General features: G+C 36.7%; 2 protein-coding genes across 2 annotated transcripts in view; both read right to left on the bottom strand.

Moving 5' to 3' along the window:
* Positions 1-20,486: 20,486 nt before the first annotated feature.
* On the bottom strand, positions 20,487-52,260 carry LOC120519585 (leukocyte immunoglobulin-like receptor subfamily B member 3). Its single transcript, XM_039742530.1, has 8 exons — positions 52,182-52,260; positions 51,790-51,825; positions 39,963-40,235; positions 35,638-35,910; positions 30,524-30,814; positions 23,312-23,593; positions 20,614-20,692; positions 20,487-20,505 (listed from the first exon to the last, which is right to left on the bottom strand). Exons 1-8 carry the CDS (start codon positions 52,210-52,212, stop codon positions 20,487-20,489), a joined length of 1,284 nt encoding a protein of 427 aa, XP_039598464.1. The 5' UTR covers positions 52,213-52,260.
* Positions 52,261-64,334: 12,074 nt separating this feature from the next.
* The window catches only part of LOC120519586 (Fc receptor-like protein 5), a 24,278-nt gene continuing 16,523 nt past the window's right edge, over positions 64,335-72,089 (bottom strand). The window contains exons 4-6 of the mRNA XM_039742531.1: positions 71,524-71,814; positions 65,729-66,127; positions 64,335-64,348 (exon numbers count right to left, since the gene is read on the bottom strand). Coding sequence (XP_039598465.1) covers positions 64,335-64,348; positions 65,729-66,127; positions 71,524-71,814 — 704 coding nt within the window. The remainder of the gene's footprint in view (positions 64,349-65,728; positions 66,128-71,523; positions 71,815-72,089) is intronic.

The following is a 72,089-nucleotide window of genomic DNA, read 5'->3' as shown; positions in this document are numbered from 1 at the left end:
ATTTTAAATGGGCTGTTCATCCCCCCTGTTATTTTCCTGAAGTGTTCCCCATAACCCCTTTTGGGGGGGGGCACCCAGTAAATTTAGTCTTGATACAAACCATAAATTAATTGATAACCAAAAAAAAAGGTGTTAATTGACTAAGGGAAAAAACCAGACACTCCACCAGGGCATCTGTTAGAAATTTAATTCAAATTAAAACAAAAATATATCACAGTTCAGAAAGAACCATGGTTTTAAATGCTGTTTATTGAACATTTTTTTTGGACAAAGTGTTTTAAATGATTTATTAAGTAAAAAAATCTGATCTGTGTTTTCTACTAAAACCGGCAGTAAATGTGCCCAATTTTCCTTACTGGGGATCACCAGATGGATCTGCCCCATAAGTCTAGAGATTCCAGGAGGGGGGAAAATTTTTGAACAAATTGAAAAATCACTCCTAAAATTTAGGCAACTTTACATCCTTTGAGGCATTTTTTTAAAAATTTTAAACAGTTTCCCAAACCCTTATTTTTAGTCTAAGACCCCCAGGGCAAAATTTCATTGTTCATGACAATTTAAAACCTTCTTTGTTTGGGCAAAAATTATGTTAATTTGATGGGGATTTTAATGCACATTGATGTAAAGCACTTTTAGCAAATGTTTTACTTATTTTAAATTAGTGGGATTTTGTATTGTAAAAGGTACAACTATAATCTAACCATACATTAGATTTAATTATAATTACAAAGTTAAAATTCAAAATTTTATTACTCCTTAAATTAGTTTTTTCCCATCACTTTTAATTCTTTTGATTTGTTCTTTTACCAGCATCGAGATTAAAACAAAAATGACATCAGATTGTAATTTGCTTCAAAATTTATAGATACCTTGGGTAAGCAGGTAATTGTGAAAATTTAGACAGTTAACATCAAATGTAAACGGGGAATACAATTTAGATCAGCTAACATCACATTATAAGGGCCCTTGGAGATCTCTGGACACATTTCCCCCCAAAAAAAAAAAGTGATCAAACACATAAAACCTCCCTGGTTTAATGAAAATACCGCTCTTAAATTAGAGGTCAAAATGGAGCGAGATGGAGAAAAAAAAACACATGTCTTCAAATTGCATGGACAGAGAGTGATATAAATAAAAAGGCCCCAAAGCCCCAAAATACTATTCTACATTAATAGATGCAAAAATAAAAACAGGTATTTTTTAGAGGGGCAAATTAAAAAGGGGAATTCAGATCAACGTGCAAAATACCAAAGATAAAGTAAAGACTTTATGAATTTCCCAATGAAAAAATTTAAAAAATATAAGACCCCAGATCTCAGCATCACAGTACAAACCAAATACTGCTTAGAACCCTGTCCAAAATTGCATTCACACTTTAATAATTTTTAAACCTGTAACTCACCAGGAAGTCTTCTTTTTACTAAAATGAAGCCCACTACTTTTCCCTGATCCGTGCCAACAAAACTAGTAAAAGTGCAATGGATGTTCTTGCAGCCCTTTTTAACGCATCAAGTTCATTCCATGGCAAGCCCCGATGCCTAAAAGTGTCAGTCATTAAACCTTTTTTAAAAGTCGACCAGCCCAAATACTAAAAAATTATAGGCCTATTTAAATTTACATTTTCTCTAAAATAAAAGAAAGTAGTTGCCAGTCAGCTTCAGTCCCCCTTTCTAGTTACAATCTTTTGGGAAAATTTCCCGTCTGGCCACTGGCTGGGAAAAAAACCATAACACGGGGTTTTAAAGCATTCTGATATCCCTGATGAAGGAAAATTCATGTAATTATGTTGTTATTAAGTCAGGGACCCCTGCCTTCTTTTTCTGCAAGGAAAACATGTTTGGGCACGGCCCGGGTCGTTGGTTCAATTTTTATTTTTCAAATGTTCCCGGTACGAAAAGGAGACAGTACCCATCATTATAAAAGAAGTTCAAATTTTGCCGAGGGGGCAGTACTGGGGCCTTTCCCTTTACAGTTTACTGGGATCTCTATTAGAAACATAATGTTAATTTTCATTTAATGCAGATGACACCCCCTTTATTTCATTTAAATCAAAGAGTTTTTATGTTGTCTTTAATTAGTTGTGTTGTGAATTAAAGGAAAGGATGAATGAAATACTTGTTTTTCAGATAAAAAAAGAGATGTTTAAATTTTTGGGGGAATACCTGTCACAGCAATATTCTGTCTATTTCCAGTTGGAAACCCCCTTTAAATTTTTCTGAATCAGCCCCAATATAGGAGTTATCTTACTCCCAGCATGTCATTTGGCTATTTCAAAGTGCCCCAAAAAGTTTTTTTCCCTCTTAAAAATGTTAGAAATTAAAGGGGCTTAAAAAACAGGTTGTGGGAAAATTTAAATTTATCATTTATCTCTATAGGATTGAAATGCAATCGGTGTTCACTGGCTTTCAAACTGTTCTCTATTCAGCCTCCCGTTAATCCAAAAACGCTGCAAAATTATTAAAACAAGAAAAAATGAACCAAACCCCGTTCTTTAAATCTTTAAATGGCTCCCAGTTGTTCAGGCAGATTTAAAATCCCCCTTTTAACATATAAAGATTTAAAGGGAAGGTCCCCACTTTTTAAATTATCATGACTTACAAACCTGGCGCCTTTAAAATCTCAAGAAAAAATAACAGGGAGGCGCTTTAGTTACAGGGCCCCCAAACTGTGGAATGGTCTTCCTGCTTCCATAAGAGATGCCCTTCAGTCCACCTTTAAATCCCCCTGAAACTCACTACTCAGTTGCTATCCTGACAGAGCTGCTGATTAACGTACAGCTGCATTTTGTTTTTGTCATTTGCACTTCAAAATAACATGAAATTATATTTGAATACAACCTCACCTTTTTGTTTTTCCCCCAAAAGTCCCTTGGGGGGCCCAGCCCGTTGTTTTTTTGGGAAAATCCCTGATGGAGGACACAGGAATCATGGGAAAGAGGGGGCCTTTCATCAGAACGCTTGGGGGATGGCCAAATGGGGGGGCAGCTAGATGGATAGGTCTCCAGGACTCTAAAAAAATCCAAACCTAATTATGTCATATCATCTATTTAAACCGACTTTTAAAATTTTTTATTATTTTTTAAAAATTTTTCTGGTGTATATTTTATTTATTGACCCCTACTTTTTACCCCACTGCCGAACCTACCTGGAAAGGGGCCCTTTTAACTCCTTTTCCAGGGTTTCTTCCCCTTTTCCCCCAAAATTTTTATGGGAGTTTTTTCCCTTTTCTTCTAGAGAGTCAAGGCTGGGGCACAAAAGGCAGGGCCTGTTAAAGCCATTCGGGACTTCCTGTTGATTTTGGGCTTAAAAAAAATGTATTTTATTGTATTGTATTGTATTGTTATAAAATTTCCAAGTGTCCCGTGGGTTATACTTCCCTTTTTTAAAATTTAAAATTTAAATTAATTCCATCTCAATGGATTTATTCAGCTGTGTCTTTGCTGGATGTTTTGTGTCTATCACTGTGAGGGAATTTGTGTTCACCCTGCTGGTCTGTCGGGGTTTACATGAAAAATTTAGAATTAAAAAAGAAATATAAAAAATTTAAAAATCTTTTTGTTGTTTGGGGACAATCTTCACATTTTCTTTTTTAACTCAGAAAGATACTAAAGCAGAAACACTGGACCTGGTAAATAAAGTACATACAAAAAAACCCGAATGGCATTTAGAGAACCTAAATTAGTAAATAAAAAAAGAAAAAAAAAAAAGCTGAAATTGAGCTTCTTTTTTTAAAATAAGTTTTTTTTTTTAAAAAAAATAAAGGGGGAAATTAATACAGGATGAAGAAACCAAGTATCAAAAAACCCCCAATGGCACCTCCCCCCCACCGCCAAACCCCCATCATATCCCCTTTTAAAACCCCACCAAAATTTTGCAGTTTTGCCAATCAGACACACCACCACAACAACCAAGACAGCCCCGTCCCCGTTCTGCTCTTTAAAAGACATAAATTTTGAAACAAAGATCTTCAGTCTGTTGAAGGGAAAGGTGAAAAAGCCATTAATTTTTGTTAAACAACTACAAAAAAATAAAAAATATAACATTTTTTAGTTCCAAAATAGATCTGGGGTTGTCTATCTAAAAATAAAGGGGGTTATTTAGCAACTTTTTTCCCCCAAAACCTAAGAAAAAAATGCTGGTCCCAAAAGGGTGATGTTTTTAAGGTCAAAGAGTATAAAAATTTTTGGGGGGGAAAATAAGAACTGTAGCTCTAAAGAAAGAGAGAAACATGAGATTTTAACCAGAAAACTAAAAAAAATTTGGCATGAATTTCAGATATTTTTAAAAAGTGACAGAAGTAATCTGAATTTCCCAAGTTTAGGGGGGATCGGGAAATTTGGTGGTTGTGGTTTCCAAAATTTAAAATTTTTATGTTTTGAAAATGCCCCCCCAGCAAAGAAAGGGTAAGGGAAATCCTGAAACTACTGAAAGAAAATTGGAAGAGGTTTAAAAGAACCATTACATCCACAGTAAAGGGTTTGGCTACAGGGAGGGGCATTCTGCATTCTGCATTAAGTATTTAAAAGAGGGAAAAAAAGCTGTTTCCCCAAAAACGCTAAAAATGGGCTCGGGTGAAATTAAAATCCGGGGGCTTTTTTTTCCAAATTTAAAACTTTTAACCTTCTACAGTAAAATTGGCAAAAAGCAATGTTTTCTTATTTGTAAGGAAAGGGGAAAATTTAATGAATCTAAAAAGCTGGGAAAATGGGGCCCAAACCACCTCAGAAAAAAAATTATTTTGGGAACTGCTTATTTATTCCCCGGGTTTTTAGCAAATGTTTAAATTCCCAAATAACAATGACTTGCCCCGGGGTTAAAAATTTAATTAAAAATTCCCGGATGACAAACCCAAGAGATATGAAAATTGACCCCGATGATGAATTTTGGAATTCTACTTTTTTCCCAAAGGGGGTGTGTTTAGCTAAACCCCATAACTTAAATTCATAATTTTGATATAATATGTTGGGAAAAAATTTTTTAACATTTTCCCTTGGGGGTTTTAAATTTAAGTTTAATTTAGAAGTCTTTTTTTAACTGTCTTGTTTTCCTTTTTTTAACAAAGTTACAAGTGTTGTTTTGTAGACTAATGATGAAATTTAAATAAAAAATGCTGACGTTTCTTTCAATCCCTCTGTGGTTTCTGTTCTGTGTTTCATGAACTGCAGATAATGAGATACTAAAATTTCCTTGCAATTTTATTTTGAGGTTTTAAACAAATTGTTAAAATTTTTCCAAAGATTTTTAAAATTGGAAACTCTTTATCTTTTCTAGGAACTGTAAATGCTTTTTTAAACCCAATCATGTTACTGCCCTTTTTTCCCAAATTTAAATTTTTTTGTAAAATTTCTCCAGTTGTTTTTTTTTTTTTTCCCTTATTTTCTAGCCTGATGAAATAGATAGATGAAATAATTGTGAAAATAGATAGATGGGTGATAGATAGATAGATAAATCTTTTTTTAAACCCCCAAGGGGAAATTAAATTTTCCCAGCAGCATTTGGGTACAAAACAATAAATTAAAAAATTAAAAAATATGAAAAAATAAAAAAAAATAAAAAAAAAAAAAGCGAAAAACGGTAATGTTAGCTTTTACCCCCGGTTTTTTTTTTGAGAGGTGTTGCCTTAAAATTCAAAATGAAATATTTTTTTGAAAAAATAAAATATCCCCTTTTCCCGATAAGTTTTCTTTTCTTTTTTTAAATAAAATCGGATTTCTGAGATTTGCAAATAAATTCCCCTTTTCTTTTTTTATTTAAATTTTACACAGTGTCCCAATTTTTTGGAATTCCCGGTTTTTTTTTAATAAAATACTATAAAAAAATTTATACTGAAAAATCTGAAGAAAAATTAAAATATTAACATTAATACAGAATAACTTTAAACGGAAATTGGTTTCCTTTTTTGACTTTTTTAAATCTTTTTAAAAAATTTTTATATAATTTTTTTTCTTCCTGCTCTAAAAATTTTTAAGCAATACTAGAAGCAAAATTCACAATTTTTGTAAAATTTAATTGTGAAACCCCCAAAATCACACACCCACTTATGGGGCCCTAACAATATCAGGGGTTTTAAAAAACAATAAAAGAAAAGTTTGAAACATCCTTAAAACTAAGATCGTAATTGAAACTGTGATATCAAAATGGGGCTGACATGGGGGTGCTTTGAAAAACATTATGTCCCAGCACAACGGAAGTTGTTCCAATGTTCAAAAATTAGTAAACCCCAAAGGGCAGTAGTAAAAGTAATGGGTAGGTGCTGGTTTTTGCAATTTTTTTCCTTTTTGGCCTTGGTAAATTAGAGACTGACAGTGAATAAAAGGGAAATAATAAAATTTTCCCTTACCATTTATTCCCTGCCCTTTTGATTTTCACCCGGGTTTTCCCATTGGTGTGATTTTGCCCTTTCCCTTAATCCCTTTTTTAAAAACCAAAAAAGACCATAATTATTAGATTGATTTTTGTTTCTTTATCTTTAAAGGGAAAAAAAAAAAACCAGAAGTTGCTTTGTTTTTAGATTTTCCCCCTAAGGTAATATTTTAAAAAAAGGGTTTAAATTTTTTTAAAAAGAAATTAGCATTTTTTTTTTAAATTCAAGAAGGTTTAATTTTTTTTTTTTTTTAAGGTTCGATCATTGAAGGACAGATGGAATGGTTTAAAAGGAAAATTTTAAGATGCAATTAAATTTTTCCCAAAATTTAAACCCTAGACAGAATCTCACTATTTGATAATTATCTATGAATGTTTTTTTTCTTTTAAAATAAATTCTAAATTTAAAAGATTAAAACCAATTGGGGGAAACATTTTTGGTCTCTTAAATTAAATCTGAAAATTTGGATTTTCTGAAAAAATTTAAATTCTGCAACTGTTATAGAACAGTAAATAAAAAAATTTGTAAAATTCAGGGGCGGATGGTGTCCTAAAGTACGGGTAATTCATAGACAATGTGGGGGGGAAACCCTTGGTTTAAAAATGTCAGGGGGCCAAAGGCAGATGGGGGAGGAGGGAAGGTGACACTTGCTCTTTTACTCTCTCCCCCCAGCTTTTTTCCAATTCAAAAAAATCCCCTTTTTTGTTTTTTTTTACAAGAAGATACAAATATGTTTTTCAGCCTTTTTATATATATGATGGTGTTTTCTTGTGAATCTGAAAAACAGTAAAAAAAGGCCTTCAACAAATAACTACAGTGTGGGCTAATTTCATCATCAATTTAAATTTACATGGTGACAAAATTATAAAAAAAAATAAGCAAACGGAAACAAAGCCCAAAAAAGAATAAAGGGACACCAATGTGTCAGAAAATGTGATCAAAATACACCTACAACTGGAAACCCATCCACCCCTTTCCCTAATCATTTCCGGCAAAGGTAAAAAGGGGTTTGCGGGAAAAGAAATCCCACCCAAAACAGGGGAAGCGGGAAAAACCCCTTTGGAGGGGTACCACCCCAACCCCCGGTTTTGGGTGGAACAAAAAATAAAATTTTTAAAGTAAAGGGACAGGCAGATTTTTGACTTGAATCCCAAAAAGTTAAAGGTAAAAAAAAGGAAACAAAAGAAAAGATGAGCTCAAAACACCAGAAGGACCCCCGAAAAGCCAAGGAAAAAGCAGCCCCTAGTTTTAAAAGGGCCAGTGTAAACGGGAAAAACCCTTTTTTACCTCCATACTGGGTTTGAAGACATAAACGGGCAGTTCAGGCCGGGAAAAAAAAGAAGGAAGCGGGAGGTGAGATAGAAAAATTGAAGAGATCTGTTGATGTTCCATGTTTTTGGCCTGACTCTACTGCAGTTTCAAAAGGAGAGGAATACGTTTGGTTAAATTTACCCCAGTCCTCCACTGTGACAGCTACGGGCCAAGGGTTTTTTACTTCTGCATATTCCTTTTTCTAAAGGATATGCCTTAATTTTTATGGTACTAAATCCGATTTTTTTTATTTTTAAAACCCCCTTTAATAAAAAAATTTTCCAATATTTTGACACTGGTATTAAAAAAAGTTTTTGAAAACAAAAAACTGTGACTATCCCAAACCGGGGAGGCAAAATTTGAGACCCATGCTGCATTTCTTAAAAGGTGAAGAAACACCTTAGATATAAAAAATTAACAATTTCAGATTTTATTTTTTGGGGTTTACGGGAAATGCCCTTTTTGGTGAAAGAGTAGCTTTAAAAATTTTCAAATAAGCCCCCCCTTTTTCCTTTCTTTCGGGGGTTAAAAAAATACTTTTAAAAGATGGACCCCTGCCTAGTGCTACTCCCTGAAACCCAAATCCCACTCAGGTTTCTCTGCAAAACTGCCCAAATGGTTTGTGTTTTTGTGTGTCTTTGGGTTAAGGGGATTTAAATTGGTTCAAGCAGAGTGAATGTGTGTAAGTGTGCCCTGTGTTTGGGCTGGCACCCTTCCGGGGCTGTTTTCTTTTTTTTATTCTAACTGGTTCAGTCACAATCCTATAATCAAGTGCTGTGTTTTGGAATCAGTGGACATAAAAAACGGATTTTTAAAACTAAAAAATAAAAAAATATAAAAGAAAATTCCAATGAGGGTTATGTTTCCCAAGCATTTTTTGCAAGAGAAATAAAATATCTTCATTTTCCCTGTTCTTTTTTTATTTTTTTCCCCAGTATAAACTCTTCCGGGGTTTAAAAGAACATTATGAAAATTAAAAGGCAGCTCAATATTTAGAAACCCTAATCTAGTAAATTTTTTTTCTGTGTTTGCCCTTGTGATGCCCCCGGTTCCGCCTTTGGGTGCCTTCCTTTTTCCGGGGACATCAAATAGTTCTGGGTTTGAGAGGGGCCCGGGGGTTAAGGAACCTTTAAAAAATAAAAGGAATGTTTATTAAAAAAAGGTAACAAAAAAGGTACCGCCAAAACCAATTCTTAATTCCAAAAAATTAAAACCCAAAAAAATTTGGGGTTTTAAACAAATTAGGTGCCCTTTTGGGGTTTAAAAAATAAGAAATTATGTCCAAAAAATTTAAATGGAAGCCAAAAGGTTGAAAAAAACCCTTTTCAAAATTTGCCCTACCAGAACAACAGCAGACCCCCACCCCGCCCCGAACCCAAACCCTGGACTTGGTTCCTGCAGCCCCCAGGGGTGATGACCCCTGGTGTCGCTTTTTTTCCTTCCCTGCTCCTTCCACAAAGGCGTTTTATTTTCTTTATACCCCACTACCTGTTTTTCCTTTTTTAAAGTGAACTGGCTGACAGGTCGGGGAATATCCCAAAGCTTCGGGGGACCATGAAAACCCCCCGGGCGTAGAAATCGACTATAACAGGGGCGTGGAAAAAACCCCCAAATTGCACGCAAAAAAATCCGGGTGGGGGTCTGTGTCCCCAACTTCCCGTTTTTCCCGTTTACATAAACCCCGGGGATCAGGGGAAAAAACAAAACGCCAAACCTTTTTTTCCGCCCCAAATCCTCCCAGAATTACGCCTATTTGAATATGCAAATCAATAAAACCCCTTTAAAAGCAGCCTTCTGTAAAAAGGGAAAAGGGAAAAGCACGGGGAAATAAAAATTTTCCCAGCAAAAAAAAATGGAGGAAAAGGAAAACATATTCATTCAAAAAAACCCGGGGGTATAACAAAAAAATAAATTGGGACCGGGGTAAAGCGTTTGGGAAAAACTTGAAAGCCACATTCCTCCCCCAAGTCCCGAAAAAAAGGGAAGTCACATATAAAAGGGTTGCCGGGGAAAAGAAAGGTTGTAAGCCCACTGTCTGGGTGTTATTAAAGTTTTTAAATTTACAGAAAAAAGGCAAGGGGAAAAAAACCCTGAAATTTAATCCACCCCGAATTTTCCACTTTAATCACGGGTTTTTTGTTTTTAGTAGAACATTATAAACTTCATCCAAAATCTTTTAAAATTAAACCCCAGTTTCTCAAATTACATCGTAATTAAAGTAGCATGTTAAATCTTTGTTTTGTATTATTTTTAAAAATTTTTTGTGTGAAACACTACTTGCTTCAAAAGGCTCTTTCCCCCAACTGGACACAGGGTCCATTTCATTTGTGATATTACAGCCCCTGAATAACCAAAGTACTGAGATTTTTGCGATGTCATTTTTAAAGGGTAAAGGGCCCGGGCCCTTATTAAAAATGTGTTTTATGAGCCCCCGTGGGTCATGACAAGCTTTTTTCAAAAATTTCGCCCTTTTTAGCTGTGTTGTTATTTTCTTTCTTTTTATAAAACAAATATATTAGGGTCACCTTTAAAGGTTTCCTTTTTTTTCCCCGGGGAACTTGGATTCCACACAATCAGCTCTGTAATAAAATTGCCATCTGTGTTTTGCCATTTTTCAAAAAGGTTTAAAAAACATTGGGAAAAATCCCCGGGAGTACATGTTTAATTATTCTGTCCCTTACACTCCCAGTGAAGAATAAGGGTTAATTTTAAAAGAAGTTAAATTTTATTTGTATAATTTAAAAAATATTTTGCTGCATTTCATTAAAAAAGATATGTAATTAAAATTAAATCGGCCCCTTTTTAAAGTGGCCCAGGTTGGGAAAATTATAACTTTTTAGTAAAATTTACAGTGGGGGGGGATTGCCCCCTAAGTACAAACCGTTCAAGGAGAATTGATTGGAAACAAAGTTCTTGGGATTAAACTGTTTCTGAACCCTTTAGATTCCCCGAAAGGGAAAAGGTTTTAAAAAATTTTGGGTGGCTGAGGTAGCGTGTCCTTTAAAACTGTATACCAATAATTTTCTTTTAAACAACTGCTGCCGTGATTCACACTCAGATACAGTGATATAAATACTCCAGTCGTGCAGTAGAGTAATAATGGAAAAAAATGATCCCCCCTGTGGGAACTCCCAAAAGGGAGGAGCTGAAAGAAGAAGAAGAAGAAAAGGGAGGGAACAAGCCAAAAAACAGTTATGGTATTTGGGAAAACTATGGCTGTTCCCTAAATTATATTTTTACGAAATTTTACCCCCCCAGGGTGCATTACACTAATAAAAAAATATGGGTTTGTTTCTGTGTATTTTTTAAAAACCGCTCCCTGAAAAAAAAATGGTTTAAAAACACAAGAACAGCCAACCCTTTTTCCTTTGGGCCCCCAGTTTGCAAAACCCGGGGGAGGGAAATTTGCTTTAAAAAGGCCAACAGGGACCCGTGGAAAAATGCGGGTTTTTGCCAAAATGTGGGTTTTTATACCCCGCCCCAAATTTTAACGTGGAAAAGTTCTTACCCAAATTTTTGGGGTTTGCACCCCTTATCATAGGCCCCATATCTGTAAAGCCTGTTGCTTTTAAAATTTTACCAGCCCAAAAAGGTTTTCGTGTGGGTGTACATAAGAACAGATAATGTGTTTTTGTAATATAAAAAAACAGATGTGGTCTCCCCAAAATTTCCTTATACCCCAAATAAGGGGTGGGTATTTGAAGGGGTAAACTTTCCCAAAACAATGCTTATATTTTTTTTTTATTATGGTATAAAAGAACCTCCCAAAAAAAATATCAAGTCAAATTTAAATATTAAACAATTATTATAAAAAATAAAAAGGGGAAAAACAAACTCTTGCTTCCCTTAATAACAAAAAACCAAAAATTTGATAGAAATCTATGTTTTCTACCCCAAAACTTTTTCAAATTTTGGGTTTACCCAACTGAAAAGTCCCCAAGTTATCCGGGTTTAACCGGGCCCCACAGACAGACAGACACACACACAGACAAATTCCTAAAAAGGTTTTTGAAAGGGAGGTCTAAAACCGGAAGTTTTAAAAAAATCTTTATAGATCTTTGGGCGATTGAAATACTTTCCTTTTCGTTAAAGCAGGAAAATAAAAAGAAATTATCTTAATTTTCTGGTTTTCCCAACAAAACAAAATTCATTACTGTACTCATATTGCAATAAGGGCACCTGATAAGAATGAAATTGCTTTTGTTAATGGGGGAGCAGTGACAGCATTAACGCAAAATCACCTGTGGCGAAGATGAGACAAAAAACATTGTGGGTCTTTGGGTTAACCCGGATTCATTTATTGTGAAAAGTTCTTTTAAAATAATGATGCTGTGTGTGGTGGTTGGTTTTTTGGCGGAAAATGGCTGGGCCCCTTTAAATTTTTAAAATGGCCCCAAAATGTTATAGGCAGTAAATGTTCATTATTCCCTCAGATGCCAGTACCCACCTTTTAATACATTTGCCTTTAGAAAAGGGGGGCCCGAGCGTCATTGAAAGTTGGCATTTGTAATCCCAAATTAAAACCAATAAAATTGGTTTTTTTTTGACCTTGGGGGTTTGGGATCCCGCCGGGGTTTGTTCCTGCCTTGGGGCCTGTGCTGGCTGGGGAAATTGGTCCCCAGACCCCCTTTACCCCCCCTTTTTGGGTATAGCAGGGTTATAAAACAAGGGTGGGTAATTTAATTTCCAAGTTTTAAAAACATAGCCCTTGCAAACACAATTTTCTTTCCCCAAAATTTTTTAAATTGTTAATCTAATTTAACTTTTTGCATGAAAGGGTATTTTATAAAATATAAAATGTTGGCCAATTTTTTGTTTCTGAGACAATGATAAACTCCCTTTGATGAAATAACCCGTAAGTTAAAGAGCTGAGTTTAAACCCCCACTGAGTGTACCCTGTTTTGGGGCTAGCAGGCCATGGGTTTTTCGGCCCCCTTTGTCACAATTCAGCCACAAAACAACAGCATCTTTTAAAAACCAAAAAACAGACTGTCAGAAGTAACACAAAAAAGAATAAAAAGTGGAAGGGTTTAGGAAATATCTGGGAAATATTCAAAACTTTTGAACCACCAAGTAGTATTTTAAATGGGCCCTTTTTTTTTATTGTATTGTTGTCTTTATTCAAGGCAACCTTTAAAAACAAAAACAAGTTAAAAAATTTAAAAGGCAGCTGTTGGTTTTGTATGGGGAAGTTTAAATTTAAATTTAAATTTTTTTAAAAAGGGATAACTAACTAACTAAACTTTTTTATACTCTGATTTTTAGTAGTAGTGTGTTGCAATGGACCTTTTTTTTTTATCTTTTCCCTTTTCTTATTTTTAATTCTGATATCAGCCTGTCTTAATTTTTTTTTTGGTAATTTAATTTTTGAAAAAACAGAATGGCACCTTTTTTTGGTTTTTTAAAAAATTCCAAAACCAAACTTTTCCCGAAGAAAATGGCCTGAGTTGCCTTGAAAAACCATATTGTAATCTTTTAATTAACCCAAAAAAAGGTATTTTTTTGACTTCTCACTATGGGGAATTAAAAATTTTAAACCCCTTTAGTATCCTTTTTTTTCATTTTTTCCCAAATGTTGAATTAGTTGTTTCATTTTTTCATCTTTTTTTTTTCCTGTATTAACCCTTTTCCCAAAAAAGGCCCATTTTCTTGTCGTTGGGCATCATTTTCTTTTGACCCCGGGGGTGGGGGAACATTTGGGATCACATTTAAAAAGATAAAACAGTCAGACAATCTCAATCCGTATCATCCAAATTTGATATTCTACAAGACTTCTGCAGTTAAAAAATTTGTGGGGGTCGCTTTTTTGGGTTCCTTTTAAAAAAAAAGAGTGAGACTTTTTTTTTAATGTTTGGGGTTCTGGGGTTTCAGAGCATTTGAGGGCTTTCTAGTTTATTTTTCCTGTATTTTTTAAATTTTAGTTTTTTTTTCTTGTCCATTTTGGTCTACTTGGCTCCCTTTTTTCCTTCTGCCTTTTTTTCCTTTAGCAGCAAGTGACACCCCTTATAAAGGAAGTTTTGTTTAATAAATTTGTACAAAACTTGAATCTCTTAAAAAAAAAAGATCTTTAACTTTTTTTAATTATTCTTCAATGGTGGGTAATTTGTGTGGCACCAGCAGTCAGGCTTAATCAAGGAAAATATTTATGGTTTAACAGTTATTACAACTGTACTGTTTCTGTATTTTTATTTAATTTAATCCAAGTAACAATTCTGCTTCATTAACTATAAAACAATATGAACTTACTTTAACCCTTTCATTTTGGGAAAAAAAAAAGATCAAAGACCCCCTGGGTTTTAAAAAAAGGGTGCAGAACTTGAGGCCTGTGGTTGCCCACCACATCCCTTTGACCTTCAGTCCTCAGCTCTTTCCCCACTTACAAGGAAGCTCCCAAATTACACCCATTTTTACTGCTGACCATGCTGGGTTTTCCCTTTCCCCCCATGTTTTTATGTTTCTTTTTCAAAGGGAGTTCTCATTCCTCCTCATCACAAAAATGTACAACTATTTAAATGGCTGCTCTGTATTTTGTGTGTTTGGGATTTTCCCTCCCTTTTGTTAAAAAATGAAATTTTTTATCCCGGGTAACCCGGGTGTAGTCTTTCCCTTTTTTATTGTGATTGGCTGGTAATGTTAAAATCTTTTATTAAATGGTGTGAAGATAGGGGGGCTTTTTCGCCCCTTGGGAACCCCCGTTCAAGACTCCAGAAAACCGGAAAAACCCAAAAGTTGACTTTATTCTCACGGGACAGGGAAAGCACCCTCTCCTCCACAATACTCATTCAATACAATAACAGTAATCACCATAAACTCCCCCCTTGGCGAATTTTTTCCCCCACCACCCCCCCTCAGCTCGCCCTCTTGGGGGGCCCGCCACAAAAACCCTTTTTTATTTCCCTGACCGGGCCCGGTACAAGTCCTTTTTTTACCCCAAAATACGCCCCCTGCTTTGCCCCCAACGTACCCCTCCGGGTTTTTAGGGGCAAATTATTCCCCTATGCCTCCCCGCAGCCCCCCTCTGTTGGCCCCCGGGGGGTTTTTCCCGCAGGTTTGTAAGGGAAATTCCATAGTCCATGATTTCCCCACTGGCATCAGGAGCAACCCCCACGCTGCAGGGAGCCCATCAAATGGCCCTGGGGGGGTTTTGGGTGTGAACCCAAGTCGGGCCCAAAACCACAATGGGTATTTTTTAAAATCCCGGAAAACTCTAAAATATGATATTCTGAGGGGGGCTAACAGTCACCAGGGATGCTCTGTGATGTCTTTTTGAAAATCTCATTCCTGAAGATTCTGTTTTTCCTTTCCCGTCCTCCATTATAATTTCCCGTACAAAAAGGGACACTGCAGATCATTTTAATCTTTTTTTAAAAGAACACCTGATCTGTCAAATGTCTTTCATTGTTGCCACAGACTGGGAAGTTAATCAAATGAGCCATAGAAAACTTTCCCGCTTTCCGCCTCCTGTGGGCCAACAAGGATAAAACCTTCAGCTTCTACAATTTGGTAATCTAAATAACTTAAAAACTTATTGAAAAAACTTTAAAAATAAATAGGTTGACCAAAATTTTTCAAATTAAGACATTTTTTTAAAAAAAAGCAAAGTCAAAAGAAATTCGGGAAAAAAAGGGTCTTAAAAAAAAACAGAGAGATGAAAAGGCCCCCCGGCGCATGGAAGGCAACTAAAAGGGCCCGAAAAATGGTAGTTTCCCCTTAAATTGGTGGCCGAAGACACCCTTTTTTCTCTCAACCCTTTTCAGACCATCTACGGAAATCCCCCACCCCTTTTTTTCCCCCAAATGGGCCCTTCCCTTTCCGGGGCCAATAGATGTCCCCAGGATAGGGGACATATAACATCATCTTTTTTTTACCATTTTAAACCAGGGAAAAAATATACAAATTTGGTTTTCCCCCAACCTTTTTTATGTTTCCTGGTAATTTTATTACAATGGGGAGTTGGCAGGATGGAAATTTCCCAGAAGAAAAAGGGGAACCCGGACCTGATGTCTAAAGGGGGGAAAAATACCGTTTGGCCTTTAGTTTCCCGGGGGGGGGGTTTTTCCCCTAGTTCGGGAAAGACCGGTACAGGCTCCGGGGTCCCCAAAATACATAACCAGGTGAACATAGAAACACCAGTAGGGGTTTTAGGAGGGGGTACAGGATTGGGGGTTCCCCATAGGGAAAGCAAATGGGGGTTTTTATGCCCCTCAGAGGGAGAGTCGCCCCCACTAAAAACTAAGGCCTCAGTTAATTGTGGGCCCTCCCCAGACCAGTAGGTGAAGAAAATAAAATTGCCTTTTTGACCCTGAGCGATCAACACTGCAGTAAGTTTCTGCTCTGTGGAGGAAGGTGATGCAATGGCTAAGGCCACCTCAGAACAGTACCTTCCAAATCGTGGAGCAGGTGACCTGCTTCATGACGATAAATAGCCTGCCAAAAAATCTCCCACCACCTCCTCACACAGGCATGTCAGACCCTCTCCCAGATTTTCCATAAAAAAGTAAAAGAATATTCCATGTTGCCAAGTCCTCTTGCCTTCCTCACCTTCTTCTCATTTTCCTACTACTGCACCTTCACCTTTTAGGTATAGTCAGACCCACCCATTTAGCATGAATGCCCCCCAAGTCAGGTGCCCCTTTCCAAATAAGCCATAGGTTTCTAATTCCTATTCAGATTCTTTACTGTTTACTGTAATTATGAAAAGTTAGAACCAGACAATGACACTAAACATACATGACAACTGTTAGAGAGTCCCCACCACCAAGTTCCCCTTCAGTAGGGTTGTTACAAGTACAGTTTTACCACATATGTAACGATTAATTTTCCAATTGTAGTTATGGAGCTGTGCGGCATCTTCTTCACTATTGGCTTTACATAGCGACGTGCAGTTAAAAGACTAAGGGATCAGGCAGCAAGACTTCAGAAAAAATAGGAGAAAGCAATAGAACATTGTAATGTATTAAAATTACTGAAATAAATATGAAGACAGGAATACTTCATCAGCTTTATTGGGTTAAAAAATGAAAAGGTAGTAACCCTAAAATATAAAGTCTAACAAAAAAACTGCTGCACTTATGTTATTTACAAGGCAGAATATAAAGAGAAACGCTGCCAGTGATCATCTGGGCCACAAAGGCATCTAAAATGCAAACAAACAGAAGAAGAAGTTTCCCATACAGTGGCAACCAGTCTGACACACTCATGTTTAAACTTTTTCCCAGGTATTAAGTATCATTGGTCTAATAATCCATCTCTCTCTCCATATAAAAATCCAACATCTGCCTGTCTGTCTGTCCGCTTTCACAAGAGAAGAACTTAACAGATTTAGATTCAGTTTTTTTCTATAATTTGCTTGAACATTCCGGTTGATTTTGAGACTTCTATCATCACGTTAAGTATCATAGTTCGCTTATGGTAATGATTTATTTGTACAAATCCAAAACATAAAATTGATTATATATAAATGATTTCACCTCAGAATTTTGAAACATTAGTGACAAGTGAAAAATTAAGTAGGGAAGTTCATTGCAATGGTTTTCAGAAACAATTATATGTTTAATTTTGTGTTAACAGAAAGGAAAGTGTTTGATTTTGATTTCAAGATAAGAACATACAGTATATAGGGAGTCAGCTAAAATTGAATGGTTCATCAGATAGACAACCTAACAAATCTGATCATGTCATTTTCCCAAAGGACAAGGGAGGAAGCCTAAGCTGAACATCCGTTATCTGTGATCGCTCAGATGGCACTGCATCAAGAACCGTCACTCCTCAAAAGCTGATATAACCACATGGTCAGGGCCTGATTACTTTGGCAAACCTCTGTCAAGCTCTACAATATGGAGTTACATTCACAAATACCTCATAAAACTTCACTGTGCAAAAAGAAGCGTTATTTAATCATAACCAAAAGTGGCTCTAACTTCTCTCAGCTCAGAGGCATCTGGGATGGACCATCACATAGTGGAAACAAATGTGTATTGTGGTCCGATGAATCAGTATTCCAAGTCTTTTTTGGAAGAAGTGGATACCATGTGCTCCGAACCAAACGCAAAAAGGACCATCCAGACTGTTATCAGCAACAAGTCCTAAAGCCAGGGTCTGTCATAGTATGGAGTTATGTTGAGTGCCCATGGCAAAGAAAATTTATACTGCGGCGTGGTGCCATTAATGCAAAAAAGGACATTGAAATTTTAAAGAAAGATTTGCTGCCCTCAAGATGACATCCTTTCCCGGGACATTGAAGCATTTTTTTCAATAAGACAATGCAACACCACATTCTGCACACATTACAAAGACATGACTGTGGAAGAAAAGAGTTCAGTACTGGACTGGCCTGCTTGCAGTCTTCACCTTTCCCCAACAGAGAATGTGTGGAGAATTTTTGAAACGAAAAATATGACAATGATGACCCCATACTGTTATACACCTTAAGACGTGTTTACAGGAAGAATGGGATGGAATAACACCTGAAATACTTCAGGACTTGGTATCCTCAGTGCCAAAACCTCTTTAAAGTGTTGTGAGAAGGAATGGCGACATTACAAAGTGCTGAATGTTTTACCGACTCAAATTTTTTTTGGAATGTGCTGCAGGCTTAAAATGCAGGAAGAATCACTGTGTTATTTTTTTGGCATTTTCCATACTTTTTTGATTTAGGGTTGTAGAAAATAAGCAATCAATAACATTTATACACATTAAGCAAAATCCTATTTAATAAAAAGTATATTAAACTAATCATGGAAAATAAACTGACTAGCAATTCCGCATAATTCTGAGACAAATTTAAAAAACAATCATATTTAGTATTTCTAGTGTCGTAGTTATGGACAGTGGAGGTGGGTGTACATCAGGAACTTATCAAGTTCAGTTTACTGCTGGGCAGTTACCCACCATGACAGCGCATGTTCATTTTAGACAGTGAAGCTCACATGGAGGGAGCCATTTGGCCAAAACTAATTTCTTGCTTGTTCTTCTGTCTAAGGATGGCTGACTTAGATTTGATAAATATGAATTTTGAACGTATATTCTCAAGCAGCTTACGAATGCCACAAAACTATGTAACATGTGGAAATGATAGTAGTGAACATGTACAGTAGAGCGTAATAAACACACACCAGAAAACTCCAGTTTGGACGACCCACCTAAAGAATACATAATGTAATAAATTCACATAAAAATATGATATATTAACAATATATTAATATAGACAAAAAGAACTGTAATACAATAAAGGGTTAAAATAATGCTTCTAAACAGATAAATGCATGTAAATGTACATTTAAAAATGAACTCTCAATATCAATTAATTGTTTAAATGTGTCACAGTATTTTATAAGTAATTGGTGTGATGCCATAAATTCACACAACAGCTGAATTAAAACATTGTGACTAACAAACTGAAAGATACAAATGACTACAATTTTTTAAGCGATAAAGTTACTTTAATTTAATTTTAACAATATCACTTTTAATGAATGTGCCTGTGAGTTTGCCATATACAGTATGATGCATGAAAATCTTTACATTTTCTGAGTTTAATTCTAGGCACAGAATTTAAAATTTATATAAAAGTTAAGGATATTTGCATAAGGGAACACCCCGTGTGGCGCAAAGTTGCAAATCATTCCTCGTGATCCGCTCACCTTTACGCAGTCAGAAAGAAGATTAAAGAGAATTAGCAAACTGACGGGTGAAGGTTGTTTTTTGGTTAAGGAAGCTGATTTACGGTGGGCTGTTTTTCAATAAACTGGCAAACCTGTCACAAATCCAACATCATAAAAGCAAACTTTCCTTCTTATCAATGTTTTAAAAATTAACAGTCTGATGATTATAACTATTTTAATACCTTTCTAAATAACTTTGTGTGTGGGTACTTGGCATATGCATACACTATTAAACATATTAAAACCTTCAGCTGCATAATATTTTCAACTTTATTCAACTAATAAGCTGTGTGGTTGAGCCTCCTTGGATTATTAAGTTTAAGTAAAGTCTACGCACATACGGTAGTCCTAGAACATTTGCGAATCCTTTAGAAATTATTTTCTTTTGGAAAGCCTAAATAACATCTAGAGGAGAATCACTCACTCAGCTTTGGATAAATGCATTTTAAATGGACACATAAATAGATCTTCAATTCAAAACCACTTTATTATGGGAATGTGCCTTTTCTGTTTATATTGTATGCCGAGTTTTTCAGAAGTATTGATAATATTTTAGCAAACAACAATTAGCATGCATTTTTCACATTTTAAACACATTATTGGATAATAGATATGTGGATTATGCAACAAATTAAAATCTTTTTCCTTTTTTCCATGGATGTTTTTCACATTGTTTGCTGTTTTCCAGAATTAGTCACTTTATCAGCCATCATTATAAACCTCATGGGGTTAGTAATATATAAAATAAAATCATTTTTGGATGGAGTGTTCCTTTATCTCCAAGTTCATTAACAGTATTCAAGTTTAACATTGACAAGAGATAAACAAAGAAGATGTGTGTGAGGGGAAAAAGATTTGAAAGTGGAAAAACATGGCTGCCACCATAACCCCATCCTCACACACTCATACGCACACACACACACACACACATACACACATGCCAGCCAAACATACCCCAGCTGTTGCTCACATGACTCCATCCATAAAACATCCTGGTAAATACAGGACCCCCTCTAGTGCCCACCACACTGACTGACAAATGAGGAACGCCAAAGAAGAAAGAAATAAAAGGTTTTAGCCCTCCTCAATCTGCACTGATAAAAATAAAACAAAGAAGGCAAAAACAAGACCCCTCACCACCTACCTTGTTTAATAGCACCAGGCAAAGCTGAAAACACAAAGAAACAGAAAAGAAGCCCATTAATAACAACCTTAAAATCATTAATAACAGGTGAAGGAGCAAAATGCAGAAAAACAATGTGGGAGAACTTCATACCGGGAAAGATCAGAAAAAGCTGGCAGCCCATAAACGGAGGAGGCTGACGTCCGAGCGACTGAGCCTGTGGACCACCTGTCTGAACACAATAATGAAGTAATGAAACGATGAATTCTTCAAAAATCAAATAAATAGATGGTGCACCTTCTGGGTAGAGATAAGCATATTGAAAATGGAGACAAGCAAATGTGCCGTAATAACTGAGGAAAAGTCTATTTTGGATAACTATAATGGTACTCCATTAGATAGAGAACCTTGGATAAAGGAGGATCAATGTGGGTTCCATCCCAGCAGCACCTGCTATTTTCCATTGCACAAATATTTCAGGGGTCATGGGTGTCTGCCAATCATTTCAACATGCATTCTATGCACATGGTGATTTCTTCTAACTAGTATCCTGTGATGGTGGGATGATCTTGACACTAACCAATGTCACACACATGCGACTAGTGGAGATGACTACCCGACAGGTCAGGGAGTAGCGGGTGATCTAAACCTTTTTCTGTTTTCTCTGCAGACCAAATACAGGAAAACCTGCCTGATTTAACATCACTTCCTATTCTGGCGCCAGACTGACGTCACTTCCTGTTCTGGTCTAATGACATCACTTCCAACATATAAAACCTCCATCTTGACAGATCAGCTAAGTTCATTTTGGGAACTCAACCAAAGAACATCTACTGTATGTGTTTTCTTTTAATCTTTAGCAGGCAAGGACAATATACAGGTGGCTGCCCCAAACCTTTCCAGTGTGTTGAGACTCATTCTTTTATACCTAACAAACCAGTAAGGTGGCCACAACATTATATGGTCAACCTACTTCTCAATTATTAGTTAACTACACAAATCTGGACAGTGATTACAAGAATGAGGTTTGGGTTAAAGACAAATTGAGGTTCATGTGTTGGTGTCTTGAGTCAACTCTCCTTTATAAAGTTAGAAAATTGACAATACATGAGGACGTTGGAACAGAACTGCTGTTCTTTAGGAACAAGAGGAGAAAGATAAAGTAGTTTAGGCACATAAAGAGGATAACCTGGGACTCCAACATGGCTCTGGGCACACTGGAGGGTTATGTCTCTAAAGTGTCTCAAAAGGGAGACTGTGGCTGAGCATAGGATGGTGTTAAATATTCAAGACAGCGACACTCATCACAATCAGTGGCAGAAACTGAGATGAGTTTGATCTTTCAATTATTCCTTTTACCACAGAACCATTTAACAAAGTCTTATTATTGGTTATGTGGCAGGAAAGACAGATGAGAATGGACAGAACTTCTTAAGGGGCTTATTATGAGCCTTCATATAAAACCAGCAGCATCTGTCACATGCATATTGAAGAGAGTACACACTGCAAAGTTAAATCTTATTTTGATGGTGTTTTTCCTAATAAGCACTGTTACAAAGTTATTAAATCACTGAACATTCCACTCTTTTACTTTCCAAACACAAATACTTTCAGAAGAGACAAATAATGATTCTTGACAAATAACAAGTATTAATCTTCAATTAAATAACAAAACTCACATTATTTTCTAGAGTTGCAAATCATTTTCCACTTCCTGGAGTAGCAATGCAATTCATGGTCAGGAGGAGCAGAAGATGAGCTATTGGCACAATGTGGTGCTCATTTAATTTATTTTAAAAAATAATCTGTGATTTTCCCAATAAAAAGACTGAAAGCAGACCCACAGCCTGTCAAGTGTCTCTGTTGCTTTATATGTGAATGTGTGTGTGGCCATCTTTATATTTTTATCTTCTATAAACTTACCAAATGTGTAAAAATACAAACACATTTTCTATGTCCATGTCATATTCAATCCTACGTGTGTCTCCTTCATCACTCTGCCATTAATAATGAAGATTTCACTGTTTATGTCACTTGTGGTCTCACTGCTCATTCTCACAGAATTAAAGCTCCTCAGGCTGATTACAGTGAGAAATATTAAAAGGATCAAAGAGTGTGTGTGTGTGTGTGAGGTATGCCATAATCAGTGAAATATATAGCATCCTCTACTGGAGAAATCTGGAACTGCATTTAGTTGGAGGTTAATGTGTGTTTTTCTGAAGTATGGAATAAAAAGAAGCCTCTAATAAGAAAAAGAAGCAAATATCAAAACTGAACCAGATCATATTTAAAATCTGAATACTCTAATATGTTTAAACAGCTGAAAACTTTGAAAGGGATACCTCAAACTATGATGACCGAGTTATTGGGAATTAAAGAACAAAATGCTGAGGAGTAAAAAAGTCTAATAATTAAAAGACAAAGAGTAAAAAGACAGATACATCTGAAGAAATTAAAAATAACAATCTGGTGAAGAGAGCAAAGAATAAAGAAATTAGAAAACTCAACATCCTGACTTAATCTGATAACTGCAATGAAATGAAGCAGGAGTCCCTCAAATCCTAAAAGCCTCCACAGATACCTTCTTTTTCTGACAAAGATTCACGTTTTAAGCAACTGACTACCACTGTGACTCCACTCCATTGTTTTTTATGTCTCACTATTCATTTAGAAAATGTGAAGCTGAGTGCTGCAAGCTGGACATTAAAGTGTGGCGCTGTAATAAATTCCTCAATGTGAAGTACTGGGTACCTCAGGTGAAGATATGGCGTCATTACACAGAGAAGGAAGTGTCATCAGTCAGCAGACAGAGAGAGACTCGGACCTGAAGAGGAGACTTCTACTCACTTACCTTTTACAGTCAACTGCACTCTGTCACTTTGTTTCTTCACAGTCTCCTTCCATTTTTCCTTCACGTCACACCAATATTTTCCAGTTTGGTTCTGGTGAGCTGACTCGACTGTGAACTCATTCTGTTGAGTTTCTTCACTCAAAGGTGTCTCATCTTCATAGAATTCATATGTCATTTGTATCCCTGTCACTTCACTCTTAGACAGACACCTCAGGGTCACAGTGTCCCCTTCCCACACTGTGGCACTGGGCAGGACACTCAGAGTGGGTTTACTAAAGCGCTCTGTGGGAGCAAAAGAAGAATGAACAAAAACTGCATCTGGAACTAAGCAAAGTGTGAAAACTGAATGTTTAAGTGTCAAAAGGCCATTTTTATGATACAAAACAAATTAACTGCTGGACAGGTCTGGGCTCAGAGGTTTGCTGTACTTTGCATTTAGAAAATGCCACAAAAAACTGTGTTTAAATGTTCAAGATATAACAAATTCTAAATAACAGTTCCAGGCTTTTATACACTCAATGAGGTGCACACTTTTAAAGATTTCTGTATCCATGTTCACCACATCAGGGGTTTCTTCCATAAACTACCCTTTTAAAAATGATGAAGCTCAGTTCATTTTAATTTCACGTGTTAGGAATGTAAATGATACGTTTGGTTGAGGTGAACGGCTACCCTTGGCCTCTGGTTCAGTTCCTAGCTGATGTGCCTTTTGTGTATAAAGTTTAAATGTTTCTCCAGTGTTTGTATGTTTTACTTTTCCAGTGCAACCAGCTGGCATCAGGTCAGTGTGTGCTACTGGGAGTCCTCCTGTCATGGACTGGCCTGATTTCTTTCTCTGTCTTGCACCCTAAATTTTAACACGGGCTTTGACTCTCTTCATCTCTGGACTGGAAAGTGGAGAACAGAAAATGAATGAATGAAGAAATGTACTCTCATTTGCTGACATTCTTTATGATTAAGTAAAACATGTCACATTCTACTAGGAAATGGATGTCATCTTGGAGATTGTGATCCATAAGCTTGTTTTGTGTGAGGTGGTGGTGGTAAAGACTAAAGTTCAGGGAGACGTAGTGAATTTGAAAAAGGCAAAGTTTAAGAAAGAAGAAAAAAGATAAACACAAATGGAATATTCATAGGAATACAAGAATAGATCCTTGAGAGACCCCACAGGTAAGAGGGGCAGAGGAAATGGAGAAATTGCCGAGGTGAATGAAAAGCTTCTGCCTGTGAGATGTGACCTGAACCATTCTAAAGCAGTTCTTTGAATACCACATACTGTAAAACGGGCGGAAAGGATGTCACGATCAATTGTATCAAATGCTACAGTTATGTTTAAAAACAACAAGATGGCGCTATCCCTACAGTCACTTATTAATAAAATTGAATTTAGATCCCTTTGAAGTGCTTACTTTGTGCTGTGGTGTCTTAATACCAGACTGAAATACTTCCAAAATGCCATTTTCTTTTAAAAAATGTTTGTAGTTGTAGAAAAACAACCTTCTCCAGTATTTTTGAAAGAATATGCAACTTGCAGATGGGACTGAACTTTGAAAATTCTGTGAAATTGAGATTTTTTTTTATTAATGGCTGCACCACAGCATGCTGAAGGTAGGCTGGGATGAACCAGTCTCAAAACAGCTGTTTTTAATGTCCAGAACGCTAGGCCCAAACACTTCAAAAACATATTTAACAAGATGAGAGGGAACAATAAGAAGCTGTGGATTTAAGGTGACTAATTACTTCTGCAAAAACAGGGAGAGAAACAGACTCAAAGTGGTGAATAACAGCCAAGCATTTAGGAGGGACAGAAGGGTTATTAACAGAGGGTGTGATGTGGGATGTAATGTCTACAATTTGTAGCGGTGCTACTGGGGAATGAAACATTATTTCAGTGGCTCGGTTTGGTCATCTGCTGAGGGTTCAGGGGCTGCTGGGGACAGGGAGGTGGTGTGAGATTTAAAAGGGGGTCAGTTCTACAGAAGAGAAGACGTCTTTTCTGTTTGCCTTCCCGTTTTACTACCTGTGGATTCTTTTTTTGTCCTGGATCGTCTCCTGTTTGGGTGTATAGACTGTCTGGTGTCTTCCTGCTGCATGAGGACTGTCTGAGGATTTGTTGTCGTCCTGTCAAGAAAGGAGCGATCCTGATCCCATTCACACGTCATCATCTCAACAGGAAATTTGGTAGGACTGACCTTTACATTCACATACAGTGAGCTGTTCTCTGAACTATCTACCTCCATAATTTAATTTCATCAGTTGCCGTTTTCATGGACTTCATTGTGTGTGGTTTTTGTTAGTAATTTGTTATTGTTGAATTTGTGTTTACTGTATAATCAGCCAGAAGGGAACTGGAGTGGAATAATTGTAGTTTGCATACATTTCGTTTAGTATTGCTTAATACAGTCTTCTATTTCTGTTTTATTACTAGGTGTTTATTTTTTATAGTTTCTGTGAGGGAGTGTGTGTGAGTTGGGCCAAGGCTGGGTGCGTTCCTGGGATCCCCACCAAAAAAATAAATAAATCCTATCCTATCGACGGTATGAATCTTAGCTGGGGTTTTAGTCCACTAAACTGAACTAAAACTCAGGGAAAATCCTCACAGACTGTTGATGTCATGTCAGGACACGTAGGAACAGACGGGTTAAGAGGAGTGTTTATATTATTAAATTAAGCTCTAGGTTTGTGACAATTATTTGAAATATATGAAAAAATACTTTATCCTAGTAGATTTCATAGCTTTCTGATAATCAGATAAATTATCCCTTAAAATATCAAGGGACACTTGAAGCTCGCCTTTTTTCACATATGCTCTGCTCGCCTGTACGCCCGACTGAGGGAATGAATGGCATCATTTAAACACAGTTGACCATGAGTATAAAATGTTACAAGAATCATTGAACAAAATGACCAGACAATCAGGGATCACCTGAGGTGGGAAAACCCCACAGTGTCCTTAAATCCCACGGAGGACTTGCTGGGAGTGGTGGAGTTTATTGTGTTCCTACAAATGTCGACCATTTGGCAGGGTAAGGAAGCCTCAGTTATAGCAGGCATGTGATCAGAAAAGCAAGTATCACCAATTTCACTGTAACAGACAAGTAAACCATGTGATAAAATGAGATCCAATGTATGTCCGTGTGTTCGGCCTCTCAACAGACTGAAAAAGAAGTAAAGAATGAATGAGGTTTAAAGTGTCTGTAACCAAAGGTTTACTTGGACAGCACACATACATGTTAAATCCCCAAAATGAACAGTCAATCATATTTTTTTTATTCCTGAAAGAAATTGCTGTTAAAAATTATCAAATGATATATTATAAATTATTAGAACAATTGTGGGTTCCACCTAGCTGTAAAACAAGGCAACTGGTATTTTCCCTTGAACAAATATTTCAGAGGTCACAGGTGTCTACCAATCCTTTCAATAAGTGTTTTATGGACTTGGTGACTCCCTCTAAGTATCCTGTAATGGTAGGATGATCATGAGACTAACCCACAACCCAGCAAGGACTTCTGTCTCAGATGAAGCCATTCATTTGCTGGTCAGCCTACTTCTCCATTATAAGCTACAGCCACAAATCACAGCATTGACTTTAAGAATGGGACTTTGGGTTGAAGAAAACAAAATGAGGTTCTTGAGCTGGTTTCTTGAGGAAACTCACCTTTATAAAGTTAGTCAATTGACAATACCTGATGACCTTGGAGCAGAACTGTTGCTCTTTTGGAACAAGAGGAGAAAGATAAAGTAGTTTAGGCAAATGATCAGGATATCCCTGGCATCCAGAAATGACCCTGGGCACATTGGAGGGGTTATGTCTCTAAATGTCTCAAAAGAGAGACTGTGGCTGAGTGTAGGATGGAGTTAAATATTCAAGACAGTGACACTCATCACAATCAGTGAAGGATAGTGAGGTGAGGTTTGGCCTTCTAATTCTATCTTTTACAACACAACCCTTTATCAAAGTCTTATTATCGGTTATGTGGCGTTAAAGACAGAGAAGGATGACAGCATTTTCTATGAATTCCACAAACAGTTCTGTTTCATCCCCATTGAACTGAGACAGATGAGCTCCAAAGGACCTTCTGAAACACTATGGCTATCGGTGTGCTGCACATGAGGTGTCCATGTCATATTCAAACCTATGTGTGTCTCCTTCTTCACTTTCCCATTATTGCTTGACACGTCAGTCCTTATGTTGTTAGGTTTGACTCAGGATTGAAGCCCCTCAGGCTGATGTCAAGAAGAAAGAGTAAAAGGATCAAAGAGTGAGAGTGTGTAGGGTAGGCCATGATCTGTGGAATGAATAGCATCCTCTACTGTAGTAATCTGGAACTGTATTTTTTTAGATGTTAATGTGTGATTTTTCTGTGGTATGAATAAAAAGGGGGTTGGCACAGTGGCGCAGTGGTAGCGCTGCTGCCTTGCAGTTAGGAGACCGGGTTTGCTTCCGCTCCTCCCTGCGTGGAGTTTGCATGTTCTTCCGTGTCTCGTGAGTTTCCTCCCACAGTCCAAAGACATGCAGGTTAGGTGGATTGGTGATTCTAAATTGACCCTAGTGTGGGTGTGTTTGAATGTGGCCTGCGGTGGGTTGGCACCCTGCCTCTGGATGGGTTCCTGCCTTGTGCCCTGTGTTGGCTGGGATTGGCTCCAGCAGACCCTCGTGACCCTGTGTTCGGATTCAGCGGGTTGGAAAATGGATGGATTGATGAATAAAAAGGAAACCTCTTTTAGGAACAAGAAGCAAACACAACAACTGAACCAGGTTGTGTTTCAACTCTGAATACTATCCTAATAACTTTACATAGCTAAAAACTTCAAAAGGGAATTCCTTAAACTATGATGACTGAGTTTTGGGAAAAAAGAAGAAAAAATGCCTAGGAGTTGAACATGACTAATAATTAAAGCACAAAAAGTGCAATGACAGATAAGTCTGGAGAAGGTATAAACAAAAATCTGGTGAAGGGAAAAAAGAATAAAGAAAATAGAATAAAAAATAAACACAACATCACCAAAAAAAACTGATAACTAGAATGAAGACAAGCAGGAGTCCCTGAAATCCTAAAAGCCTCCACAGATACCTTCTTATTCTGACAAAGATTCATGTTGTAAACAACTGACCACCACTGTGATGTCCATTACGTCCTTTTTCATGTCTCACTGCTCATTTAGAAAATAAGAAATTGGGTGCTGCACACTGGAAATTAAATTGTGGTGCTGACCAAACTGCAAATGTAAAGTGCTGGGTATCTCAGGTGAAGATATGGCGTCATTAGCCAGAGAAAGAAGTGTCATCAGTCAGCAGACAGGAGAGACTCGGACCTGAAGAGGAGACTTCTAACCAATCGGGCTTCTGACTAACATATTCACATACTTTATAACCTGTTGAATTTCATGGAAACGAGTACATGTAATATAATTCAATAAATTTTAAGGAGTAAAAGTAGACTTTTATTTTGTCAAGACTTTGCCGCAGTTAGACAGAGAGAAGCGGCTGTGACAAGTGTGACACATGGGCGTCTGAGGATCACATTACAGCTTAACTCAGGTATGTGATACCACCCTGAGAAAAGAGGGGTTGCTGTCACTAACACAATTGTCTCTTTTTTTTTGTTTTTTTTGTCCACCCTGGCCATCGGACCTTACTATTATTATATGTTAATTAATGTTGACTTATTTTGTTTTCTTACTGTGTCTTTTATTCTTCTATTCTTTATTATGTAAAGCACTTTGAGCTACATTTTTTTGTATGAGAATGTGCTATATAAATAAATGTTGTTGTTGTTGTTCCCTCCACAACTCTGAGAAGATGGCCAATGAGGACAATCGGCCCCACCCTCATCATCAACTGAAGGCCAACCCTCTTTTCAGAGCTGCATAAAGTCAGACGTCCCCAGGAGGAGGGTATCAGTTTTGGAACTGACCCTGCTGCAGGATGGACTTCCTAGGTCAGACCCGCTTTCCAGAGCTACTTCATTTAGAATCCCTATGATTATCTAAAACAACTTATTAGTTGCTGTTCTGATTGTGGCATCATGCGTTGTTTCTTTCAAAGAATTTTTTGCCTTGAATTAAATGAGGAGGCCTGGTTGGAAACCCAACTGTTCATTTGGACTCCTCCAGTCACTTGGCATCCACTTACGATAACAGCCATCAGCATCCCATCTCAGCAAGATGCCAGTCAAGATGAAAGCAGATGCGAGAAAGAGAAGGCTTCATCACACCTTCAGCATTCGGATGTTTGTCTCACGTCTGGGTTATAATCCATCTATTTGGGAAGTTTTCTCAAATATTCACCTGCTCTTGTTGATTAAGTTTAAATCTTTGCTAGAGTTAACAATGAATGCAACGCTTAATTCTGTTGATTAAATTTAACAGTTAATAAATGTAACAAATTTAACAACAATCATTTAGTCTTGGGTACTGTGAGAGTTGCACTCATTACCAACATACAGTCATTGAAGTTAGGGTCTCCCAAATAAGGCGCTCTACTGGTAAGTGGGCTGGCAGCTCTTAGGGGACACAGAAAGAGAAAGCCATACATGTTACTCATATTTAGCATAAAATAAAAAAGAAAACATGTTAAAGCACTGTACTTGCTTTTAAAACTGTTATGGTCATATTTCAATGTTCTGCTCATTTTATAAATTGCTTACTACTGAGCACACATCACACTGGAGTCTCGCCTGCCGTTTCAAATGCTGACAGGGTTATTGGGGATAAAAGAAAAATGAAAAAATGCCTAGGAGTGAAACATGGCTAATATTTGAAACACAAAGAGTACACAGAGAGTTACATCTGGAGAAATTAAAAATGAAAATCTGGAGAAGAGAGAAAAGGATAAAGAAATGAGAAAAGGAAAGAAAACTCAACATCCTGAATAAATTGATAACTAGAGTGAAGACAAGCAGGAGTCCCTGAAATCCTAAAAGTCTCCACAGATACCTTCGTATTCTGACAAAGATTCATGTTGTAAACAACTGACTACCACTGTGATGTCCATTATGTCCTTTTTTATATCTCACTATTTATTTAGAAAATGAGACATTGGGTGCTGCAAACTGGACCCTGAAGTTTGACGTTGGCCAAACTCCTTAATGTAAACTGTTGGGTAACTCAGGTGAAGATCTGGTGTCACTACACAGAGAAGGAAGTGTCATCAGTCAGCAGACAGAGAGAGACACGGACATGAAGAGGAGACTTCTGCACACTTACCTTTAACAGTCAACTGCACTCTGTCACTTTGTTTCTTCTCAGACTCCTTCCTTTGTTCCTTCACCTCACACCAATATTTTCCAGTTTCATTCAGTTGAGCTGACTGGACTGTGAACTTATTCTGTGTAGTTTCTTGACTCAAAGGTGTCTCATCTCTGTTGAATCTGTATGTCAGTTGTGTCCCTGTCACTTCGCTCTTAGACAGACACCTCAGAGTCACAGTGTCCCCTTCCCACACTGAGGCACTGGGCAGGACTATCAGGATGGGCTTATTAGGGAGATTTGGGAGAACTAAAAGAGAAGAAAGAACATAACGCTGAATCTGGAACTCAGCAGGGTGTAAAAACTGCATGTTTATGTGGCAAAATATTGTGCTTTATAATACAAAAGAAATGAACTGTTGGGCATGGCTGGGTTTGCTATACTTTGTATTTTAAAGTATCATAAAACTATTTTAAAATGTTAAAAATATAACAAATTCTTAATAACAATTCCAGGCTTTAATGCACTTAGTGACATCCACAGTTTTAAAGGTTTCTGTATCCATGTTCAACACATCAGGGTTTGTTCCTGTAACTGCCCTTTTAAAAAGGAGAAGCTCAGCTCATTTTATTTTCACGTATTAGAAACTGAAATTATACGTTGTGTGGCGGTGAACGGCTACACTTGGCCTCTGGTTCAATTCCTCACTGATGTGACTTCTGTGTGTGAAGTTTAAATGTTTCTTCATTATTTGTGTGTTTTTCTTTCCCAGTACAACCAGTTGGCTTCAGGTCAGTGTGTGTTAGATAGATAGACAGACAGATAGATAGATAGTTTATTAATCCCAAGGGGAAATTCTCATACTCCAGCAGCAGCATACTGATAAAGAACAATATTAAATTAAAGAGTGATAACAATGAAGATATAACAGACAATAACTTTGTATAATGTTAACGTCCCCCCGGGTGGAATTGAAGAGTCACATAGTGTGGGAGAGGAACGAACTCCTCATTCTGTCAGTGGGACAGCAGTCTGTTGCTGAAGCTGCTCCTCTGTCTGGAGATGATACTGTTTCCCAGTACAACCAGCTGGCATCAGTTCAGTGTTTGTTACTGGGAGTCCTCCTGTAATGGATTTGCCTGATTTCTTTCTCTGTATTACACCCTACGTTTTAACATGGCTTTAACTCCCTTCATCTCCGATCTGGAGAAGTGGAGAACAGAAAATGAATGAATTGTAGCATCAGAAACAGGCTGGTGCCTGTGGCTCTATATTATTGGCTCAATTTCATGGTGATGGGTAATTCATTCATACCTGAAGTAATTTTGATAAATATGTGTGCCTAATGTAGATGATAGAGATTTTATCCAAAATGTATTTCCTTCAATTCCCAGTATGAGCACTAATAAAATTATTACAGGTTGAGACTTTAATTTGTTTTAAATCCTGACCTGGATAAATCTTGAACTACAGTGGAGATAACATCTATTTCAACAAAGACAATCACATAGTTTATTAAAGATCATAGCTTAACAAACCCCTCTGGATTCCTAAATCCAAATTGAAGAGAATATTCCTTCTTCTCCTAAGTACATCATACACTAGCTACTAAAGAACTGATTATTTCATCATAGATAATAATTTATCAGTTGTTATATGATGCAATTGTTATCTCTGATCATGCTCCTCTGATTTTGGAGTTTCAATAACTATTAACTAGACACGCATTTCGTAGCTGGCATCTTAACTCCAGGTCATTAAGAGATGTGAACTTTATAAAGTTCATATCCAAAGAAATTGATTATTTTTTTAGAGATAAATGTATCCTCAAGTTTCTGCAGGAATATTTTGGAAACCTGTGATGGCACTTTTAAGAGAACAGATTATTTCATATCTTTCCCATAAAAATAAATTGGAGATCGAGAAGGCATCAGAATTAATCAGCGAGATCTCCAGAATAGACTGAGAATACGCCACATCCTCAAATAAGGAACTTCAGGTCTGACCCTGAGGACCACAGCTTTAGGTGGTACTGAGGCAGGAATAAGCCTGCAGTAGGTGGCTAAAACACAGGATTGACAGCTCAGTCTCCACCTCAAACTCACTTTTGTGATTCCAGCTTATATTGGAAGAAATAAAACAAGTCATGTTTAAACCCTCATTAGGCATATTTAAGAAGTCACTTGAGAAAGGGGAAGTACTAGACAAATAAAAAGTTGCAAATGTGACAATGCTAGACCCTGGTATTTGAAGACCAAATGGAGTGGTGGAGGCAAAGACCAGAAGAGAGAGAAAGAAGAGCTATTGTGTGCTGTACTATTCTCAGACTTGTGGCTGTGGTGATGGGAAATGCTGGTTTGAAGAGTTTCCCAAGCAATAAAAAGGCTTTTTTGTGCTTTTAACTTGTGTCCTGTGTGTGTTGTGTTGGGTTTGGGGAGCTGGAGCGCCCCCTGGTGTCCACACAGTAAAGATAAAAATGTGAAAACATCTTTGACTTTCATTAAAAAGCCATCCACTTTTGTCATTTGGAAGGCTACAGTAAATTTGGTGGTGACATTTAAGTACCTGAGAAGTGCAACATCCAAGACACAGACATGGGATGGCCATATAATTAGCTTGACCAAAAAGCAAAATAGAGACTGCACTTTCTTTACCAGCGGAGCAAAACTTCATGTCACTGAGTTATCATTGATCATTTTTAAAGAGCCACAAATAAGAGCATCAGGACATTTTCAGTCTCTATCTGGTTTGGCACAGCATCTGCTCACTCCATGAGCAAATTACCACACATCACCTCTGGTGCGGAGAAAGTCATTGGCTACCATCTTCTCTGTCTTGAAATTCTTCACAACTCAACGGTGAAAAAGAAAGAAGAAAACCACACAGCTGATCCACCAACCTCACTTATAGACTTTCATCTAATAAACACTACCAGCCCCTCAGATCCAGAAGGCCCCACCAGCTGAATTGCTTTTTCCTTGATGTGTTACATTACTTAATGAGCCCCCCTTGATAAAGTCTCTGACTGGTGACTTGTGTAACATGCAGTAATGGTAATAAAGGGCACAGCATCCTGACATTACCTTCATCTGATTTAAACATCTGCTGTCTCCACTGTGTGCTTTAGATTGTTGTACTAAATGTTAACTTTTAATAAATTTTGCTGTGTTAGATTTATGTCAAAATAAGTCATCTTGAAATGTTAGCACCACTCTGTTTACACAAAACACAACAGGAAATAAAGCTGATTCTGGTCAAATATGGTCACAGATGTCAGTGATTGGAATGCTGCTCTTTAATGTAAGTAAATTATCTTTATAAATACGTAACAAACAAATAAATTCAGTCTGTAAACAAGTATAAACAGGGGGGAATGGCTGACTATAGAGACAGTCGAATACTGGTCAAAATTCAGAGTTGTACCTGATGTGTAGAAAATGAAACCTAATGCAAACAAATGTAAAACTTTACAAAATTAAAAGTAATAAATAAATAACGTAAACTAATTACACATGCAATAATTTGAGACTTTTGTGTGCAGAGGAGTGACTGAAAAGACTGAGAGGATGTTGGGTTACAAACTTCAGTGTGTTCAGCACAAGTCAAGGTGGTCGTTCTAATGCTAATGAAACACATCTGCATGGCCACATCTGGAATTGCAGGTGCAGGTGTGGTCAGCACTGAAGAAAGTTCACAGAAATGCTGCTCGGCTGATTCCAGGACCACAACTGTTAGATATGATGAGGAAAGAGTGAAGGAGGTGAATGATTTTAGTTTATGTGATAAAAGGTAAGTGGTGACATTACAGAAGTGTTTAAAATTGTGACGGATAGTGGCACAGAGGATTGACTTTAAAATGAGTTCTTCAGGAAGAACTCAGGAGATGGAGCTTACTAATTAAGGGTACACTTCTTCCAAATATTAGAGAATGTTTCTTTAAAAGAGATCCATAAATAGATGGAATATTTGGCCAAGAACTGTTGTAGACATTAATGCTTTTTTCAATCTTGAAATTGTAACTTAATGATATTTTATAAAAATCAGGGGGATATGAATTGATGAGTTACATTCAGCTGGGTGGCCTGTTCTCCTTTGAATGTTTGTTATGTTATTTTTTCATCCAGGAAAAAAAAAGAATTAATTAATTAAATAATAAAAAATATTGTATGTCCATTTATTCATTTTAAACCCACTTAATCCAGTTCATTGTCACAGGCAAGTTAATTTTTGATACTTCAAATGGATTGGTGGACATGGAATGAATAAAAAAAAGAAACTGAGTGTACGCAGATGAAGACGGTCAAGAAAAGCTGATACTGAACTCAGTAGGGTCAGCATTATTATAACAGGGATAGACAGATAGATAGACAGATAGATAGATAGATAGATAGATAGATAGATAGATAGATAGATAGATAGATAGATAGATAGATAGATAGATAGATATTTTATTTGTTACTAAAGGTAAATTAAAACTTTTCAGAATTTCAATAAATTAATAAATGTTACAACAAACAACCCACACCACAAACACTCATAAAAACTCCTTCCTTGGATAATAAAAGAACTCCTCTTGACAAAAACAGGCCTGTAGGTGGTAGTACAATGTGGTCAGACCTAATAATTATAATAATAAAATAAATTATATTTCTCTTGCATAATTCACATGCTCAAGAGTTGTACCACAGGTTAACATTTAAAGGCATTAACGTTTGACTACAGCAGGTCCAAATCATTGTGTTCACAAAAGAAATGTGCCGTTAGAAGTTCATTCTTTCCAAAGATCACTGGTTGAAGTCACCAATATTCAGAATGAAGACAGTCAGTTAGATAATAAAATAATCCAAATTTCAACCAACTTTAAATGCATAACAGAAGTGGTTACTTATCAAGCTGTAAGGAAAAGACTTTTAAAGAAAACAGTCCACAAAGCTTCACCAACTAAGATGTTATCATGTCAGCCCATCCAGAAGGAGCCTGAGACCCTCTGGTACTTTTAGTACAGGACTTAATTTTTTTGGGAGCCTGACTGTTGGATAACAGTAAACTGTTGTAGTCTGTGTTTGGGTAATTTGACCTCTTAAAAACAGAAAAGAATTAAAATTGAGTTACATCAGAGAAAAGTCTCTTACCTGATACTTCTAACCACACATATTCACTGTATGTTGAGTAAACTCCTCCTTTTTCAGCTCGACACCTGTACGACCCACGTTGTGAATGAGTCACAGGGCTGAAGGTGAAGGTGCTCTCTGTTTGTCCTTTATAATGGTATGAGTGTGTTGATTCCCCTTTGTAGATCTCATATGTCCACCCAACAGGATTTCCATCGAGCTGACAGTGCAGGCTGACCTCGTCTCCTTCATATATCGGTCCATTTGACTTCAGATGAAGTTTGGCTCCCCGCACTAAAAATGAAGATGAAACAAGATGAGAGTACATGGAAGAACAGAAGGCAACAAGAATGTCTCATTGCCTCTTTCTCTCCATCTACTCCTATTACAAATTATAAAAGCCAGCATTACTTTATTAAACTCTAACTAGTATAAGGTCACCACCCCACAACCTGTGAGTGTAAAGACTGAACAGAAAATGGGACAAAAAGGAAGGATTAGGACTGGAATTCAAATGTTTCTGCTTCTGGTCCTACAGGGTGGATTTTATTTACCTCAAAGGTGTACTGTGAGGTTTACTGACAGACAGTCCCACTGCGACATAAGAAGCCATCATGTGTACTACAACATAGTCAAGAAGAAGAAGGCCCAGTCCAAACTCCACATGGTTTCCGGTGTGCTTGGGCCCATTTCTCCACATAACTGCCTGTGCAGATGTCACTCCTACAGTGTGTTATAGATGTCCACTCAGAGTGGTCAGTGAGTTAGTGGTCATGTTGTTATTGTGAAATCTCAGTGCTAACTGAACTTCCACCTCAGCGGATTTATTGAGCCGTGAGCCTCAGATCTAAACTGCTTTTATGTCCATCATCAATTTAAATGTTGTGGTCACCATGCTGGTTTGTGACTCCAGCTCTCTCATGATTCTGTCCAGCATGAATAGACTTCAAAACAGGAATTAAATGTGAATGACAGTATTAGAAATAGTAAGAGAATATAAAATTAAATCTTTCTGTGTGGCTTGTAGGATAATCTTCACATGTTATCTCTCACCTTCACAATGACACTAAAGCAGAAACACTGCACCTGCTAAACAATCTGGACAACATGTAAAGGTAAATGGCATCCAGGGAACTAAATTTTCATAAATGGAAAGACATCTGACAAAAACAAAGTGAAACTGAGCTTCTGATTAACAAAAGATTTCTAATAAATTCTTTAATCTTTTCAGGTTTCAGCTTTGCTTGTTGTTTATTTCTTTTCAGTGTCTCCATTGAGCCTAAACAGTTCAAAGAAATGAGTGTGATGTGTGTCACTTAACAGTTGTATTCTGTACAAATCAATTGTCATATAAATTAATAAAAGAATTCACCGATCCTTCAATAAGGTAAAATTCCCTCCTGTAAAGCCACAGATGGCCGTGTGTGAAGGGAGTCCCTCTGCTGACCCGTCTGTACAGGACAGTCAGTGACTTCTGCTTAATTCTCAATAATTCTGTAGTCACAGACTCACTCAGAACAATCAGCGTAACATGATCGGTGTAATGTGAAGACTGAAGATCATCGTTTTGAACTTTAAATTGGTAATCACAGCTGCCGCACTGAGTCATGTTGCCTTTTTCAATCTAATGGCTTCCATGTTTCTGTGCCTAACATTTTCCCAGCCTGTTACAGAATTCTCTTAGTCTGTGTTCATCTTGGACTCTCCTAGTAGCTTTATTTTCTACCACTGCCCACCTCTCCCCCAAGAGATTTAGCCATCTGCATCACCAGGAACCTCCTTCTGCACTATAATTCAGGAGAGTCTTCCTCTGATCTCGGTTGTTCATTTCGAATGTGTGAGGGAGTGACGAGTTCTTCTGCTTTCTCTTTCTAATGTGCTTTTTGATTCACTGGATTTGTTTGACTTCATGCTCTGTTTTTGATGTCATCATTGGTTACTGTAATGGGACTCAGTTGTACTTGATTGCTATTTTGTTTAGTGCAAATCCTATTGGTTTTGTGCTTCATGGAGCTTCATTGTTACTGAGGTGCATTTTTGTGATATTAAACTTTTATTTTATAAAGATTCTAGAAGGTGTTCTTTTTGTGTCTGGCTGGGGTTTTTGATAGGATTAGTAGGAATTTTGGAAGTACAGTTTGAGACGTTAGTGCTTTTGAGACTCCCAGTTCATAACAAAATGAACTGCCATAAAAAAAATAAATAAAAAAGGATGAGGTGTGCAAATATGAAGCTAACATTCACTACCTGTTAGAGCAGTAAGTTCAGGATTTCAAAAGCAGATGGCAGCTTTCAACTTCACCAAACCATGAAACGCTGCCACTACTGCCATTACCACAGCAAAAGCACCCACCTGTGCCAGATACGAATGCCCAATCAGAACAAATGTCAGTCCCCTGTCTTTGTTAAGGAGTGCTTTGAGCCACCTATTCCAGTTTATTTTGTCAACTCATTCGATTTACCAATTTAGAAATATGCAGTTTTAGGCATTCAATATAATGAGGAAAAGTTTTTGCCCCTGTTAAAGATCCAATCCATTTAGCACTTCCTAATATTGTGGAGGTTGCTGAGAACCATACGGAAACTGCTGAAGAGCCACCAAACATCATGGAGAGTACATCATTGTCAATGTCCATCAGGGGCGAGTTGGGGTGTCTAGTTGGGGTTTTTAATGGGATTTACCACTGAAGTGGGTAGCTGTGGAAGAACAGGTTGGGACTTGCATGAATTGAGACTCCAAGTCACAACAATATGGTCTTAAAGGGATCAGTGATGAGGATGCTACTCTTTTTGAATGATGTGAATCATCTTGATCTGAAATTTCAAAATACACAATAGAAGAAAGACTTGGGAGTGTAGAGAACTGACTGAAAAGGCTAAGAGGATGATGTGTAAGAAACATCAGTGCAGCATCTTCATTGACCAACTACAGTGGCTGTTGAGGTACATAAATAACAAAACTGTTCTATATAGTGTACGTTAGAAAAGATTAGGAGGTGACATGACAGAAGTGTTTAAAATTAGGATGTGAATTGGGATGACGGATGTTACTTTAAAATGTGCTCTTCAAGAAGAACACAGGAGACAAAAGCTGGATAGGAATAAATTTCATGCAAATATTACAAAACATTTATTAGTAGAAAACTTCAACAATATGGAATATTTGGCAAAGACGTGTAGAGGGCAAAACACTTTGGCAACCTTGAAAATTGTAACTAGAAAATCCAGATGAATATAAATGAATAAGCTGTGTTGGAATGAGTGACCTTTTCACCTCTGAATGTTTTTAATGTTTTATTTTCAAGAAGTTAAATAATAATAATAATAATAATAATAATAATAATAATAATAATAATAATAATAATGATCATAAAATGAATAATGTATATTTGTCCATTTCAAATACAGTTAAGTATTTCAAATACAATTAAGTGCCACAGATAAGTTCATTTGTGATAATTCAAACAGATGGAAGGTCATTGAAGGAATAAAAAAAAAAACCTGAAAAAACAATAAAAATATCAGGAACCGAGTTGAGTGTACACAAGTGTAGCCAGAAGAAGAAAAGGTGAAACCAGTAGTTCTGTTTGATAGATAGATAGATAGATAGATAGATAGATAGATAGATAGATAGATAGATAGATAGATAGATAGATAGATATTTTATTTGTTACTAAGGGTAAATTAAAACTTTTCATAATTTCAATAAAATATAAATGTTACAACAAACAACCCACACCACAAACACTCATAAAAACTCCTTCCTTGGATAATAAAAGAACTCCTCTTGACAAAAACAGGCCTGTAGGTGGTAGTACAATGTGGTCAGACCTAATAATTATAATAATAACAATAAATTATATTTCTCTTGTGTCATTCACATGCTCAAGAGTTGTACCACAGGTTAACATTTAAAGGCATTAACGTTTGACTGCAGCAGGTCCAAATCATTGTGTTCACAAAAGAAATGTGCCGTTAGAAGTTCATTCTTTCCAAAGATCACTGGTTGAAGTCACCAATATTCAGAATGAAGACAGTCAGTTAGATAATAAAATAATCCAAATTACAATCAATTTAAAATGCATAACAGAACTGGTTAGTTATCAAGCTGTAAGGAAAAGGCTTTTAAAGAAAATAGTCCACAAAGCTTCACCAACTAAAATGTTATCATGTGAGCCCATCCAGAAGGAGCCTGAGACCCTCTGGTACTTTTAGTACAGGACTTAATTTTTTGGGAGCCTGACTGTAAAATAACAGTAAACTGTTGTAGTCTGTGTTTGGGTAATTTGACCTCTTAAAAACAGAAAAGAATTAAAATTGAGTTACATCAGAGAAAAGTCTCTTACCTGATACTTCTAACCACACATATCCACTGTATGTTGAGTAAACTCCTCCTTTTCCAGCTCGACACCTGTAATACCCACGTTGTGATTGAGTCACAGGGCTGAAGGTGAAGGTGCTCTCTGTGTGTACTTTATAATGGTATTGGTATGTTGATTCCCATTTGTAGATCTCATATGTCCACCCAATACGATTTCCATTGAGCTGACAGTGCAGACTGACCTCGTCTCCTTCATATATCGGTCCATTTGACTTTACTTGAAGTTTGGCTCGCTGCTCTGAAAATGAAGATGATACAAGATGAGAGTACATGGAAGAGCACAAGGCAACAAAAATGTCTCATTGCCTCTTTCTCTCCATCTACTCCTATTACAAATTATAAAAGCCAGCATTACTTTATTAAACTCTAACCAGTTGAAGGTCACCACCCCACAACCTGTGAGTGTAAAGCCTGAACAGAAAATGGGGCAAAAAGGATCAGGACTGGAATTCAAATGTTTCTGCTTCTGGTCATACAGGGTGGATTTTATTTACCTCAAAGGTGTACTGTGAGGTTACTGACAGACAGTCCCACTGCGACATAAGAAGCCATCATGTGTACTACAACATAGTCAAGAAGAAGAAGGCCCAGTCCAAACTCCACATGGTTTCCGATGTGCTTGGGCCCATTTCTCCACATAACTGCCTGTGCAGATGTCACTCCTACAGTGTGTTATAGATGTCCACTCAGAGTGGTCATTGAGTTAGTGATCATGTTGTTATTGTGAAATCTCAGTGCTAACTGAACTTCCACCTCAGCAGATTTATTGAGCTGTGAGCCTCAGATCTAACCTGCTTTTCTGTCCATCATCAATTTAAATGTTGTGGTCACCATGCTGGTTTGTGACTCCAGCTCTCTCATGATTCTGTCCAGCATGAATAGACTTCAAAACAGGAATTAAATGTGAACGACAGTATTAGAAATAGTAAGAGAATATAAAATTAAATCTTTCTGTGTGGCTTGTAGGATAATCTTCGCATGTTATCTCTCACCTTCACAATCACACTAAAGAAGAAACACTGCACCTGCTAAACAATCTGGACAACAAGTGAAGGTAAATGGCATCCAGGGAACTAAATTTTCATAAATGGAAAGACATCTGACAAAAACAAAGTGAAACTGAGCTTCTGATCAACAAAAGATTTCTAATAAATTCTTTAATCTGTTGAGGTTTCAGCTTTGTTTGTTGTTTATTTCTTTTCAGTGTCTCCAGTGAGCCTAAACAGTTCAAAGAAATGAGTGTGATGTGTGTCACTTTACAGTTGTATTCTCTACAAATCAGTTGTCATATAAATTAATAAAAGAATCCACTGATCCTTCAATAAGGTAAAATTCCCTCCTCTAAAGCCACAGATGGCCGTGTGTGAAGGGAGTCCCTCTGCTGACCCGTCTGTACTGGACAGTCAGTGACTTCTGCTTAATTCTTTCTTTCTGTAGTCACAGACTCACTCAGAACAATCAGCGTAACACAATCAGTGTAATGTGAAGACTGAAGATCATCGTTTTGAACTTTAAATTGGTAATCACAGCTGCCGCACTGAGTCATGTTGACTGTTTCAATCTAATGGCTCCCTTGTTTCTGTGCCTAACATTTTCCCAGCCTGTTACAGAATTCTGTTAGTCTGTGTTCATCTTGTTCTCTCCTAGTAGCTTTATTTTCTTCCACTGCCCACCTCTCCCCTAAGAGATTTAGCCATCTGCCTCACCAGGAACCGCCCTCTGCACTATAATTCAGGAGAGTCTTCCTCTGATCTCAGTTGTTCATTTCGAATGTGTGAGGGAGTGACGGGTTCTTCTGCTTTGTCTTTCTAATGTGCTTTTTGATTCAATGGATTTGTTTGACTTCATGCTCTGTTTTTGATGTCATCATTGGTTACTGTAATGGGACTCAGTTGTACTTGATTGCTATTTTGTTTAGTGCAAATCCTATTGGTTTTGTGCTTCATGGAGTTTCATTGTTACTGAGGTGCATTTTTGTGATATTAAACTTTTATTTTGTAAAGATTCTAGAAGGTGTTCTTTTTGTGTCTGGCTGGGGTTTTTGATAGGATTAGTAGGCCTTTTGGAAGTACAGTTTGAGACGTAAGTGCTTTTGAGACTCCCAGTTCATAACATAATGAACTGCCATTAAAAAAATAAATAAAAAAGGATGAAGTGTACAGATACGAAGCTGACATTAACTACCTGTTAGAGCAGTAAGTTCAGGAAGTCGAAAGCAGGTGGCAGCTTTCAACTCCACTACGGCCAAACCATGAAATGCTGACACTACTGCCATTACCACAGCAAAAGCACCCGCCTGTGCCAGATACGCATGTCCAGTCAACGTAAATATCAAGTCCCTTGTCTTTGTTAAGGAGTGCTTTGAGCCACCTATTCCAGTTTATTTTGTCAACTCATTCGATTTACCAATTCAGAAACATACAGTTTCAAAAAAATGCTTGTCCCGTTAAAGATCCAGTCCATTTAGCTCTTCCCAATACTGTGGAGGTTGCTGAGAACCATACAGAAACTGCTGAAGAGACACCAAACATCATGGAGAGTACATCATTGTCAATTTCCATCAGGGCGAGTTGGGGTGTTTAGTTGGGGTTTTTAATGGGATTTACCATCCCAATGAATAGCTGTGGAAGTACAGGTTGGGACTTGCATGAATTGAGACTTGAAGTCACAACAATATGGTCTTAAAGGGATCAGTGATGAGGATGCTACTCTTTTTAAATGATGTAAATCAACATGATCAGAAATTTCAAAATACACAATATAAGAAAGACTTAGCAGTGGAGAGAACTGACTGAAAAGACTAAGAGGATGTTGGGTAATGAACATCAGTGCAGCATCGTCATTGGCCAACTACAGTGGCTGTTAAGGTGCATAAATAACAAAACTGTTCTATATAGTGTATGTTAGAAAAGATTAGGAGGAGACATGACAGAAGTGTTTAAAATCAGGATGTGAAGTGGGATGGCGGATGTTACTTTAAAATGTGCTCTTCAAGAAGAACACAGGTGATAAAAGCTGGATAGGAGTAAATTTCATGCAAATATTACAAAACATTTATTTTAAAGAGAACTACAACAATATGGAATTTTTGGTAAAGACGTGTAGAGGGCACAACACATTGGCAACCTTGAAATTGTAACTTGATGATATTTTATAAAATCCAGGTGAAAATAAATTAATAAGCTGTGTTGGAATGAGTGACCTTTTCACCTCTGAATGGTTTTAATGTTTTATTTTCAAGAAGTTAAATAATAATAATAATGATAATAATAATAATAAAATGAATAATGTATATTTTTCTATTTCAAATACAGTTAAGTATTTCAAATACAATTAAGTGCCACAGGCAAGTTCATTTGTGATAATTCAAACAGATGGAAGGTCATTGAAAGAATAAAAAAAACATGAAAAAATAATAAAAATATCAGGAACTGAGTTGAGTGTACACAAGAGTAGCTGGAAGAAGAAAAGGTGAAACCAGTAGTTCTGTTTCATAGATAGATAGATAGATAGATAGATAGATAGATAGATAGATAGATAGATAGATAGATAGATAGATAGATAGATAAGTTCAAGAAAAACATAAATATTACAATAAACAGCAACCCCAAGTTCAAACACACATTAACATCCTGTGGTTTGGATAATAAAAGACCTCCTGCTGTCAATAAGAGGCTTGTAGGTGGCAGTAAAATGTCAGACCTGTCCAGTTATACCACAGCTTAAAATTAAAAGACAGCAGGTCCAGATTGTGTTGTCCATTAAGGAAACATGCCATTAAAAGTTTGTTCCTTACAAATTTCCTTTGTTGAAGTACTCAAGTCACAGATTCAGAACAGTCAGTTAGATAATAAAATATACCAAGTTTCAGCCATTTTAAAGTACATGTAATAAAAAGGTTGGTTATCAGGCTCCATTTAATATTTACGCTGATTAAGTCCAGCAGAGAGAGTCAAGGATAAGGCTTTTAAAGAAGAGGAGCCACAGAGCTTGACTGGTTAAGGTGCCTGTCATTCAGCAGAACCTGAGCCCATTCAGAAGGAGACCCTCTGGTAGTTTTAGTACAGAACTTAACTTTTTGAGAGCCTGACTGTAAAATAAACTATAAACTGTTGTGGCCTGCGTTTGTGTAATGTGACCTCTTAAAAACAGAAAACAATTAAAATGAGTTACATTACAGAAAAGCCACTTACCTGTAACGTCTAACTTCACATATTCACTGTATTTTGACTGATGCCCTCCTTTTCCAGCTCGACACCAGTACTTCCTACTGAATGACGGAGTCACAGGGCTGATGGTGAAGGTGCTCTCTCTTTGTGTTTTATAAGGGTTTGAGTATCCATCCCGGCATAGCTCATATGTCCACCCATCAGTATTTCCTTCGAGCTGACCCCACCTGCGTCCTTGACCCAATACCAACCAGGTTTTTCAAAGAAATATCAGGTGTGCTAATTGACAATATTCTGGACATAGTTAATTCGTCATTAGATACGGGGGTCTTTCCAGACTGTCTTAAGACTGCTGTAGTTAAACCCCTGCTCAAGAAAAATAATCTTGACCCCTCTGCCTTTGAAAATTTTAGACCCATCTCTAACCTGCCCTTCTTAATTAAAATTCTAGAGAAGACAGTCATTATACAGTTAAATAACCACCTCAATAAACCTGCTATTCTTGATAAATTTCAGTCGGGTTTCAGAACAAATCACAGCACAGAAACTGCACTCGTTAAAGTAGTAAGTGACTTGCGGGTAAATGCAAACAGAGGCCATTTATCTGTTCTCGTCCTCTTAGATCTGAGTGCTGCATTTGATCACAGTATTCTTAGAAATCGCCTTAGTCAATGGGTGGGCCTCTCTGGCACGGTCTTAAATTGGTTTGAATCCTACCTGGCAGGTAGAAAAGTCTTTGTGAGTTGTGGTAATCAAATCTCAAAGACACATGATATCCGATATGGTGTTCCACAAGGCTCTATCCTGGGTCCGCTGCTGCTCTCAATCTACATGCTTCCGTTAGGTCAGATTATCTCAGGGCACAATGTGAGCTACCACAGCTATGCTGATGACACACAGTTGTACTTATCAATAGCACCTGATGACTCTGACTCTTTCGCTAACACAATGTCTTACTGGTATTTCTGAATGGATGAATAGTAATTTCCATCCATCCATTTTCTAACCCGCTGAATCCAAATAGGGTCACAGGGGTCTGCTGGAGCCAAACCCAGCCAACACAGGGCACAAGGCAGGAACCAATCCTGGACAGGGTGCCAACCCACCGCAGGACACACACAAACACACCATTTAGAATCACCAATCCACCTAACCTGCATGTCTTTGGATTGTGGGAGGAAACCCAGCCGGGAAACCCGCAGACACGGGAGAACATGCAAACTCCACACAGGGAGGACCCGGGAAGTGAACCCGGGTCTCCTAACTGCGAGGCAGCAGCGCTACCACTGCGCCACTGTGCCGCCCTGAATAGTAAATTTCTCAAACTAAATAAAGAGAAAACTGAAATTTTGGTAATTGGCAATAATGGATTCAGCGAGGTTATCAGAAATAAACTTGATGCACTAGGATTAAAAGTTAAGACGGAAGTAAAAAATTTAGGGGTAACCGTTGACTGTAATCTGAATTTTAAATCACATATTCATCAGACCACTAGGGCAGCATTTTTTCACTTAAGAAACATAAGTAAAGTTAGACCTCTTATATCATTGAAAGATGCTGAGAAATTAATTCATGCTTTTGTTTTCAGTCGCCTAGATTACTGTAACACACTCCTCTCAGGACCACCAAAAAAAGACATAAATCACTTGCAACGAGTGCAGAATGCAGCTGCTAGAATCCTAACTGGGAAAAGAAAATCCGAACACATTTCTCCAGTTTTGATGTCACTACACTGGTTGCCTGTGTCATTCAGGATTGACTTTAAAATACTGCTTATGGTTTATAAAGCCTTAAATAATCTCGCTCCATCTTATATATCGGAATGCCTGACACGCTATATTCCAAATCGTAACCTCAGATCTTCAAATGAGTGTCTCCTTAGAATTCCAAAAGCTAAACTTAAAAGAAGTGGTGAGGCAGGCGGCCTTCTGCTGTTATGCACCTAAAATCTGGAATAGCCTGCCAACAGGAATTCGCCAGGCAAATACAGTAGAGCACTTTAAAACACTGCTGAAAACACATTACTTTAACATGGCCTTTCTATAACTTCACTTTAACTTAATCCTGATACTCTGTATGTTCAATTCTTCATAATAACTATTCATGGTGGTTTTAAAATCCATACTGACCCCTACTCTCTCTTCTGTTTCTTTTTCCGGTTTCTTTGTGGTGGCAGCCTGCGCCACCACCACCTACTCAAAGCATCATGATGCACCAACATTCATGGACTGAAAGCCAGAAGTCTACGTGACCATCATCATCAGGTCCTTCCATGAAAACCCTAAATACAAAGAGGACTGTTTGACTTATGTTAGGTAGAATGCCCAGAGGGGACTGGACGGTCTCTTGGTCTGGAAACCCTACAGATTTTATTTTTTTCTCCAGCCTTTGGAGATTTTTTTTGTTTTTTCTGTCCACCCTGGCCATCGGACCTTACTTATTCTATGTTAATTAATGTTGATTTATGTTTATTTTTTATTTTTCTATTCATTTTGTGAAGCACTTTGAGCTACATTTTTTTGTATGAATATGTGTTATATAAATAAATGTCGATTGATTGATTGACTGACAGTGTAGGCTGACCTCTTCTCCTTCATATATCGGTCCATCTGATTTCAGTTGAAGTTTGGGGTCCTGCTCTGAAAATGAAAATGATACCAGATGAGAGTAAGAGCGATGTGTTAGTTATTTAGGTTATGTTAAATTGTATTTTCTTAGTTATTTTAAAATGTTTGCCTATATATTAATCCATAGTCTAATGGAGATTCTACAGTATTATGACCCAAACAAGCTAAACTGATATTGAAAATTCTAATTATTTCTTGTCCCTCTGCCTAAAGATTAGTCTCAGTTTATGATCTACCTTGCAGTTGGTAAGGCATGGAGAGCAAACAGTTTCAAACTGTACTGAACATACGTACGGTATGTTAGAGAAGGTCCTGAATATCTTATGAGAAGCCATTGAGGAATAACACAACTAACATGAGAAAGCTAAGACTGTAGAAGAAATCTTTTTGTTTTCTTTTTCCTTTACTTTGCATGTGTAATAATTTTTTTCTGAATTTTTGTTGTTGGTTCCTATTTAAATTTTCACCATACTCTTAAAATGAACTTTATTGGACTGATTAATTTCTGCTATTACTCATTTGACTTCTGCTGGATTCTAACTTGTCAAATCTGTAGCTGCTCAATTTTAGAAACCTGTAAAAGATGGAGGTACAATAAGAGTGCAGTAGCCTCCTAGAGAAAAATTATAAATTAGAATTATAAAGTTGATTTAAAATTAAATCTTTTTCTGTTGTTTGTAGGACAATCTTCACATTTTTCTCTTAACTCAGAAAGATACTAAAGCAGAAACACTGGACTTGGCAAATAAAGTACAGTACAATTAAAACTGAATGGCATTTAGAGAACCTGAAATTAGTAAATGAAAAAAGAAACAACAAAAAAAAAAGCTGAAATTGAGCTTCTGTTTTTTGAAATAAGTTTTTTTTTAAATAAAATCAAAGGAAAATCAATATGACAGGACAAGAAGCAACCAATATATTAATTAAACCCCAATGGCACCACCCTCCCACCGCCTACCCCATCATATGCCCTTTACCACACCACCAAGAACTGCAGTTGTGCCAATCAGACACACCACCACACACAACCAAGACAGTGACTGCATCACCAGTCTCTGCTCATTAAAGATATCAGTATCGAAACAACAGATCTTCAGTCATGAATGGAGGTGCTTGATATGCCATTAATTTATGATGCAGACAACTACAAAAAAAATCAAAATATAACAGTTTGTAGTTCACTGTAATCAGATCTGGGGTTGTCTATCTAGAATTAAGGAGTTATTTAGCAACTATTGTGCCCAAACCTAAGAATAAAATGCTGGTACACAAAGAGAGTGATGCTTTTAAGATCTAAGAGTATAAGAATATGTTGTGGGGGAAATAAGAACTGATAGCTCTGAAGAAAGAGAACACGAGATTTTAGACCAGAAAACTAAAAATAATAAATGGCATGAATGTCTCTGAGATATTTTGTGAGTAAAAGTGACAGAGAGTATCTGAATTTACCAAGTTTAGAGGGGATCTGGAAATTTGGTGGTTGTGGTTTCCTAAATTAAAGTTTTATGTTTTTGAAAATGCCATCTTAGCAAATAGAAGAAGATAATGTGAAATCCTGAAACTACTGAAAGATAATTGGAAGAGGTTTAAAACAACCATTACAGCCACAGTCTAGGATTTAGCTACAGGGAGGGCATGACTGCATTAAGTATTTGAAAGAGAGGTAAAGAAAACTGCTTCCAAAATGCTGAAATGAGCTCAGGTGTAATTCCATGAAACCCTGGGGCTTTGCCTTTATTTATAGAATTTACAGATTCCTTCAGTTCTTCTGTAGTAATAAGTGCGCTTAAACGCAATGTTTTCTCATTTGTAAGGCAAGGAAAATTCAATGAATCTAAGAAAGCTGAGTAAACTGAGGATTGGACACAGGCACCTCAGAAAACAGACTGGAATAGTTGTTGAGGAACTGCTTATTTATTCACTTTTGGTTGTTATTTACTGTACCAAACAACATCCTGACAGCAGAAATTATAGCAAATGATTAATTACAATGAAAATGACTTGTTCAAGAGATATAATAATGTAATAATAATTACATTTAAGATGAAGCCTAACATTTAAGATGACTGGCCCAAGAGATATGATAATTAGCCAAGATGCGAAGAATCTGGAAATGTACTTGTTTTAAGAGGGGTGCATTTAGCTCAACCATAACTTCAAATTCATAATTTTGATATAATATGTTAGGACAAGGCTTTTTTATATATTATTCTGTTGCCAGTTTTATATTCTAAGTTTAATTCTAGAAGTCATATTTTTTTAACTGTCTTGATTTCCATTATTTATACAAAGTTTCAAGTGTTGATCATGTACACTTATGATGTTCAGAGTACGTTGTAAATAAATATGCTGACGTTTGTACTTTCAATGATGATATCATGAACTGCAGATAATGAGATACTCAAAGTCTTCGCAATTTTATGTTGAGGAACATTATTCTGAAATTGTTCCACAATTTCCAGAAGCAGTTTTTTGCAAATTGGCAAAACTCTGCTCATCTTTACTTCTGAGGAACTGTAAGATGCTCTTTTTATACCCAATCATGTTACTGACCTTTTGCCAATTAATTTAATTAGCTGTAAAATGTTCCTCCAGTTGTTTCTTTTTATTACCACTTACTTTTCTAGCCTTTTAAATAGATAGATAGATAGATAGATAGATAGATAGATAGATAGATAGATAGATAGATAGATAGATAGATAGATAGATAGATAGATAGATACTTTATTAATCCCAAGGGGAAATTCACATAATCCAGCAGCAGTATACTGATACAAAGAAACAATATTAAATTAAATAGTAATAAGTATGAAAAAATGAAAAAAATAAAAATAAAAAACAGACAATAACTGAGTAATGTTAGCATTTACTCTCCCGGGTATTTTTTAGAGAGGTGTTGCTGCCATCAAATTCAAAATGAGCTCATATTTTTCATGAAATAGTAAAATATCTCACTTTCAACATCTGATAAGTGTTCTCTGTTCTATTTTGAGTAAAATATGGGTTTCTGAGATTTGCAAATGATTGCCCTCTGTTTTTATTTAAATTTTACACAGCGTCCCAACTTTTTTGGAATTGCCGTTGTTTTAATAAAACATACTATAACAAAATTGAAAAGAAAACTACAATACTGAAGAACATTAACATATTAACATTAATACAGAATAACATTAGCGTCAGTGGTTTCCATTTTTGACATTTTTACAATCTTGCTGACATTACACTTTATATAATTCTTGTTCTTCCTACTCTGTAAATTTAAGCAATACTAGAAGCACATTAACAAGTTTCATAAAAGTTTAATAATTTAATTGTGACAACTCCAACATCACACACTTACACTTATCATCCATAACAATATCTAGTAGTTTACAAAACAATAAAAGAGAAAAGCTATGAAACACTCTTAAAACTGAAGTGACGTAATTGAAACTGTGATATCAAAATGCAGCATGACATGTGGTGCTTTGGAAGAACATTATGTGCTAGCACAAGGGAGAGTTGTTCCAATGTTCATAGCTCTCAGTGAACCGCACGGCAGTAGTACAGTAATAGGTAGGTGCTGGTTTGTGCAATTTGTTTCTTCTTTGGCTCTGATGGTTAATAGAGACTGACAGTGAATCGAGTGACAGATAATCGAGGCTTTACTGTACCATTTATTACTGTCCTTTTGATGTTCATCACAGGTTTCACTTGGTGTGATTTGTGACCTTCTAATTAATCCCTGTCATGTGACCAAAAGACCATAATTAGCAGTTTGATTTTGTTTCTGTTATCTGTTATGTAAACAAAAAAGACAGAAGTTGCTTTGATTAGATGGTTTCACCTAAGGTAATATTTTAAACAAGGGTCCTCGATTTATTTAAAGAAATTAGCATTTTTTGTTTTAAAATTCATAGAAGGTTGAATTTTTTTATTTTTTTTTTTAGGTTACGATCACTTGGAAGGACAGATGGAATGGATTAACCAGGATTATTTAAGATGCACAGTCAAAGTTTTCCAAATTAACTAGACAGAACTCTCACTATTTGATAATTATGCTATGAATGTTTTGTTTCATTCAGCAATAAATGTCTAAATTTAAATGATTCAAACCACGATTGGTGGACATACCTTCGGTCTCATGGTCAACATCCTGGGAAATGCAATGAATACATTTGGAGTTTCTGAAACAATGTACTCTGCAACTGTTATAGAACAGTAAATAAGAAAATTGTATGAATTCAGAGACGTGATGGTGTCCTGAGTACTGATAAGGTCATTGACAATGTGAGGAGGAAATCATATGGCTTCATAAACTGTGCAGGAGCCAAAGGACAGATAAGGAGCGATGAGTGTGACACTTGCTCTCTTACTCTCTCCCTGCCAGCTACTTCTAAATCTAAAAATGCCTCTTTGTTTTTTGTTTACAAGAAGATACAAATATGTGTTCAGCCTTTTTATATATATGATGGTGTTTCTTGTGAATCTGAATAGCAGTAAATAACAAGGCCTTGCAACAAATAACTACAGTGTGGGCTAATTTCATCATCAATTTAAATTTACATGAGTGACACATTATAAAGAAAATAAGCAAACAGGAAACAAAGTCTAAAAATAGAATAAATGACACCAATGTGTCAGAAAATGTGATAAAAATACACCTACAACTGGAACCATCCATCCATCCACTATCTAACCCGCTATATTCTAACTACAGGGTCACAGGGGTCTGCTGGAGCCAATCCCACCCAACACAGGGTGCAAGGCAGGAAACAAACCCCGGGCAGGGTGCCAGTCCACCACAGTGTTGTGGAACAGTAAATACAATTATTAAGTGAAGACAGGCAGACGTTTGACTTGAGTACTCATAAGTTAAAGAGTAAAGAATATGTGAAGGCAAAAAAAAGATGTGAGCTCAGAAACACTGCAGAAGGACCACTGAAAAGCCAAGGAGACAAACGTGAGACCCTGAGTGTGCAAGTGTCAGTGTAAACTGGAAAACTTAGCTTCTTACCTCCATACTGGGCTGAAGACATCACAGCAGTCAGGCCTGAAAACAAAGAATCAGAAAAAGACGAGTGAGATAGAGAGAAATGCAGAGATCTGCTTGATGCTCCATGTATCAGTCTGACTCTACTGCAGCTTCATATGAGAGAGGAATACGTTTGTGTTGGGGTCGACACCAGTCCTCCACTGTGACAGCTCACTGACGCAATGGTTTTTTACTTCAGCATATTCCTCTTTTTCTAGAATGTACTACATGCTGTCCTTAATTTTTACAGTACTAAATCTTTTTTACTTTTATTTTCATTATTAAATCCACTTTAATAAAATACAAATTTCCAATATCTGACACTGGTATTAAAAGAGTTCTATTGAAAACATAAAACTGTGACTCATACTTACAAACCAGGAGGCAAAATTCTGAGATCTGCATGCTGCACTTGTCTTCAAATCAAAGTGAACACTGCAGATATGAAAATTTAACAACTTCAGCATTTCAGTTTTTAAGTTTACAGGAAATGACCACTGGTGACACGAGTCGGCTGAGAATGTGCTACAAATAAGCCGCCTCACTCTGTACTTCTTCTTTTCAGGGTTATAAAATACATTCAAAGATGGCACACTGCCTAATGCTACTGCCTGCAATTCAAATCCCACTCAGGTTTTCTCTGCACACTCATGTCCTCCATCGTGTTTGTGTGTGTGTGTCTGTTGGGTTAATGGGTGACTTTAAATTGGTTCAAGCAGAGTGAATGTGTGTAAGTGTGCCCTGTGATTGACTGGCATCCTGTCCAGGGCTGGTTCTTTCTTTTTATTCGAACTGGTGCTCAATCACAACAATATAATCAAGTGCTGTGTCTGTGAATCAGTGGTACATGAAAAACGGACTTTTAAAACTCATAAAATCAAAAATATCAAGAGACTCCAATGAGGAGTTATGATTCCAGCATTCTTTGCAAGAGTAATAAAATATCTTCAGTTTCCTGTTTCTTCTTTATTTTATTTCAGTGTAAACTCTTCCTGCAAAATTACAAGAAGCAGCATTGCCAGTAATGACAGAAGTAAGCTGCTCAATTTTTAGAAATCCTAATCTAGTGAATTGTTTCTGTGTTTGACTGTGTGATGCCTCGGTGCTCACAGCCATTGGCTGTCTTCCATTTTTCAGGACATCAATAGTTGTGGGATGAGATGGACGAGGCCGAGTGAGCAGACCTTAAAATCAAAGGAATGGCAGTTTATTAAAGCAAGGTAACATAAAAGTGTGCAAAAGTGCAGTCACATAAGCCAATTCATAATTCCATAAGTAAAGCCAAGAAAATTGTTATTTAAACACCAATTAGTGTCCTTGGGGTGCAAAAAATAAGAAATTATGTCCAATAAATAAAGTGGAAGTCACAAAGGTGTGAAGCAAAACCCTTTTCAAAAACTCAGTTCTCATCCGGACAACAGCAGACTCCGTGACACAGCCTGCTGCATCCCATCCCGCCACGCAGACCCAAACTGCCTCGGCCTTCAGTTCCTGCAGCTCCCAGGGTGATGACGCTTTTACCTTCTGCTTCTTCCTACACTGAAGAACTTTTTATTTTCTTTATATCGACTACCTGTTGTCACTTTTCAGTGAACTGGCTGACAGGTCAGGAATATCTCAGCCAAGCTTCAGATCTGTAATGCCTGCTGTGCTGTAAGATATTTACCAGCTGACAAGGTTTTCAGTGTGGGTGTACATACAGAACAGATAATGTGTTTTTGTAATGTAAAAAATCGGATGTGGTCTCCCCTCGACTTTCTCATATACTCATATATAGGGATGGATATTTGAGGAGCAAACCGCAAGACAATGCTTATATTTTTATATTATGTATATTAAAGAACCTTCAACAAAATATCAAGTCAAATTAATAATATATTAAACAATTATTATAAAAGTAAAGGGGATAAATCAGACTCTGTAGCTTCATTAATAACAGAAATAACCAAAAATTTGATAGAAATCTATGTTTTCTACCTAATACTTGTATGCAAAATTTGGTTGACCTAACTGAAAGCGTACTCAAGTTATCGTGTTTACATGCACACACACAGACAGACAACACACACACACACACACAGACACAGACACACACAGACATAATTCCTAAAATGGTATTTTAAGACCCAGGAGGTCTAAAACGTCGAGTTTCATCAAAATCTTGACCTCAGATCTTTGGACGATTGAAATACTTTCCCTATACTTCGTATATGAGAAAGTAAAAAGTAAATTATCTGTAGTGTCTGGTTTTCCTAACATAATCAAAGTGCTTTACTGTATTCATATTGCAATAAGGGCACCTGATGAGAATGAAGTTGCTTTTGTTAATGGTGAGCAGTGACATCGTACAAGTCACCTGTGACGCCAAGATGAGACTGACAAACATTGTAGCTCTGGATTAACCTGTGATTCATTTATTGTGAGACAAAGTTGCTGACATAATGATGCTGTGTGTGGTGGTTGGCTTATTGGCGAGGTAACTGGCTGAGCCTTTAATTTTTAATATGGCCCGTAGTGTTCATAGTGACAGCAAACATGTCATTATGTGCCACTCAGATGCCAGTACCTTACACCTTTTTAATACATCTTGCCTTTAGAAGGGGCCTGAGCGTCATTAAAAGTTGGCATATTGTAATCCTTTTAGTTAGCCAATAAAATGTGTCATTTTCCTTCACCTGTGGTGGGTTGGCATCCTGCCCGGGATTTGTTCCTGCCTTGCGCTCTGTTCTGGCTGGAATTGGCTCCAGCAGACCCCTGTGACCCCTGTGTTAGGATATAGCAGATAATAAAACGAATGGATGGATGGAATTTACTTGACATGTCATTGTAACCATAGCCATTACAAACACAATTCTTTCTCCAAAAAAAAAAAAAAAAAAAAAAAAAAAAAAAAAAAAAAAAAAAAAAAAAAAAAAAAAAAAAAAAAAAAAAAAAAAAAAAAAAAAAAAAAAAAAAAAAAAAAAAAAAAAAAAAAAAAAAAAAAAAAAAAAAAAAAAAAAAAAAAAAAAAAAAAAAAAAAAAAAAAAAAAAAAAAAAAAAAAAAAAAAAAAAAAAAAAAAAAAAAAAAAAAAAAAAAAAAAAAAAAAAAAAAAAAAAAAAAAAAAAAAAAAAAAAAAAAAAAAAAAAAAAAAAAAAAAAAAAAAAAAAAAAAAAAAAAAAAAAAAAAAAAAAAAAAAAAAAAAAAAAAAAAAAAAAAAAAAAAAAAAAAAAAAAAAAAAAAAAAAAAAAAAAAAAAAAAAAAAAAAAAAAAAAAAAAAAAAAAAAAAAAAAAAAAAAAAAAAAAAAAAAAAAAAAAAAAAAATTATTAATTTTTAAAAATTTAGTATGCTCTGTTTTTTTATTTTTTTTCGGGTTTTTCATTTGTTTAAAATTATTTTTCTTTTCCCTGTTTTTTTATTTAAAAAAGGAGGTTCCGGGGTTGGGGGGGACCGAAAAGGGGGGCACCAAACGGGGGGGGGGAAAAAGGGAAAATTGGGGTATTGCCCGTTAATTTTTTTTTTAATTTCCCCGGGGTGGGGAAAAAACCCCTTTTTTTATTAAAAAAGGGGGATAAAACCCCGTCCCCATTATTGGGGGCCCAACCCTGAAAGCACCGGGATTGGTGGTTTCGGGGGTACACATTTTCCGAAAAAATTGCACCTGGGGGCCTGGTACGGAAAAGGGAAAAATAAAAAGGGGTGGGTGTGGGGTTATGGGAGTAATGAGCCTCTATAGGGCAGGGGGTTTGGGGGAAAAGGGGCCCCAAGCAGTTTCCCCCCAAATTTGGGGAGGGCCCGGGCCAAAAATAAAGGGATGGGGGAAAAGGGGAAAAAAGTCACCCCCTATTGTCCCCCCCTTTCAAAATTTTTTTGGGCCCTGGGGGTTTTCCCTTTTAACCTGGCGGGGGGGAGGCCAAGAAAAAACCTGGTTTTCCTTTCCATGATCCCCCTTTTTCTTTTTTGGGAAAAGGGGGAATTAATATTATTGGGGGGGGGGGGGGGTTTAAAAAATCCTTTTTGGTCTGAACAGTAAAACAGATAAAGGGACCCCCCTTTTAGTAGGGGGATTGAAACACTGGGGGGGTTTACTGCGCCCAGGGGCGATTTTAAAGGGGCCCAATTACCCCCCCGGGGGTTTTAAAACAGCCCCAGGGCCCAAAAAAGGGAAGTTTAGAATACGGGGAAAGCTAGTACATTTGAAATTTTGTAGCCCTTTTTTGGGGCCCTAAGCAAAAAAAAGGGGGGGGGAAAAAGGAAAGCTGGGTGATGGGGTTTATCCACCCTGAAAAGGGGACCAAGGGAATTTTTTTGTGGGAGGGGACTCATTTACTCCCCCCCTTTTAAAGGGGAAAGGGGGTTGGGGGAAGGGACCCCCCTTTTTTTTTCTTGGGGGCCCGGGGGGGGAGCCCCTTGAAAGGGAAATTCCGCCCCAAAGCGCCAGGGCAAATTCAGGGGGGGGAAAAATTTGGGCTTTTTTCCCCTTCATGAAGGGGGCCCTTTTTAAAAATTTGGGCCCATACCCTCCCCGGGCCCAAAGGGGAACTTTTGCAATTTTAACCCGGGGGGGATTCTCATTTGGGGGGAAAAAGTGGGGGCCCCAAGGGGTTTTTGGGGTACCACAGGATGAGTGAATTGGCCTGCTTTCTGGGGCATCGGGAGGACTTAAAAAAATTTTCCCCGGGGGCCCCCAGGGGCGGGTCCCTGGGCGTAAACCCCCCCCGGTCCCCGGGGACCCAAAAGGGGGGAACCCCCCCCCTTTTCTCCCCCGCCCGGGACCCTTATAAAGGGAGTTTAAGACAGCCCAAAAAAAACCCTGGGGGGACTGAATTAGCGGGGATTAGCCCAAAGGTTTTTTTTTCCCCAAAAAAAAATTTTCATTTTTAAAATTCGGCAAAAAGAAAGACCCCCTACCCCTTTTAATGTAAAGGGACGCCGGGTTTAAAGACCCCCCCCTTTTGGCACATAAAGTCCCACCCATTGGGGAAAACCCTTTAATTTTGGACCCCCGGGGGGGGCCCCAAAAAAGGGGCCCAAAAGATTTCCACTACGGCCCTGCGGTGAAAAAAAGGGCTTCCTCCATAAAGGGCCCCCCGGGGGGGAAAAGGGTTTCCCCCTTAACCCCCCATTTTATTGGCGGAACCCAGACCCTTTTAAAATTTTACCGGGTTTTTAAAATTAAGGTTTCCCCCTTTGGTTTTGTAAGCCCCGAATTTGGGGGCCAAGGAAATCCTGGATGTTCCCCCCCAAAGTCTTTTTTTTTTGGAAATTTTTGGGGGGTTTTTTCACCACTATTCCGGGGGGCCCCGGGAAAAAGGAAAAACGAAGCCCCAAATCTTTTATAAAGGGAATAATTTTGGGACAAATCGGGGGGGGATACACTTTGGGGAAACCCAAAGGGAGGGACCCTACCAATAAGATTAAAACCCCGGGCGGCCCCCCAAAGGGGGTTAACGGGGCCCTTGATAGCGCCCCCCTTTTGGGGGGAAAGGGCTTTTTTTGTTGGCACCAGAGGCGAGGGTTTCGCCCCTTGAAAGGAGCAACCCCGGGGTTTCCCCCCGAACCCCTCGGGCCCCCCCCGAGGGCCGGGGTTTTGGGGGAGGGGGGTTGGGAAATGGGGAAAAAAAAGTGTGGAAGCGGGATTTAAAAAGCTACGGGGCTTAGCGGGAGCGGGAGTCCTTGATTTGTTGGGTGGTTTTGGGTCCCGGGGCCCTCCCTTTAACCCGGCCCACCAGAAAGTGGGGCCAAAGAAAGGGGGGTCCCCCGGGGCTTGGGGACTGGAGTATTCCTTAAGGGGGAACGGGGGGAAAAGGGGCCCCTAATGCTGCGCTGCCCCGGCCCGTAAACCCCCAAATACTTAAAGAGGGGGCCAAGGGAATCAAGGGGAAAGAATGCCTTTAAAAGGGGGGCCTTTAGAACCAAAACCCAAAAGATAACCCAAAAGGGGGAGAGTATCTCACCCGGGGGTAAAAAAAAACCCAATGGGGAGGTGGAGGTGTTTCCTCCCTCCAAAGGCTATTTGAAAATTTTGCTTAGGGTAAAAGGGTACTAGGGGGTGGGGGCCCGGGAAAAGGGGGGATTTGGTTCCCCTCCCTGGGGAAAAAATTTTCCCTGGGTCCATTAAAAAGGGGCCTTTCACGGGGTGGCAATTGGCATACGGGGTTTTTCTGGGGGCGAGGGCGGGGAAGATTTCCCGGAGACCCTGACCCCGGGGCCCCCCATATAAATTTCGGGAGGGCAGGGGGGGAAAGGGGGCATAGGGCCCGCCCCCCCTTAAGAAAGGGGGCCGAATTTTGTTGAAATAAAAATTTGTGGGGGCAGGTTTCCAGCAGGAGGAAGGGGGTACCCTTTGGAGGGATTTTTAAAAAAACCCCGCAAGAACCACAAAACCGGGTTTTGTTTTTCAGCAAAATTTATTCCAAAAAGACCCCCCCCCAAAAAATTTTTTTAAAAGGATTTGGGAACCAATCAACCCGGAAACTTTTATCCTGCGGAAGCAGGGGACCCCCCCCCTTTTTTTGGGCCAATTTTTAAAACCCCCTGAAAAACCCCTATTTAAAAACTGGCACACCAAATCCTTTTTCCCCCTTTATTTCCCGGGCCTTACCGGAAATGTAGAACCCGAAAAAGGTTTATTTACCCCCCGGAAAAAAAAAATTAAAAAAAAGGGGGGTAATTTTGGGGAAAAATAGTTTCCCGGTTGGTTTCTTAAGAAAAAAGGGGGGTTTTTGTCCTGTTACTTTTGGGGGCCCTTTTGGGGCTTTTAAAGAGGGGAAGGGGTTTTAAAAGGACCCTTGGGGGAATCCCCTAAAATTGGAAAACAGGGAGGTCACCTCAGACCCCGGGGTGACATCCCTCAAAAAGGCCGGGTCAAAATTAGGTTTTTTTGTACCCTTTTTTTTTCCCCCCGGGCCCCCTCTCCCCACAAAGACCCCAACTCACACCCTAGGGCCTTTGGAGCTCCCCCCGGCATCGGGGATTTTTGGGACCCTAATTTTTGGGAGGGAGCAGTTTTCCAGTGGTTTTTTTTTTATTTTTTCCCCGGATTTGATCCCTAGAATTTTTCTTTGTCCCTGTTTTTTTCTAAGGGGGGGGAAAAAGGGGGGGAGGGGGTAGCCAAAAAGGGGGGGGTTGGGAAAGAGGAGGGGGAAAAAAATTTGCCCCTTTTCCCGGAGTTTTTTTTTTTAAATTTCGCGTTCGGGGGGGCCCCCAACGAAACCCTTTTTATTTAAAAGAAAGGATAAAAGGGGCCGCCCACCCATTACCCGGGGAAAACCACAAATGAAAATTGGTTTAAAAAAAAGGAATTTTTTAAAAAAAAAAAAAAAGGGGGGGATTTTTTGGGGTTTTATCAGTAAAAAAATTTTAAATGATAAAAAATTTCGGTTTTGTAAACTGAACCCAAAAATTTTGTTTTGCCCTTCCACCACCCCACCCCTTTTTAAACCCCTTCCCGAGGCCCATACATAAAAGGGCCCTTTTTTAAAAAAACCCTTATACCAAATTTTTCCTTTTAAAAGGGTTTTTTGGAAAAAGATCATAAAAAAAATTTGTCTAAAATTTTTAGGTATTCCAAATTTAATTTTAATTTTTTTTTTTCCCTTTTTTAAAGTAAAAATTTGGGGAGGGGGTTAAAAAAACCTTTTTCTTAACCCAACTTCCGAAATGGGGGTTTGTTGAGATGGATAATCGGGGAAATACATGTATTTCTAATTTGCCCCCTTCCCTTTAAATTTTCCCTTTTTGAAAAAAAATGAAAAAAATAAAAACCGCATAAAAATTCAAAATATTGTTTTTTTGGGAAGAAAAAAATTTTATTTTTTTTTGTCTTATTTTTTTAAAAAAAAATTTTTACAAAAAGAAAAAAAAATATTTTTCAATGTTTAAACATTGTTGTTTTAATTTTTTGGCCTTCAAATCGAAAAAATTTTTTTTTTGGCATTTAAGAATATAAGGTTTGTGACTCCCCGAGCCAAAATGAAAATGCGAAAAAAAAAGGGGGGGGTTAAAAGTTTCCAAAAATGTTATGGACCATTTTAAAAGGGTTTTGGGTTTTATGGGGTTTTTTTTTGGTTTTCTGTGTTTTTCCTTTTTCAAAAAATTTTTTTTTTCCTTTTTTTTAAAAAAACTTTTTTTTTGAAAAAAACCTTTAATTTTTTTTAAATTTTTTTTTAAAAGGGCCCCTTGAGGGGGCCATTTTTTTTATCCGACCCCCTTATTTCCCTTTTGTCTTTTTTTAAAAAAAAGAAATTTTTTTGGGGTTTTTTTTTTTTTTTTTTTAAAATTTTTTTTTTTTTTTTTGTCTTTTCCTTAATTTTTTTTTCAAAAGGGTTCCAAAAAAAAAAAATTTTTTTTTAAAAATTTAAACCCAAAATTCCCCTAAACCAAAAAAAAAAATTTTTGGGTTAATTTTTTTTATTTCCCCGGGTTTTGGGGAAATTTTAAATAAATTTTTTTTTTTGGAAAAAAAAAAAATTTTTTTTAAACAAAACTTTACTTTTCCCCCTTTTTTTTTTTTTGGGGGGACCCCACCCCCCTTTTTGCTTTAAAAAAAAGGGTTTTAAAAAATTTTTAAAAAGGTTTTTTTTTTAAATCTTTTTTTTTTTAAAAAAAATTTTTTAAAAACCCCCCGGGTTTTAAAAATTTAAAAAAAAAAAATTTTTTTTTTCCTTTTTTTTTAAAAACGAAAATTAAAAAAAAAAAAAAAAACCCAATTTATTTTCCGGGGAAAGGGGGAAAACCCACTTTTAAAGGGTTTTTCTTTTTTTTAAAGTTGTTTTGGATTATTTAAAAATTTAGGGGAAAGCCATTTTTTTTAAAAAAAAATTAAACTTTTTTTTCATTTTTTTGAAAACATTTTTTTTCCCTTTTTTTAACCCCTTTTTGTTTCTTGTGTTCCGGGTTTCCCAGATCTGAACTTTTAATATTTAAAGGTTAAAATTTTGATAAATGTTCCCCTTTTAGATTTTTTCCTTTTTTTCCTTTTGTTGGGACTTTTTTAATTTTTTTAAAAAATAAAAAAAAAAGGGGGGGTTTAGGAAGTTTTTTTTCATAAAAATTCAGACAAAAAATTTTTTCTTTTTTTAAATGCCCAGGTTTTTTTCCCCCGAGAAGTTTTGAAAATTGTTGAAATCAATATTTAAAAAAAAAATTCGTGTGAGCGAAAAGTCAAAAGGGGTCCCCTTAAGGCTGTTTAGTTTAATCCCTGAAAAAAAAAAAAAGGGACTTTTTTTTAAATTTAAAAAAAGGGAAACCCTAAGAAAGTAATCCCATCCCCCTTTAAAAAAACCGGAAAATTTTTGTAAAAAAACTTTTAAGTATTTTTTTTTTTTTATTTTAAAAAAATATTAAAAGGGGGGTTTTTTAAATAGGGAAAAAGAAAAAATTTGATTGTAAAAAGGAAAAAAGAGTGGGGGAAATGAAAGGTTTTAAGGGGGATTTTAAGGTTAAAAGGGGGGTGCCTTTTTTGGGGGCCCCTGAATCCGGGAGAGGGGCTGATAAAAGGGGGAACAAGCTGAGGGGGGAAAAATGTGTTTCTTTAGTTAAGGGAACGGAAAAGGGAAAAGGGGGCCCTTTTAATTTGACGGGGGGCAAAAAGGGGTAGATTTGGGGACAGTCAAAAAGATTTGATTTAAGGGGGGAAAGGGGTGTAGGATAACGGGGAAATAAAAAAAAAGGGCCCTTTAAAAAAGGGGGGATAGAAGAATTTATAACAGAGAATGGGGAAAAAGTAAAAAAAATGTCAGTTGGTTTAATCAAAAAAAGGAAGTTTTTTAAATTTTCCCAAAATTTTAAAAAAAAAAAAAGAAAATTTGAGAGAGTGGAAAAATGCAAAAAATGAAAACAAGGTTTCAAAAAACCTTTACAGGATTTTGGGGCCAAAAACTTAATTTTGGTTTTTTTGTTTTTTTTGTTCAAACAAAAAAGAGCCAATTAAATAAAAGAGTTTTTAAAATATTTAAAAAGGGTTTTCCAAAAAAAAGGGGGTAAAAGCAAAGGGAAAAGGTTACCACCCCCGGGGTTTGATTTTTTTGGGGGGGGAAATTTGGGCAAAATTTTAAGCCTAAAGGAGGCTGGGAATAAAAAAAATTTTTGGGGGAAAGAAATAAGAGGAGAAATTATAAAATTTTGACAGCCCCAATCTAGGGAAAATTTAAAGGGGGAAAACAAATTAAATTTTAAAAACCCAAACAAAAAAAGAAAGGGAGTTGAAATATTAAAAGGAAAAGGATCTAAAAACCCCCCCTTTTAAAAGTGTTCCAATTAGGGGTTATTTGGAAATTTTCAACCCGCAAAAGGGAACTTTTAAACCCCATCAAACTTTTTTCAAAAAACCCTTTTTAAAAAAAAAAGCGCCAACTTGGGAAAGGGCCTTGGGTACCTAATAGGGGGGAAAAAAGAAACCCATGTTTTTCCAAAGTTTTTTGAAAAAGGGGCCCCTTAAAAAAAACAAAAAAAATCGGAGTTACAAAAATTTTTCCCCTTTCTTTTATGGGAAATGATGTTAAAAAAAAATTATTTTCTTTGCCATTAAGCAAAAAGGGACAGAAATTTTGAAACTTTTCTACCTGATCTTTTCCCCTGACAGAAGCTTTTTCAAAAGCTAAAAAAATTCGCCCATACGAAAATTTTGGGGGAAGAAAGGGTACATATACTCCTCCTACTTCCCCCCCCAAAAAAAGGTAAATTTTAAAAAAAAAAGGGAAAAATAACCCCTCGCCATTTAAACGGGGACAAAAAATGGGGGAAAAAACCCAAAATTTTTGGATTGGTACCACCCCAAAACCCCAAAGGGGGGAAAAGGAAGGGCCCCGGAAAAGTTTCATAAAATTTTTTGGAATGTCAAATTTTAAAATTTTTTTTTCAAGGTTAAATTTAAAAAATTTTTTTTAAATTTTTTTGGAAAATTAAATTTAAAAAAGAAAAATTTCCCCAAACAACTATTGGAAAAAAAGCAAAAAGAACCTGGTTATTTTTTTTTTTCCCAACAAAGGGGGTTGAAAAAACAATTTTTTTTATACAAAAAAATTATTAAAAAGTTTTAAAAATTTTAAAAAAATAAACTGATTAGAATTTTTTTCGGGAAAAATTAAAAAAACAAAGTTTTTCTTTCTTACAGGGGATTTCACAAATTTTTAAGCTTTTTAGGGGCCCAAGCCCAATTTTTTTTTGGGCATTGAAGCCTAGGGAACCTTTTTAAAAATTTTTTTTTTGTTCTAAAAGGGGATTAATTTAAAAAAAAAAATTTTTTTTCTTTTTTGGGTTAAAAAAAAAAAAAGGGAATAATTTAAATTAAAAAAAAAAAAAAAAACCCCCATTTTGAAAAACTAAAAAATTTAATTTAAAATAAAAAAATATTTATTAAAAAATTTGTATGACAAAAAATGTTAAAATGGGGTTAAAAAATAATGTCAAACAAAAGCAAAATTCTTTTAAAACATTAACCTCAAAATAAAAATTGACAGATTTTTTGTTTGGGATGCAAAATTAACAATTGAATTAAAACATTTCTAAAAAACTAAAAAAAATGAAAAATTTTAAATAAAGTTTTTTAACAATTTTAAAATACACAAGAATTCCGGGTTTGAAACAATAGAGAAAATTTTTTAAATTTTTCATTTAATTAAAAATTTAAAATTTATATAAAAAAAGTTTTTTTAAAAAACCCCCTGGGGTAACAAAGTAAAATTTTTGTGCCCCCCATTTTTCCCTTCAAAAGAAAAAAAAGGGAAATTAAAACTGGGTGAATTTTTTTTTAAGGGGTTATTCAGGTCTGAATAAAGGGCAAATTTTAAAATTCCAACTATAAAAAAAATTTTCCTTCATCTGTTTTAAAATTAACAGTTGATGTTTAAATTTTAATTTTCTAAATTTTTTTGGGGATTTATATAAATATTCATAAAACCTGTGCAAAATTTTTAATTTTTTCCCTAATGGGTTTTTGGGACCCGGGGAAAAAGTTAAGAAATTACAACCCTTTTTGTTTTAATTTAAAAATTTTTTTTTAAACCTAAAAAAAATCAAGAAACACCCTTTCCTTTAAAAAACGTTTAAAAACAGTAAAAAATTTTTTAAAAACCTTTTTAATTTTTTTGTTTATATTAACACAGAATATTGAAAATTTTTTTTTAAAAAATTGTGTTTTTCCTTTTAAAAATTATTATTAGACATGGGATTAGAAAAAATTTAAACTTTTTTTTTTTTCCTGGATTTTTCATTTTTTTTTTGTTTGGTACAAAATGACAATAAATGGGGGTTATAAAATAAAAAAAATCTTTTTTTTGGTGGAGGTTTTTTTAACAAAAAAAAAAGTTGAAATTTAAAAAATAAAAAAAAAATTTGGGGGGGGGAATTTTTTAAATAAAACTCTCCCCATCCCCTTTTTTTAAAAAAATTTTACCAATTCCCCCGTGGTTTTAATAAAAAAAAACTTGGGAAATCCAACCCCCCCTGGCCCCTTTTACTGGAGGAAAAAAAGAAAAAAGAAAAAAAGGGTTTTATTAATTGCCCAATAAAAAAAAACAAAAAAAAACAAACCCCCCCCCTCCCTGTTTAATATCCACAAACTGAAAACACAAAAAAAAAAAAAACCCTTAAAAAAAACCAAAAAAAAATAAAGGGGGGGGAAAAAAATGCAAAAAAAAAAGAACCACCAAAAATCAAAAATAAATTTTAAAGGAAGGCTCACCAAGACCGGGAACCATTTCCCAAAAAATAATAAGGAAGAGAACCAAAAAAAAAATGGAAACCCAAAGGGGAAATTTTTTAAAAAAGGACGAAAAAATAAGCAAAAAAAAAATTTTGTCAAACACATGAAAAGAAAAAACCCCAAAATCATACCATCCCCCTCAAAGTTTAAAATTGCAAAAAAATAAAAAAAAATTAAATTTCTTTTATTTCAGGCTTACAAAAAAAAGGGGGAAAACGTTTTTATTTTTTTCATTACAACCCCCCTTTTTTTTTAGTTTTTTCCAATTTTTTAAATTGGGAAAGGGCCACAAATTTTTAAAAAACCCTTTTTTGGGGGTTTTTTTCAAAACACTAAAATTAAAAAAAACAGATAAAAATGTTTGTTTAAAAAGGGGGGAAAACTTTTTTTTTAAAAAGAACTTAAAAATTTGGGGGAAAAAAAAAAGCTTGAATTTTTTTTTTACAAAAATGAAATAAATTTAAACCCCATGACCAGAAGAATTCGGGGGGAACCCCAAAATTTTGATTTAAATTGGTTTTATTTTAGTTTTTAAACAAAAAGGGGTTTTTTTTGTTTTTTTGCTAAAGGTTTGTGGGCCTATGAAATTAGCAAAATCCCCTTTGGGGTTTTTTTTTTTGCTCAAAGTTTGAAACCCTAAATGTTTTTTAATTTTAAAGACCCCAATTTTTTAAAACCTTTTTTCCCAAACTGGAGGGATAAAAACACCCTTTTTTTTTGTCATCCCTTTTTCCCCCTCCCCTTTTTCCCCCCAACCCCTTTTTCCCCACACCCCTCCCCCTTTCCTGCTCCCTTTAAAACCTTTGTTTTAATAAACAAAATAAACCGTCCTGAACCCATTTTTTAAACATTTTCCTGCTATTTTCCACTTTTAAATATTTTTTTTCCAGTTTTAAAATAAAAAAACTTTTGCCCCAAGTTTCCAACCTAAACTTTAAAGCTGACCAATATCTACATACTTCTATCATATCACCTATGTCCATATATTCAATTTCTTTTCGCTGTTCTGTTATTTCACATTTGTTAGCGCTAATGCAATCTTTACAATCAGTTTTTTGAGACTTTTTAATTTTAGTACTTTCACAATCTCTAAGCTGCTCTGCATGTGTATCACGCCAATGTTTTTGAACCTCTTAATTAGTTCTACTTTGTCTTTTCTTCTTCTACTGTTTGTTTTCTGCCCCCACTTGACCTGTTAGGTTTTCAATTCATCTCTTGGCACAAAGTCTCGTCTTACCGGACATGAAATGATCTCTCTGAAAATGTCTCGTCCTGTCACTCTGAAAAAGTCCTGTCTTGTCCCAAGAATTTTTTATATAATAGAGAGATATGTAAGTTGAGACCTGCCATGTTAGATGTTTTTTCCTAGCTTGCACTTCAATCTCAATCTCATTGCTGTAAGTTTGTCTTCTTCCTGAAGATTCTACAGCACACATGTAGCTCCCAGTGTGGTTTTTATCAGTCTGATTGATGCTAAACACTGCAGAATCACTGCTGCTCTTCACAGTCTCGTTGTTTCTTAGGAAGTTAAAGATGAGTGTTGAGCTCATTTTCCCTTCCCATGTGCTGGCCAGGTTAATGGAGTCAATCACCTTCACAGAAGTGCTAGGAGATGCTGACAAAGTCACACACATAGCTGAAGAGAGAACATGAATAGAATTAGTGAGAGAAAACAAGAGGAAGGCCAAGGGAGGATCGACTGGTAAAGATCTTCGGTCATTCAAGTGTAGTTGACAAAAGCACACAGCAAAGAAGTAAAATGGAGAATAAAAGGAGATCTTGTGCTGCCTTACAGTGTAAAGCTGTTGGTATTGACCTTGCAGGACCAGTTTTGAAAAAGCTACCAATTCAAAAGAAAAAAAAAATCAGAAAAGTTTATTTTTGTACTGATTTTAGCTTTTCTTAGGTAGTTTATTGTTTTGTATCTTTTAAATATATTTCATTTCCATTCAACTTAATTACCTAGAAAGATGTGTCACGCAGACTGTGGTTTTATCCTTGATCTGATTACTTTGCGTCATTTTTTTTCCAGTTTCATTGACATGATAAGTGTGGACTATGATTTGCAGTAGACACTACAGCTCTGGTTTATACCCAGAACTCAAAAACTGGATTAAAAGAGTTTATTAAATTGACAAACGAGAATCAAAACTAATTTTTGTTCTCTCTATCCAGTGGAGCAATATATCATACACAGCTCCTTAGTCTGCTATTTTCATTGCCTTCTCTACGTTTTCTTCTTCTTTTGGCTGCTCTCATTTAGGGGTCAGCACAGCAGATCATCCATCTCCATCTATCTCTGTCTTTTACATCATTTTCTGACACACTGACTGCCTTCATGTCCTCCCTCACCACATCCGTAAACCTCCTCTTTGGCCTTCCTCTGTGATGCACTTTTGTAATTTTACTGTAGAACTTCACTTACAAATAAAAAACTATTTTGTCAAACAGCACACATTTTGTTTTGGTGTGCACACATTTTTTAGTCTGGTAGGGCGTTTATCCAAAGTCTCAAATACCTGATAAAGAAATAAATAAAATTCCCAACACCTTGACTGTAAGCTTCAGCTTTTTTTTCATGTCTTCAGGTGTGTTTTCAGCATCTGCAGCTTAAAGTTTCAGTGTTGTGGAGTGAAGACATATTTCAAGTTGTACAGCTACAAATACTGAAAATGGAAATTTGTTATAATTCGGCTTTGATTTGGAATTAAATAAAAATAGTAAAAGTGTAGTGCTTTTAGAAGAACCCCAAGGGATCACACATCTGCACCCCGGTAGACTGGTTGTAGTAGTGTCTACTTTGGTCCGTGCCACACCTTTGTACAGCAGAATGCTGAAGGAGCTCTAATGTGTGCATCATGCAGTTCTCTTTAATTTCTAAATGTTTTTTGAGATATTGAGCTTCTTCTGGAACAGATTCAGCTTCAGCCTGGTGCACCTTCTGGGTAGAGATAAGCATATTGAAAATGGAGACAAGCAGATGTGCCATAATAACTGAGGGAAAGTCTATTTTGGATAACTATAATGGTACTCCATTAGATAGAGAACCTTGGATAAAGGAGGAACAATGTGGGTTCCATCCCAGCAGCACCTGCTATTTTCCATTGCACAAATATATCAGGGGTCATGGGTGTCTGCCAATCATTTCAACATGCATTCTATGCACATGGTGATTTCTTCTAACTAGTATCCTGTGATGGTGGGATGATCTTGACACTAACCAATGTCACACACATGCGACTAGTGGAGATGACTACCCGCCAGGTCAGGGAGTAGCAGGGTGATCTAAACCTTTTTCTGTTTTCTCTGCAGACCAAATACGGGAAAACCTGCCTGGTTTAACATCACTTCCTATTCTGGCGCCCAGCCTGACGTCACTTCCTGTTCTGGTCTAATGACATCACTTTCAACATATAAAACCTCCATCTTGACAGATCAGCTAAGTTCATTTTGGGAAATCAACCAAAGAACATCCATGTGTTTTCTTTAAACCTTTAGCAGCCAGGGACAATATACAGGTGGCTGCCCCAAACCTTTCCAGTGTGTTGAGACTCATTCTTTTATGCCTAACAAACCAGTAAGGTGGCCACAACATTATATGGTCAACCTACTTCTCAATTATTAGTTACAAACACAAATCTGGACAGTGATTACGAGAATGGGGTTTGGGTTAAAGACAAATTGAGGTTCATGTGTTGGTGTCTTGAGTCAACTCTCCTTTATAAGGTTAGAAAATTGACAATACATGAGGACGTTGGAACAGAACTGCTGTTCTTTAGGAACAAGAGAAGAAAGATAAAGTAGTTTAGGCACATAAAGAGGATAACCTTGGACTCCGACATGGCTCTGGGCACATTGGAGGGGTTATGTCTCTAAAGTGTCTCGAAAGGGAGACTGTGGCTGAGCATAGGATGGTCTTAAATATTCATGACAGCGACGCTCATCACAATCTGTGGACGACACTGAGATGAGGTTTGATCTTTGTTTGACAGATGAGAATGGACAGAACTTCTTAAGGGGCTTATTATGAGCTTTCATATAAAACCAGCAGCATCTGTCACATGCATATTGAAGAGAGTACACACTGCAAAGTTAAATCTTATTTTGATGGTGTTTTTCCTAATAAGGACTGTTACAAAGAGGTTATTAAATCACTGAACATTCCACTCTTTTACTTTCCAAACACAGATATTTTCAGAATAGGCAAATAGTGATTCTTGACAAATAACAAGTATTAATCTTCAATTAAATAACAAAACTCACATTATTTTCTAGAGTTGCAAATCATTTTCCACTTCCTGGAGTAGCAATGCAATTCATGGTCAGGAGGAGCAGAAGATGGGCTATTGGCACAATGTGATGCTCATTTCATTTATTTTAAAAATAATCTGGGATTTTCCCAATAAAAAGACTGAAAGCAGACCCACAGCCTGTCAAATGTCTCTGTTGCTTTATATGTGAATGTGTGTGTGGCCATCTTTATATTTTTATCTTTTATAAACTTGGAGTATATAGCATCCTCTACTGAGAAATCTGGAACTTTATTTGGTTGGAGGTTAATGTGTGGGTTTTCTGAAGTATGGAATAAAAAAGAAGCCTCTGATAAGAAAAAGAAGCAAATATGAAAACTGAACCAGATCATATTTAAAATCTGAATACTCTAATACGTTAAAACAGCTGAAAACTGAGTTATTGGGAATTAAAGAACAAAATGCTGAGGAGTGAAAAAAGCTAATAATTAAAAGACAAAGAGTAAAAGACAGATACATCTGAAGAAATTAAAAATGACAATCTGGTGAAGAGAGTAAAGAATAAATAAATTAGAAAACTCAGCATCCTGACTAAAACTGATAACTGCAATGAAATGAAGCAGGAGGCCCTCAAATCCTAAAAGCCTCCACAGATACCTTCTTATTCTGACAAAGATTCATGTTGTAAACAACTGACCACCACTGTGATGTCCATTACATCCTTTTTCATGTCTCACTGCTCATTTAGAAAATAAGAAATTGGGTGCTGCACACTGGAAATTAAATTGTGGTGCTGACCAAACTGCAAATGTAAAGTGCTGGGTATCTCAGGTGAAGATATGGCGTCATTAGTCAGAGAAAGAAGTGTCATCAGTCAGCAGACAGAGAGAGACTCGGACCTGAAGAGGAGACATCTAACCAATCGGGCTTCTGACTAACATATTCACATACTTTATAACCTGTTGAATTTCATGGAAACAAGTACATGTAATATAATTCAATAAATTTTAAGGAGTAAAAGTAGACTTGTATTTTGCCAAGACTTTGCCGCAGTTAGACAGAGAGAAGCGGCTGTGACAAGTGTGACACATGGGCGTCTGAGGATCACATTACAGCTTAATTCAGGTATGTGATACCACCCTGAGAAAAGAGGGGTTGCTGTCACTAACACAATTGTCTCTTTTTTTGTTTTTTTGTCCACCCTGGCCATCGGACCTTACTCTTATTCTATGTTAATTAATGTTGACTTATTTTATTTTCTTACTGTGTCTTTTATTCTTTATTATGTAAAGCACTTTGAGCTACATTTTTTTGTATGAGAATGTGCTATATAAATAAATGTTGTTGTTGTTGTTCCCTCCACAACTCTGAGAAGATGGCCAATGAGGTCAATTGGCCCCACCCTCATCATCAAGAGAAGGCCAACCCATCTTTTCAGAGCTGCATAAAGTCAGACGTCCCCAGGAGGAGGGTATCAGTTTTGGAACTGACCCTGCTGCAGGATGGACTTCCTAGGTCAGACCCGCTTTCCAGAGCTACTTCATTTAGAATCCCTATGATTATCTAAAACAACTTATTAGTTGCTGTTCTGATTGTGGCATCATGCGTTTGTTTCTTTCAAAGAATTTTTTTGCCTTGAATTAAATGAGGAGGCCTGGTTGGAAACCCAACTGTTCATTTGGACTCCTCCAGTCACTTGGCATCCACTTACGATAACAGCCATCAGCATCCCATCTCAGCAAGATGCCAGTCAAGATGAAAGCAGATGCGAAAGAGAAGGCTTTATCACACCTTCAGCATTCGGATGTTTGTCTCGCTTCTGGGTTATAATCCATCAATTTGTGAAGTTTTCTCAAATATTCAGCTGCTCTTGTTGATTAAGTTTAAATCTTTGCTAGAGTTAGTAAGGAATGCAATGCTTAATTCTGTTGATTAAATTTAACAGTTAATAAATGTAACAAATTTAACAACAATCATTTAGTCTTGGGTACTGTGAGAGGTGCACTCATTACCAACATACAGTCATTGAAGTTAGGGTCTCCCAAATAAGGCGCTCTACTGGTAAGTGGGCTGGCAGCTCTTAGGGGACACAGAAAGAGAGAAGCCATACATGTGACTCATATTTAGCATAAAATAAAAAAGAAAACATGTTAAAGCACTGTACTTGCTTTTAAAACTGTTATTGTCATATTTCAATGTTCTGTTCATTTTATAAATTGCTTACTACTGAGCACAAATGACACTGGAGTCTCGTCTGCCCTTTCGCATGCTGACAGGGTTATTGGGGATAAAAGAAAAATGAAAAATGCCTAGGAGTGAAACATGGCTAATATTTGAAACACAAAGAGTACACAGAGAGTTACATCTGGAGAAATTAAAAATGAAAATCTGGAGAAGAGAGAAAAGGATAAAGAAATGAGAAAAGGAAAGAAAACTCAACATCCTGAATAAATTGATAACTAGAGTGAAGACAAGCAGGAGTCCCTGAAGTCCTAAAAGTCTCCACAGATACCTTCGTATTCTGACAAAGATTCATGTTGTAAACAGCTGACTACCACTGTGATGTCCATTATGTCCTTTTTTTTATCTCACTATTTATTTAGAAAATGAGACATTGGGTGCTGCAAACTGGACCGTAAAGTTTGACGCTGGCCAAACTCCTTAATGTAAACTGTTGGGTAACTCAGGTGAAGATCTGGTGTCACTACACAGAGAAGGAAGTGTCATCAGTCAGCAGACAGAGAGAGACACGGACATGAAGAGGAGACTTCTACTCACTTACCTTTAACAGTCAACTGCACTCTGTCACTTTGTTTCTTCTCAGTCTCCTTCCTTTGTTCCTTCACCTCACACCAATATTTTCCAGTATCATTCAGTTGAGCTGACTGGACTCTGAACTTATTCTGTGTAGTTTCTTGACCCACAGGTGTCTCATCTCTGTTGAATCTGTATGTCAGTTGTGTCCCTGTCACTTCACTCTTAGACAGACACCTCAGAGTCACAGTGTCCCCTTCCCACACTGTGACACTGGGCAGGACTATCAGGATGGGCTTATTAGGGAGATTTGGGAGAACTAAAAGAGAAGAAAGAACATAACACTGAATCTGGAACTCAGCAGGGTGTAAAAACTGTATGTTTATGTGGCAAAATGCTGTGCTTTATGATACAAAAGAAATGAACTGTTGGGCATGGCTGGGTTTGCTATACTTTGTATTTTAAAATATCATAAAACTATTTTAAAATGTTAAAAATATAACAAATTCTTAATAATAAATCCAGGCTTTAATGCACTTAGTGACATCCACAGTTTTAAAGGTTTCTGTATCCATGTTCAACAAATCAGTGTTT

The sequence above is a fragment of the Polypterus senegalus genome, unplaced genomic scaffold, assembly GCF_016835505.1.
Source record: "Polypterus senegalus isolate Bchr_013 unplaced genomic scaffold, ASM1683550v1 scaffold_3086, whole genome shotgun sequence".
Lineage (NCBI taxonomy): Eukaryota > Metazoa > Chordata > Cladistia > Polypteriformes > Polypteridae > Polypterus > Polypterus senegalus.
The sequence above is the reverse complement of the archived record's forward strand: the minus strand, read 5'-3'. Positions and strand labels throughout refer to the sequence as shown.

Coding starts and splice junctions, on each gene's coding strand:
- LOC120519585 (XM_039742530.1), bottom strand. CDS start 52,212: ATGCAGATCTCAGAATTTTGCCTCCTGGTTT. Junction 40,236..51,789: donor GTCTTCAGCCCAGTATGGAG/GTAAGAAGCTAA, acceptor CTTCATTTTCAG/AGCAGCGAGCCAAACTTCAA. Junction 23,594..30,523: donor AGTGCAGTTGACTGTTAAAG/GTAAGTGTGCAG, acceptor TTGCTCCCACAG/AGCGCTTTAGTAAACCCACT.